Genomic DNA, 72,089 nt, shown 5'->3' with positions numbered 1-72,089 from the left:
CACTAAAGTTTATTGCACCATACTGGCCGCCTACTTATTTTCTTTCTCCAATCAAATGTATTTTTATTTTTTAAATAGCACAAAAGCACATTGTCTCATTGTATTTGTACATTTTAGGCTTTTCAAATGTATTCCATTCTCCTTTCTCTTGTTTATGTTATGGTTATATTCCCACTAATATTCCTTTATGTAATTAAGCTTTTACATGTGTATTTTTTCCATTTTATTAATGAAAAGAAGTTGATACCGGCCTTTATTATTTACGATTTATTTAAGATGTTTTAGCTTAATTAAATTGATTCTATTCCAAGAAAATCTCAAACATATTTCACAGTAGTCTATGTAATGCCTACCTAAAAACATACGTGAATACATTTCCTTCAAAATAGACATTTCCTAACGTTAGAAAGTAGAATATAAACTAGATATAGGCTACTGTGGATGGGGGGGGGGGGGGCAAAATAATTACAACCAAATAGGCAGAATTTAAAGACTAGTGATAAAGGAAATAAAAAATGCTAAGCAGGGCAGGCCCAGAGCTTGTGGCTGAGCAGTACCAGAGCGAAATTGGAGCGGGAGAAGAAGGCACCATTTTTTTTGCGCTGCTCCACACTCAACACTCACCCACTTACATGCTCTGGCATTCAAAAGCAGCCCTGCTTTAGGCTATCAAAGAATTGTCAATGAATAATCATATCAATGGATAGAATCATGAATGAATGGCTGCACCAACCATTACACGGTGCAATAAGCTGCATAACAAATTAGGTCTAATTAGGCAAAATAACAATGAAGTAATTCAAATGAGAGACTAAGTTGTTGAAACAAGATACTAAGTCATTCAAATGAGAATTCCAAGAGGCTAAGTTGTATTTTTTTGCCTTGGGCTTCATGGCTTCCATACTATTTTGATATTGAGTACTGCATTATTGGGAAAGGCTACCCAGACTATTTGGCTACCCAGACTATTTGCATTGCCCCCCCCTCTCTCTTTTACGTCGCTGATACACTCTCATTATCTATGCATAGTCCCTTTAACTCTACCTACATGTACATGTTACCTCGACTAACCAGTGCCCCGCACATTGACTCTGTACCAGTACCCCTTGTATATAGTCTCGCTCTTGTTATTTTACTGCTGCTCTTTAACTACTTGTTACTTTTATTTCTTATTCGTATTTTTTTTTTTCGTAAGTATTTCACCTGATGTATTCGGCGCATGTGACTAATACAATTTGATTTGTGTTTCCCCATCTCGTTCTCTCAGGTGGTGGGTTGCTCTATGCCTCTGATTGGAGACCAGCAGGGTGAAGACCGTGCTCAAATTGCAGACCTGGTCATCTCCAAAATGAACCAGACAGTCCCACGCACTGCAAGTCCCTCTCCTGTCCGTCCCACAGCTGCACAGCCTGTACAGGTGACACTATTGCTAACCACCACTCATTCTAATAAACTTAAGATGAGTCAATATTTGTCAAAAGGAGTATGTTTAGATGAGTGGTCTTTATTGTTAATTGGCCAGTATATTTGGTTTGTATTTATAACCCATTCACTTTATGTCTCATTGTAACATGTTGGCCATGCAGAAAGCTGCATCCTCTCAGCCTATCTCACAACCCAAAGTGCCACAGGCTCAGCAACGCCCTTCTCCACAAGGTAAGAAGATGGCTCTGTAATATTAAGGCCCAAAAATCCCAATGGACAGTTGCTTTTGTTCATTAGCTGGTAATATGATAGCTAAATTGTTTTTTAATGATTGCTTAATAGGGACAGGATAAACAGTGCTCTGTCTCCTTCAGGTGGCCCACAACAGACACCAACCGGCACTGCCACCCCTCGCCAAGGATCCCCCTCCCAGCAGCGCCCCTCTCCCCAAGGCCAGCCCCCTTCCCCAGGCCCCAACACCCAGAACCCCCCTGCCCAGACATCACAGAAAGATAGACAGGCCAACCCAGGAGCTGGGGCCCAGCAGCGTCCCCCAGGTCAGGGGCAGAAACCCCCCTCTGGTCAGGGATCCCCCCAGCGATCCATGAGCCAGGGGGGCTCCCCTCAAAACCAGAGGCAACAGCAGTCAGGTCCCCAGCTGCAGCAGAGCCCCCCTCTTGGAGGCATGGGCCAGAAGTCCACAGGGGGCCAGCCCCAGCAGAGGCCCCAGCAGAAGCCAGGTCAGCCTGCCAGGCAGCAGTCCCAAGGAGGAGGCCCCCAGGGCCCCCAGCAGCAGAGGGCTCCAGCCCAGCAAGGTCGCCCTGGGGCCCCCACCACTCAGCAGCCCCGCCTTAGTGCCCAGGGTCAGGGAGGCCCGGGAGGGAAACCTCCTCTGCAGCAGAAGCCCCAGCCCCCACAGAAGCCCAACCAGGACCCTCCTGCTATGGGAGCCACCCCTCCACTGAAGTAAGAAAAGCTTTCATAAAGTTTCCCAAAACATTCAATGCCAATATACTTTTTGCTCAGTGTATCCCAACTGTATTACTCAATAGCTCAATATTGGATGTAACATCCTCCTATTGTTTTTGGCAGTTTTTGTGAGCCACACAGGATGCTCTGTCTATCTCATTCTAGATAAGGATGAGTAATTAACCGACGAGAGGATTCTGTGTTCTAGATTTAGCTTTCATTTATTTTTATCTCATCAAGGGGATTGATGTGCATGATGGTGTTATATATGTACTGTAGGCTAGATATTGAGTTTGCAAATCAATGTAGCTATAGTTTGTCATGGGATATGTTATCAGATGTTTACAGTGCGATTTGTTATTTGATCCAAATATTTGGACTGAGTGTGCATTAACAAGTTTTTTCAAAACGATTCCAATGGAATGTTCACTCTTTTTGTGTCCTGCTCATTATTAATTTTCATGTTGCACTTGAAATTACAAGGACTTATTTTGGATAAAGCTAGATTTTATGGCATATGCAACATAAACAACCGCTTAGGGCCCCACGGCTGCTAGGGTGTCCCAACCACCCCAAAATAATTCTTATAATATATATTTTTGTAACTCAGTCAGGGTCTCAACTTACTGATGAACATTAGAATAGTAGAATACACAAGGTGCAATTTTCCAACAAAAAGCTGGTTGACATTGTATTGAGTACAATGTACAAAGTACTATTGACCATGTTTAATGTCCTGATAATTCTCTAGTGACTCATGGAAAGGAAAGTTTAAATAACACTACATAATTTACAACTAATGCAGTGTTCCTTAAAACAGGTGATAGAGGGCAATGTGGAAAGGGTCAAGGAAGGGGTTATGCAGGTTTCTTTATGTTGTAAATTATGTACGCTTCTAGTGTATATTGCATAGAAAATATGGCTTTAACAAGCTATTAACAGCCTAAATGTAATGTTATCAATTTAACTACTGTTCCCTGAAGGAGGGAAATGAGGTACAACATACTATGGGCAGTTGCACTTTCGCGGATCTACAATCACGCCTGACAATGAAATTCGCGCCTCGCTGGAAGCACCGCCTCCACAGGTGATAAGCGTGAGGCTCGGATTAATTCCTTCAAATTAATACTACTCTTCACTGATCCCAGGAACGGGTAGCACGGGGCCAAACAGGTGTTGTACCTCGTTTCCCCCCTTCAGGGAACAGTAGTTATAATCCTAACGTTATGTTCCCTTTCAATCAGTCAACTTCGGTTCAACATACTATGTGGAAATATAATCACGCCCTAAGTTGATCCTGATGGATACTAAATGAAATGGTCCATGGCAGACCACCCAGACCTGACCCTGCCAGGTCTGCTACAGTCTGTGGCAGTCTGGGTATTGTGCAAACGGTGCGCTGCATAGTGACTTTCCCCTGTCCCAGCGGTGAGCACCCTATGGGCTTTACTGGGAGCAGGAACATCCAAGCGATAAAACCTCACAAAAGTGTGTGGTGATGCCCAACTTGCCGCAGGACAAATATCTCCTACGGTCAACCCTTTAAACAATGGCCAAGATGCAGCCACACCCCTGGTAGGTAACCCTTACCACTTTCTGCTATATGCCAACGTGATAGCCTCCGCAATCCACTGGAAGAGACACTGCTTTGAGAGCGTCCTGCTGTGAGCTGGATTAGCAAACAGACAAAAAGCTGGTCACATAACCAGATTTCCCAGTTCAGTTCAATGTACATGGGAAAAGCTTGCACCGTACACACGGCATGTAACCGCTGTTGCTCTTCAGAAGCAAAAGGAGGAGTCAAAAATGGAAATTGCTCAAAGCTAAGGACCTGTAGGACACAGTCATGACTTTCAGGGCGAAGGACGTATTTGGACATAACATCACCGTAGAGTCGCACTGGGTGAATTGAGTACAGGAAGGATGTACGGATAACGCGTGGAGGTCCCCAACATGTTTAGCTAATGCAAAAGCCATGAGCAGGGAGGTTTTGTGGGAGAGGATCTTCAGATCCATTGACTCCAGAGGCTCAAAGGGGTTGCCTCCAAAACCAGCGTCAAGCCCCAAAAAAGTACACTTTCCAGGAACCGCACAATCAGGGATAGCGTCCATGTACACGTTTAAAGTGGAGAATGCCTGCACTGGGCCTCCTGGGTGGCGCAGTGGTTAAAGGGTGCTGTACTGCAGCGCCAGCTGTGCCACCAGAGACTCTGGGTTTGCGCCCAGGCTCTGTCGTAACCGGCCGCGACCGGGAGGTCCGTGGGGCGACGCACAATTGGCCTAGCGTCGTCCGGGTAAGGGAGCGGTTGGCCGGTAGGGATATCCTTGTCTCTTCGCGCACCAGCGACTCCTGTGGCGGGCCGGGCGCAGTGCGCGCTAACCAAGGTTGCCAGGTGCACGGTGTTTCCTCCGACACATTGGTGCGGCTGGCTTCTGGGTTGGATGCTCGCTGTGTTAAGAAGCAATGCGGCTTGGTTGGGTTGTGTATCGGAGGACGCATGACTTTCAACCTTCGTCTCTCCCGAGCCCGTACGGGAGTTGTAGTGATGAGACAAGATAGTAGCTACTAAAACAATTGGATACCACGGAATTAGGGAGAAAACGGGGTAAAATAAAAAAGAAAAGAATGCCCGCACTGAAAAGGAACCAGCCCTTTATCTTGGCACCAGAGCTCAACCACTTATACGCATACAACCCTCTTGTAGAGGGCACCCTTGCGGACTGAATGGTCTAAATAACATTCAGAGGTGAACCTCTCGCCATCAGATCGGCCCTCTCAGGGGCCAGGCCCATAGGAACTAAATCTCCGTCCTTGCATTCCAAACCTGCCCGTGTGCCTGGGACAACAGGTTGCTACGCAACGGGAGTTGCCACAGCTCCCTGCCTAAAAGGCAAATGATCTCCACGAACAAAGGCTGCTTGGGCCAACGATGAGCCACAAGAACCAACAGTAAGCCCTCCTGGCACACCCTCTCCAGCGTGGGCTGAATCAGAACCACTGGAAGAACGTGTAAAGGAGGGTCCGAAGACACTGGTGCGCCAGAGCGTCCATTCCCAACAGGGCACGGGTCCCTCATCGAGAAAAATAGACATCACTGTGCATTTCTGAGGCTGGTAACTCTAGGTCTTCCATTCCTGTGGCAGTCCTCATGAGAGCCAGTTTCATCATAGCGCTTGATGGTTTTTACGACTGCACTTGAAGAAACTTTCAGTTCTTGAAATTTTCCGGATTGACTGACCTTAAAGTAATGATGGACTGTCGTTTCTCTCTGCTTGTTTGAGCTGGTCTTGCCATAGCCCTATTTGGTAAAAGACCATACTATCTTCTGTATACCACCCCTACCGTGTCACAACACAACTGATTGGCTAAAACGCATTAGGAAGGAAAAAAATTCCACAAATTAACTTTTAACAAGGCACACCTGTTAATTTAAATGCATTCCAGGTGACTACCTCATTAAGCTGGTTGAGAGAATGCCAAGAGTGTGCAAAGCTGTCATTAAGGCAAATCAAATCAAATTGTATTGGTCACATACACATGGTTAGCAGATGTTAATGCGAGTGTAGCGAAATGCTTGTGCTTCTAGTTATGACCATGTAGTAATATCTAACAAGTAATCTAACAATTTCACAACAACTACCTTATACACACAAGTGTAAAGGAATGAATAAGAATATGTACATATTAATATATGGATGAGCGATGGCCGAACAGCATAGGCAAGATGCAGTAGATGGTATAGAGTATGGTATATACATATGAGATGAGTAATGTAGGGTATGTAAACATTATAAAAAGTGGCATTGTTTAAAGTGACTAGTGATACATGTATTTTATCCAATTTGTAATTATTAAAGTGGCTAGAGATTTAAGTCAGTATGTTGGCAGCAGCCACTCAATGTTAGTGATGACTGTTTAACAGTCTGATGGCCTTGAGATAGAAGCTGTTTTTCAGTCTCTCGGTCCCAGGTTTGATGCACCTGTACTGACCTCGCCTTCTGGATGGTAACGGGGTGAACAGGCAGTGGCTCGGGTGGTTGTTGTCCTTGATTATCTTTTTGGCCTTCCTGTGACATCGAGTGGTGTAGATGTCCTGGAGGGCAGGTAGTTTGCCAAAGGATGGCTATTTGAAGAACCTCAAATATATAATGTATTTTGATTTGTTTAACTCTTTTTTTTGGTTACTACATGATTCCATATGTCTTATTTCATAGTTTTGATGAAAATAGTAAAAAATTAAGAAAAACCCTTGATTGAGTAGGTGTTCTAAAACTTTTGACCGGTAATGTATGTTTTGTAATAAAAAAGAGAGGAAGAAATACGTGTTTCCAATGACATCATTGGTGTGTATTGTGTGATTTTTAACCAATTATGCGTAGGCATTGCTAACTAATTGTCTACTAATTGGTTGACGATGTCATTGGAAACACTTATCTTCCTCTTTCTTGTTTACTGGTGCTGGAGATGCTAAATATGAAGTAGAACTTTAAAAAAAAGTTTAAACATTGATAAGCTTCCAAACGTAGTTGTGATTCCGTGACTGTATTGCCTTGGATGAAGCCAAGTCCCTTATGGACACAGGGGGATCCGGCAATGGCTGTGGCAGCATCGTCCATTTAGAATAACCAAGCGACTTAATGGTAGATAGGTATACTAAACAAGAGAGTTACCCAAGCAATTCCACCGTCAGGAAGCCTTAATAGCTAGCAGTAGCTAGCTTACCTCTGCAATTTACCTAACCTGGCTAGCACGTTATGCAGCGCTTGTTAGCTGGCCTGGTCTCAAAAGTCTACGTAGAACCGGATCACAGAGGTGGGACCCAGATCCTTCTGCGATGAGAGGCAAGCGGTGCTTAACCAAGGCAGACACAGGCGGTAGGGGGATATTCACAGAACCTGGTTGCCCTCTCTCTTTGAGTAGGCTCCCCATAACTGTCGACAGAGCGCACAGGAACCGTTAGACATTCTAGTCGACCAAGCACCCAATCCATCTCTGCGTTCTGAAACTCCGACTCAGCCAAGGTATGGGCACCCAGGAGAGGAAGTCACTATTGGAAACACCAAGCTCTGTAAGGAATGCTACATGATTGTCAAGAGAACCTGAGCCATGGACTAGTTGGGGAACAGTGGCAGCTGTCTCTTAGTCTCGCACACAAACTGATTTAAGCGAGAGCATCCTGAGCATGCACCGAGCCGAGACATACAAGACAACAAACATTAATATACTGGGGCATGGTCGCGAACCCGGCTTGTTAGTAGTTAGTTATTGCTATAGCCAGGCTAATCCATTTGAAGAATAATTCATTGTTTGTGATTAGGAAACTTATGAGAACAAAGTGCAAACTTCAGCACACAACATGCAGGGGGTGAGCACGCTCTACCATTAACAGACAGTTTAGTTGACGTGACTCAAGACAGTCTCGTGTTCCAAGATAGTCTTGTGTTTGTTTTAGTAGCGTGAATTGTTCCTGTTCACACTGAGGTAAATAGTGGAATAACTGAAGGAATGAATCCGAACCTCACATGTATCACCTGTGGAAGACAGGGCTTCCAGTCTGGCGTGGATTGTAGCTCCTCCAACTGAAGTCGTGAGAGTGCGACTCCCCATAGTATGTTGTACCCAAGTTGACTGACTGAAAGACAACTGCAAGCAATTTCTTCAATGAATTTATCTTTGTGCCGTCGAGTCCAGAACATGGAACTAGGAACACTAGTCGGGGGGATGGGGGATGATTAAAAGGCATGCCTTTGCATCCAGATCAATCATTCAGTATACATATAAAGTTGAGCTGGTCAGTGCACTGAATCAGTTATGTAAGGAATGTCCATACATACTGAAGGAACTCTGTCTATCCCCTATGTATGGTCTCTCTCTTTCTTTCTCCAGCCATGCTCTACACTTCTTACCATGACACCCTACACTTCTTACCATTACATGGGTTTGCTGCATGACTTTAATAGCCTCTTCCTCTCCTCTATTGCCATTTCCTCTCTTTATAGCAAATCCCAGTCTCTTACCAATGCCTTCAACATTCCAGAAACTCCAACGCCACGGGCCAGCCTTAGCCAGGATGAGGTGAAGGCTGAGACCATACGCAACCTACGCAAGTCTTTTGCTAGTCTCTTCTCAGACTGAGAGATGGAGTAAGCCCCCTCCTACGCCGACAGACAGACTGAAAGGCAGTCCCTCCCTCTTCCCCTCCCCAACACACAATGGACCAATAGAACTAACACCTCCCTATCATGGATATTGATGTACATTGATGTGAAAATGCACATATAAAACATCTACTGCCTATACAGACATAGGATCTTAATTTGACCAGTATTGTCGTAGAAAAATAATCCTGCAGCAAAAGGATTTTAACATAAATCCATAATATTGATTAATCGATGGTTAAGCTGGCCAAAATTAGGCTTTGTGAAAAGTGCAATACTGTTAATATAACCCAGGCTGTATCACAACCGGCCGTGATTGGGAGTCCCATGGGGCGGCGCACAATTGGCCCAGCGTCATCCAGGTTTGGCCGGTGTAGGCCGTCATTGTAAATAAGAATTTGTTCTTAACTGACATGCCTAGTTAAATAAAGGTTAAATAAATGTCAAATATTAAAAACCGTGTGTTAGTGTGGGTTTTCAGTGCATTTATGTAAATCACAAAGCTCATCTGCATTTCCTGTGGTGCAGGAAAATTCTCCACAACAAAAGAGTGATCAAATTAAGATCCTACATCTGTACATTTGAAGACCACACATAGAATATAATATAGATAGCCCACTGGACAAAAACTGGTCAAATCATGTTGTTTCCACTTTATTTCAACCAGAAAAATCTACGAGATGATGTTGAATCAATGTGGAAAACTGATTGGATTTGCAAAAAAGTCATCAATGTAAGGGCATTTTGTCTTTTTTCACCCAACTTTTAACTTAAATCCAATTACATGTATTTTTTTTTTAAACTGGACCAAATGAAATTCAAAACTAGATGTGCCCAGTGGGAGGTTTGTTGCTCTCAGTCTGAAACATTCCCCATCACCTTCACATTCCAAATGATTCCTACATACAGTACAAATTCACTTCTCTTGTTGTTGCACGTGTGTTTAAATTTCAGATAAAAGTAAGGGTGAAGATTCTTACCCCATCAATCATCAGTCCCTTTTTAAATGGTGTTATTATATTTTACATTTCAGTAGGTGGCCTATGTTGCTACAGTTTTTATGTATTGGGAGATATGTACTTGGTCACGATTTGATCATTTGAAATTGTTTTTATGCTAGTATACTGGAAACAATACACTGGTAATCGTCATGATAGTGTTCACAGTTTTCTGTTACTCTCAGATCATAGTGACACATTTGACCAAGTTTTGGTTGGCTCTGAAATGAACCATCGCTAAATGAAACTTGTCGGCACAGTGTTGTTCACATTACAGTAGGTCAGTTCAGTGTTACAGTAAAGCAACACCGCAGCTGTTTGAGTTGCTCTATTCTAAATTATGTTTTTTTTTAGATGCATGTCAATAAAGGAGATATGGTTGCAATTTCAATCACTCACATCGCCGCTTGTAACCGTGTTGTCACATGTAATTAGCTAGCGTAATTAGCATAACAAAAGTATGTGTTGTTTTTGTGAGAATGCCGTTGCTGCCTCCCTCTCCCTTCTTCTGTTAGATTAAGACAAAATCTCAATAGCTCTCAATTTGGAAAACATGCCTTACACAGGCACAAAGTTCAGTCAGATAGTAATGTCTCAGGGATGTCCTGGTAAGTGACACACTGGTGTCAGGGGTCAGATCTTCCAAACGTTGCACTGAAATGAGGATGATGAGCACTGCAAATGAAAGCATGTGTGTTTATTGAGGTAGAATGTATTTGTTCTTTCAAATGTATTTGCACATGAAATATAACAAAATCATACTTGAAGACATGAGTCAAGCGATATTTTTGAGATTTTAATGTCAGATTGTAGAGACACAGCCATCTCAGTGCTCTATTTTACCTGCCATCACAAGGGCCTGGGATGCTGCTGTTTCTGTGAATGGAGAGTTTGGGTGCCTATCCTGTCTGTCCCCTGGCTCCCAGCAGGGTCACAGCTTGTGAGCAAGGGACCTAGTCCAAGTAAATGCTCAGCCAAGGAATGTACCATGGGTCATGTAGGCAGTGTAAAATACATGTGGGATATACAGTACCACTGCAGTATACTTCTGTTTGGTTTTCTACATGTAATACTTTTTACCCCTTTGATCATTGGTCAGAAAACAATCCCTAGATATTCCCTGAGCCCAAAGCTGAAACCTTCTGTTTCTAGGGCACTGAATATGTCTTCCAAAAAGAGTGTGTTCCAGGCAATCTGTTTTTTGGAGCTAATTCGGAAAAGTCCCAATCTCCCTACAGAACCCGTCTGCTTCCTCTACGCATCGACCCTTAGTGTATCCACAGTGAACCCTTGTGATAAGTGGTGCATAAACGTGTAAATGTTGTTTTGTAAAACCAAATAGAAGTGTTGTACAGATCGTGACCTATGAATGATGCAGATTTGTCACGTTTGTCACGCTGTGCTTGTTGATATTTTGTGCAATGAATACTTGTGGATTTTGGTTTTGGATTTTTGGCATTTATATAATTTGTAAGCCCTTTTTCAGTACTGGCATTCACTATCATGAATTATGCATTATTTCTACTTTTTGAAAAATATTTTTTGTATCTTAGTTTCTCTTGTATTCAGGATTACATGTTGTCTACGTTTGAACATGTATATTACACATCTTATCATGGGACTCAATGGAAATCATAACTCAGCAAACATAATTGTCAGGGTATACCATTGAATGAATGGATCAGAGAAGCCTCAAATGATACCTGCTACAAAAAAATGACTTGTCTGGATGAACACGTGATTGGTATACATTTTGTATTGTTTTACTCGGCTCTCTGCTACTGCCTGTAACAGAGAACACCCATCAGAGAACATCTTAGCTGTGTTTGGAGTTCAAATCCTCCGGTGGAGTATACATTGGAGTGTCATCATAATTGAATCAATCTATATAAATCCTGTTTGTTGATATTCATAGACATGGGTTGAAATGTTTCTTTCGTTTACATTCTTTTGATGGATAGATTTGAATGCATGTTTACAATTTGTATGCCTTTTGTCTTTGCTTAAGTAGTTTTCCTAAATGCAGATGTGATTATTTATTTATTTGTTATCTGCACTATGAATTTCTGTGAAATTGATGGTCAATATTGATGCCTGCCAGATGTATAAAACAAGAAACCTATGTGTATCTAAAATAGACAAAAATTATAAATATTACATATATTGTAAATCATTGTGGAGTATTCAAATAAACGTAGAAAAGTATATGTGATGTTATTTTGATGTTATTTGCAATGTACCTTCATAATTATGCTATCAACATGTGCACATATTCAATATAAGTTCAAGACCATTCGTAACAATGAGGAACCATTTTCTTCATAATGTTCAAATGATGATCAAAAATAACATTCTGAGTAGACATGATAACAGCAAGCTCAGTGGAAAACTGTGAATGGCCAATGGCTCATTTCCTCTGTGGAGTTGTAGAAGAGCTATTCAGTCGAACGACTGTCATATTATGCTTTATTGGTGTAATAAGGTTTAGCTCTACCAATTGACCACAAGGTCAATTGACACCTTGACCACAAGGTGGTGCAGGGTTAAAGTCTGACCAACTAGTTGGAGACTCAAAGGCCACTTTACTGTGAACTTTATCACATCACAACCACCAATTTGTATTATTTTATTTGACCTTTATTTAACTAGGCAAGTCAGTTAAGAACAAATTCTTATTTTCAATGTCAGCCTAGGAACAGTGGGTTAAGTGCCTTGTTCAGGGGCAGAACGACAGATTTTACCTTGTCAGCTCGGGATTCGATCTAGCAACCAATGCACCAACATGAGATCCTAACTTGGGATACTGTAGAGGGGAGTGACCTAAATTATTGGTGTATTTTCGGATGTCTTTGTTATCATATTGTTGTAAGGACAGATATAATGTTTTAATGCTTGGAGAACATGTAATAAGAGCTACAGAGATACAGCATATTATACCTAGGGCCCGGTGTTGTGCGTGATCATGTGACATGTGACATGAAAAGGATTTGAACCCTTTTCATTTTATGTCAGATAGTCCAGCACCATCCTCAGACAATTGCTTAACTTTTTTGTATAATTCTCGTTTCTGTGTAAGGCTTAAACAGGATAAAATGGTCACATGATTCTACAGAACACAGGGCCCTAATTATACAACAGGTGTGAGCAACCTTAAAAGGATTGAGAAGTCAGAGTAGTCACATTGAGATTTACATTATTTTTCAAGTGAGCCGTGGCAGTAACAAAAGTGCGACAGAGTAGATTAGAAATGTCTGGTAATCTTTTAAGATTGTACCTACTTTCATGCATAATATGCCAGCTATGCAAAAGGGATAATGAACATGGCATGAGTTGGAAAAATCTGGTGAATAAGATTTACTGCCAGCATTACTACAAAATACTACACACAAATGGCAATGTTGAAGTGATCCCATTAATTTAAACAGAGCACGCATGTAAAATATCCAAAGATGATCAAGCCTTTTTTTATCTTGTTTTTTTGTGCAACAAATGTGTTCATTCAAGGTTTATATACAGTACAACGGCCAAACACACAAGCCCTGTAAAGTTAATAGAAACTACTTGTCACTGTTGGAACTATTGTGTTGGAACTATTGTACCAGACAAAGGCAGTATCTACCCCATCCAGCCAAAGAGATACAGAGGAAACTGTTACTACTCCTTCCCCATCTTGGTCTCTTTACTTTCGTCAAAGGATTTGCTTCATAGCCCAACATTTGTTTTGTTTGCTTGTCTGTTTCTAGCTTTATTTTGTGTATGAATAATCTAAGTATGCTCTCTGAGAATATAAACTAACACAAAGAGTGCCAGTATTGGTTTTGCACCCAAATATCTGCTGCCTCCCTAGAGTTCTCTTGCTGTGACTTGGCCTGAAGAAAAGGTTGTTAAAGGTCCAATGCAACTGTTTTTATCTCAATATCAAATTATTTATGGGTAACAATTAAGTACCTTACTGTGATTTTTTTCACAATTTTAATTGAAAACAAAAGAGTTTCTTAGCAAAGAGCCATATCTCAAGCAAGAATGTTGCTAGAACTGTCGGGGAGTTGTCTGAGTGAGGAGGGGGGAACTGGATTCGTCTGGTCAGTCTATGTCATGGAATGAGCAGGTGTTCATAATGTTTTGTACACTCAGTGTATATAAAACACAGGAAAATCACGTATTTGACTGCACTGAGCATGGATGTGTTGCACAGCTGTCTTGTAAAAGAAAAGTCCCTGAGCACTGTCAAAACTCCATAGTTGGCCAAACAACAGAAGGACATACTTAGCGAAGGATGAGTGAGGGAGAAGAGTTCAATATTTTATTTGCAGTCGATCACTTTCCCAGTTTCCCCAGAAAGTTTTCATTATACTCTACTGTGTCTGGAGTGCACAATCCAATTTGCACAGGATGTTATATGGTTTCAACGCTGCTAAATGTTCTGAAAGGTCACACTTGAATTTAAAGCTATGTCTGCCTGCATTTCTAATCTAGATACTAAGAGTGCAGCTGTTTTCAACCTGACCATACATTTTCATAAATATCTGATGACCAATAGAGACCTTCTAGACAGTGATGTACTTGCACGAAATCACTCTCGGATCTCCTGGCATACAAATGGCTTAGTGTCATTTACTGCTACCCAGCCACGTCGCGAGTTGATATGACATGAGAATCGCACTGACAGCCACTGACAACCCCATGATGACAGTGACATATGAGATGTTGTCAATCTGTCAGAAGGAAGAAAAGTGTTCTAATATGACAAAATCCAGTAAAACTTTGTGTATTAGTTCAGGGAGCAAATACAGAAAACCTATTTAAAAGCTTTTCGGAAGTAGTTCAGGTCTACAGCTCCACACAAGCCCTGACTGGTACTGTTAGTCTGCCATGCAGTATCGAGGGAAATGTCCTTAATGAGTTCAGCTCTCATTATCTTGCTGGAGATGAATAAAGGATTGAGGCATCTTTGTGATAACATTAGCCTTGCATTGTCACTGACTGGGAGCGAGGGAGATGGCAGAGATGGGGTCCGTGATGTCTCTTTCTCTCACTGAACAGAGATATTTCTAGAGCTGACCTACTTAAACAGCCCTGAGATGCTGTGGGCACAGGTGCATCTGGTTCTGACTGTCTCTGAAACCCAGACAGACACAATAATTAGCAGGATTCACATGATAAGAATGGAAAATGACAACCTCAAACAGCACAGCTCATCAGCTGACATATCACATTAGGGAATGACTGACGGCTGGGCATGTTTTGAGACCTTAGGATATTTACAAGACTTTACAGTAATGAAATGTGAAATTCAGTCAAAGCTACGAAGTATTCACGATTGTATTTAGGGAGATTAGCTGTCATGGTTTAACTCAGTTATTGTTGAAATAAAAACACTGAAAGTAAATCTGGAGATTTGATAGTATTTTGCAAGTAGAGTGATTGCATATTTTGTCAGCTGTGAAAATATATATATTTTTGATCTCATAAGTTGTGATTGCTTTTTACTTTCTTCAACCATGTAGGCTTATCTTAGGCTTGTACAATCCTTTGTTGAGGTGGTTTTAGCACTGATGGGAGCTGTCCTATTGTGGACGGCAGAGCCAAAGCATAATTAGAAAGCTATTAACTGAAGCACTGAAGATTTGTTGTCTGTCAAGTCATGTTAGGCCTTTTTAACAGCACGGCATGAATGACCTCCCATTGACATCCTTACTCTTCAAAAATCAATCAATAAATTAACAAATGACTACGTGTCATCTAAAAGCTCTAATTACATACATCATTTTCTAGAAGTCAGAAGTTTACATGGGTAGTCTTCAAATGATGGCCTGGGTCATATTTACACTCATGGTCTAAGCCCACTCAGTCTCCCTGGCCAACATGACAGATGATGAAGAATGAGAGACTGAAGTGTGTGGCACAGATTTAATTAAACCGCTCCCCAGGATGTCTCTCTGCCGCTCAGGAGACTAGCAGAGAAGAGTTACTGTTTGCCGAACACAGTAGCAGATAGTATTGTCTATTCTTACATTATATAAGAATTGACAATACGAGCAGTGTACAGTATGCCCTACAGACTGCTTTGAGGATCTGCTCTAAGGGTCTGGTTGGTAGGCTTCATCCAGTTTGGAAGTATACCGTATGGTTCCATATTATTCCCCTTATTGCACAGCATCCGGCATAATATAAACCTCTCATTGATCCCTCTTGATAATATGGAATAGATGGGGAAGTGATTGGATTTTGTTTACCTCATTGCATTCAAAATGTTGGTAGAACGCTTTACCCCCTGGATCCACTCACAGACTGTTTCATATTTACAACCAATTTTCACCTTCATTCATCTCCGGATTCTGAAGTAGATTTTGATGGTCTCTATGGGCAGCTCCCATCAGCACTTTACTTCATTCCCTTTGAAATCAATTCAGCCTTTTATTTTGCTCCTACTCAATATGGGTTACCATGGATACTGCTCCCAACTGTTAACTGGCTTCATGCATTTGTTTATGACTGTACAGTTTCTTGGTGTGGTATATACTGTATATCTCTCAAAACGACAAAACATAAAGGCAATAAACCGACTGTCGTTGATGTTAACATGTAGCATGTGTAATACTGTGATACTCACTGTGATACTCAATAGCACTTCAAACTGCTTCAATTAGGGATATGCTTCAATTAGGGATACATAAGAACATCTCTGCTACACCATACGAAATGCCTAAGAAAATTCAGGGTGATGAGGATAAAAGATACAAAGATGTCAAAGAGTCAGCAGCTCAGGGGATTTAATAGTTTATAATGTTTGTCACTCATGAAAAAGCCCAATCATCCTGTCTGCATATGAGCCAGCCTGGCTCACTCCCCTCCAGGCCTGACCACATTCTGTGTCAGGGTGGGGGCTTCAGCTCCCTATTAGTCAGAAGACTTAACACTACTGCACTCTTGTCTAAATCCTCATCACATACTCATGGATCATTTGAGCCAAGAGGCTGGTACCCCATTGCAGCGTGGTTGCTCAGGTCTGTTTGGGAAAAGCTGATGGATATATGGGCCTTAGAGTAGTTTAGTTTAATTTGTTGACTTTTTAATCCTCTCAGTCTTGACCAATGGATTTAGAGAAAGACTCTCCAAAGGATTCCTCAGATTCACAACACTGTTCTTCACTCAATCCCTAGAGTCTCAGCTTAGGGTAAAGCCTGGCCTGATTTAAAACATCTACATATGTTATAATGAAATTTCATGGACTGTAAGAACTCTTAGATAGCACACATACAGTAATAAAAAAAAATCCAAACATAATTCAAGACCCAAGACTATGATCTATATGTAAAATATTAACCACCAAGGGGAGCACACACAACATCTTGAGATTCCCTGGAGAATTTCCCTTGAAACATTCAAACTGCATACATTTTTTTACAAGCACATAGGCTTACATTTACCCCCAACAACCCCCTCTAACGTATTTTCCTTTTTCCTTTATTTTTACTCCAAGGTGAAAGACTTCACTTTTGATGGGCTGCTGAATCTTCTATTATTGGCTGGCAATGTTGTAAAGAATAGGTCTGAATGCCTTTCAGATCTGTTGTCTCTTATATAATTGTATAACAACCTATGGTGGATATAGAAATATCCATGTAAGTGTAACAGATGTCCCACGAAGACAAGAAGGCTGGTCTCGACACCAGTGTAACAGATGTCCCACGAAGACAAGAAGACTGGTCTCGACACCAGTGTAACAGATGTCCCACAAAGACAAGAAGGCTGGTCTCGACACCAGTGTAACAGATGTGGCGGTCCCAGTTGATCGGTAGTTTATTTTCTGACGATAGACACAAGGGAGCACATTAGATGTGCAGGACAACTGTATGTTGATGGCTGTAGATTCATAATTTTTCACTTACATGTCAATATCAGACAATATCATAACATTGACAGTGTCACGACTTCCACCGAAGTCGTTTCCTCTCCTTGTTGTGGCGTCACCGGTCTTCTAGCCATCGTCGATCCACTTTTCATTTTCCATTTGTTTTGTCTTGTTTTCCAACACACCTAGTTTCCATTGCCCTCATTATTTGTTGTGTATTTAACCCTCTGTTCTCCCCATGTCTTTGTGTGGAACTGTTTGTTGTAAGTGCTTGTGCTCTTGTTTACTGGTGCGCGTCGGGTTTTTTGTACCCATATTCTGTTGTATTTTTATGCCGTTGGTTTTTGGATTAAACTGTTCCGGCTACTACCTAGTTCTGCTCTCCTGCGTCTGACTTCCCTGCCACCAGTTACGCACCCCTTTACAGACAGAGATAGTACAAAATACAATAAACGTAAGTATCTGAAGATAGACACAAGGAAGTTTTGTGATTAGCATAGAAAAAACTGTGAATTAGCAGGGACTAATATGACCGTCACATCTCGAGCATGATAGCTATCTCGCTCTTACAGCAATAACATACAATTGCACATTCCAGGATGCCCTCAATATCTAACAGGTACTGTACACATATACTGTATACACATAAGGACATGTACATAGTGAACTCGTACACATTGTAAATATCAAAATAGAATATAGTATTTCAGAACGTGACCTAACGCTTGCATATCAATGTTATACTGGGAAGATTTGATGATCACCATCTCCCCTATCTGCAAATGTAACCAATGGCCTAACACCTTATTGATATGTAAATTCATCCAACCAATAGGAATAGCTAAACATCAAATATACATTTCTGCAGTGGTAAGTGGAAACATAACTAACCCTCTTACAAAAGAAACACAGAGACTTATCAACATGTTCATGTTGGGGGCCACTCATCCACCAGCAGCACATAATCAACTCAGAGACTTATATAAAGGTTTCCTCGATGACTTTGGCAATTTGGCTCTTTGGAGAGCATACGTTGAAAGTAGTTAAGTCAAGACCCAGTTTACAGACAGAGGACAGGAGTCAAGCTCTTTTTGCAGTTCCATTTTGCTACTATATGGTGTTAGTCTGATTGATCCCTTTGGCAGGGGGCTCTAATTAACACAAGGACATTGATTTCCTCCCCCAAGGGCCTCCTGAAGAGGCAGAGACACCTCTTATCACAGCTGATAGATATTATTGCCTACTAACAAACAGCTGACAGTATCTGATGCCAGAGTGTGGGGCAGGAGAAGGTGAGTCAACCATGCGCCGTTAGATCCCACTCTCAGGGATATTGGATGCTAAAACACATCACAGAGTGAGATTCTCAGTGCTATCATTCTAAATCAGTACCAGTAAAAAGTTTGGACACACCTTCTCATTCCAAGGTTTTTCTTTAGTTGTAATTTTTTTTTACTACATTTTAGAATAATAGTGAAAACATCAAACCAATTGTCATGTCAGGGCGTGACACCGATGAAATAACACATATGGAATCATGTAGTAACCAAAAAAGTATTAAACAAATCAAAATATATTTTATATTTGAGATTCTTCAAAGTACCCACCCTTAGCCAGTGTGCAAAGCTGTCATCAAGGCAAAGAGTGGCTACTTTGAAGAATCTCAAATATAAAATATATTTTGATTTGTTTAACACTTTTTTGGTTACTACATGATTCCATATATGTTATTTAGTAGTATAGATGTCTTAACTATTATTCTACAATGTAGAAAATAGTAAAAAATAAAGAAAAGTCCTTGAATGAGTAGGTATGTCCAAACTTTTAACTGGTACTATACATGTGGAATGAGACAGATGGAGGAGTCTGGCTCACCAATAGGATTTGTTTTTGTTCTGCCAAATGTAAGCTCAGGCATGAGAAGAAATGCAAGTACAGTGTTAATGCTCCCTATTCTACTGCTATGGGAAACTGGTCTGGTCTGGTGCTGTACTGTATGTTATATGTCCAAAGAGATGTAGAGGCCATAATTTCAATCTTCGTGAGCACTATCTGTACCTTGTTTCTCTCCTCTCTCTGTGTGAGACTGCTTTAGTAAGCAGTTTTACTGCAGCAGCTGGTGACTACTGCTTTGGGGCCCACATTGTGCTGTCACCATCATCAATTCAACTAATGCAGAAACTGTGTCTAGGTGAGATTGAGGAGCAGGTGCGGGGAGCTGGAGTCATTACCCTGTGCTGATGAGAGGTCACTGTTTCAGAGATTCTGCTTTGCTATCTTGTTTTTTACTTCACTGAAGAGCCCCAAATACTTTTGACATGTATCCACCATTTTATCATCAGTAGTCTTTCTACTGTTGTGCAAGAGACTATTGTGAGTTAATCATATGTGACAAAATGAGTGAAGAACTTGTGTGAACACAGCAGGGAGCTTTTTAGGTGTACATTTGAACATACTGCCATGCCTCATATCACATAGTACATTTTGGTTAGGAAATAATGTCAGTTTAATAAATAAATTATTAATAATAAATTAAGCAAATAATGAAGAGTTAATTTTCATTGACAGGATACCTGTGAGAGCTCAGCGAAAATGATTGGGGAATTATCTTCCCATATGAACAGTGATGAAAAATTACCCTTAATTTTCGTGTCTGCAGCTACTTTCATGAACACAGATAGTATGCAATTTTCCTCAGAGACATGTATTTAATAAACATGACAAAGTCCCTTATAAACGCTCAACAGCACGCAAGCATACGAACTCACATGCTAATGCACGCGAGTGCGTCATTTAATACCCATAAGCGCAGACTCAGACACACCCCCTTATTGCTACGAATGCTTCAGATAAACCATGAGGGCGCACTAAATCACTGTTGACTGTGTTGTGGACAACATGTAGCACTAAATGCGAAGATGGCATGATTTTTATAAAGACTGTATAAGACATGTAGTAAAACTGCACCTAACAGGAGCCAAGGATTGATCATGTAGCCTACATATGATGGAAGCGGATCATTGGCGTGAAGGGTAAGATGATATCCACTCCTATTTGATGATGGAATGAAAGGACGGGTTTCAAAATTCTCCGTTTTTCCTCTGAGTACGGACACAACATTTTGGTCTATTTGAGCGTGTGATTACCTCTCCTCCGATGATGTCTTCGATGCTCAAATACATTGGGTCAGCAATGCCGTGCCGCATCAATAAACGAGGACAAAGTGTGCTTCAGATCTTGGTGTGCCAAAATCACACCTTTGAAAATAGAAAATCTCAATGATCACTGTCCTTTCAAATGCAGCCATCGGATCCAATCATGACACTGTTACAATAGCGCATATTAGACCTATTGTATCAATGCATTTTCCCAACAGTTGTTTCTGTGGATAAACTGTTTACTTTCTTATCAATTGTTTTGAGGGAATTTGACAATTTGCGACACGGACAGGTTGCCTATGTAGGTTAAGTTGGATTCGTTTCACGTAGAGAGAGTGCATAACTGGCCCGTCGAACATCTATTGAAAACTAGCCTATTTGAATGTTTCAGTGTGTGCTGAGTGTATCCAGGCGACATGGCATGTGGTATGTGAGTGTAGCCAATGTTATTTGTAATAGTTTACAGTGTTAAAGTGAAAGTGGTCCCGCTTGCCCTTGATGCACTTCTGTAGCCTATGGAAAAAATATATATATTGTTCTCTTCCATCGATTATATAGGCCTACATAATCATGGGCAAGTATTATATTGTGTATAGGCCTATGCCTACTCTGTATACTGAAGACATTACTGTCAGGTAAATGGCTATTTTTTCCAGATTGCAATGATTTCCTAATTTTCAAATGAGACAATGCGAACAGAGTAGGGCTATCACGATTCAGCCATATAATGTTAATTCTGATATCTGGATTTCAGCAACATCAGAAGAGACAAAAAGTTACACATTTCAGAGATCCACCATAGTTTAGCTCAAAGGTGTGTTTTCTTATTTTATTAGCCTCAGGATAAATAGCCTTCTTTAACCAAAGGACATACAGTACCAAGGCAATAAATCTGCATCCTCTGTGACCTTTTATTTAAAAAATGCTGTCACTGATGACTTACCATCTAAAAGGACATTCAATGCCTTTATCAGCATGAGAGCAAATCAGGCGACTTTGTTTTGTTGGGCGATAGCATTATGGATTGCATAATGGTGGAAAGAGGGTATGATTGTACACACACACACACACACACACACACACACACACACACACACACATACACACACGAACACACATACGTCTGCACTTCAATGTCAGTGTTGTAATACTGAGTAATACTGTATATTATTAATTAATTCCATCATCTTTGCTATTTTGGGTAGCATGGCTGACACAGATGTCAGATTGATTAGAGAATATTCATGCTTCAGTGGCATTTCAGTGGTGGCCATCAATTAGACAGCGACCAATGTAATGAAAAATAAATAGCCATAATTAAAAACATTTATCTTGTCAAAAAATATTTGGTTATGCTTCATCTTACAGTCTGCCACAATATTTACTGTGTATTTCCTTAGAAATAACATTGTAAAATACTAGTAACATAATAATAATCCAATAATTATATTGTTGACATTAATTTAAACAAACACACAATTTTTAAATATTTTGATACCAGGTTGTTAGTTACCAATTGTGTTATATGGTGTAATATTAAAAAAGGACATATTTGCTGTATGTTGAAATCGGGTTTGAAAATTGCAATTACAAGATGAGTCAGTGACTGTAACCATGGTACATTATTTAATAGTATCTGTAGGTCTGGTAAGGTTATGATGGCTGTGTGTAGATTATATTTAGGTGTGTTGTGGAGACGGGGGAGACGTTTGGTCAGACCTCTCTCCTCAGGATGAACAGATGGTATCTCAGGGTTAGCTCATGGGCGAGAGCCAACAAGGGAGCCTCTATGTTTGTCTCTCTGTCATGAAAATATGCTTTAAAAGTCAAACGAAAAGCATTACAAGCAAGGTCTATGTGCAAAAATATTGAAATGTTTGCACTATTTGAAACATGGATACTCATGGATACTATTCTTGGTTTTAAACAGAGACACATTATTTATATTCAATTTCTTCATATAAATAGTGGTCAACTATACCCCTTTGTTTATTACAATGTTCTGTTGTTTAAGATATGAATAGCAAGCTATGTACTAGTGAAATACTATGTGTGCACTGAAAGCCACTATTCCACTGAATCTATTCTGTTGAAAATCTATTTATTGTGTGAAACAAAGAGTCAGTGATCTTGACTCTTGAAAACAAACCATTGGCATCTTACATAGCCTTTATTTTTGGGTGGGAGGGGATTGACTGTTGTCTACAATCAATGGAAAGGGAGTTATTTACTGAGGAGTTGCCAGTCACTGTTATACTTTTTGTATATATTGTCACGACTGCTCCCGCTCCCCCTCACTGGCGCTCGAAGGTGCCAGGCTCCCCAGCATTACGCACACCTGCCTTCCCCCGTCACGTGCATCAGCGATTATTGGACTCACCTGGACTCAATCACCTCTGTCATTACCTTAACTATATCTGTCTGGTTCCCCGCTCTGTTCCCTTCTTCAGCATTAATTGTAATTTGTAGTTGTTTACCTGTGTGCTGAGGCTGTTCCTCTTTTGTTATCTGTCTGTTCCTGAATAAATATTGACTCTCCGTATCTGCTTCTCATCTCCGGCGTCGGTTGTTACAGAATGCTGAAGCCTTCATACGAAGCATCAGGGAGTGCTGCCGATGGAACAGGGGGTGTCTAAGCCAGCTCGTCGAGCTGTCGCCCTAGCTGGTGCGAGATGTTCTTGCCTCGGTTTGCTCAAAGCCGCCCATCCCACATCGGGCCTCAGCCGGATCGTCAGATTTTTACGCCTAGCCAACTCATCAGGCTGCTACGCCTCCGCCGGATCATCGGGCTCCCACGCCTCAGCAGGATCGACAGGCTTTCACGCCCCAGCCGGATCGTCGGGCTCCTATGCCGCAGCCGGTTCGCCAGGCTCCCATGCCTCTGCCGGTTCGTCGGGAGTTTACACCCAGCCGGCTTGTTCAGCGCCCGTGCCTCAGCCGGCACGTTAGACTCGCCCAGGTGGGACGCCAGGTGGCACCCCTAGAGGGGGGGTACTGTCACACCTGCTCCCGCTCCCCCTCCCTGGTGCTCAAAGGCGCCAGGCTTCCCAGCATTATGCACTCCTGCCACCATCGTTACACACACCTGCCATCCCCCCGCCATGCGCTTCAGCAATTATTGGACTCACCTGGACTCAATCACCTCTGTCATTACCTTAACTATATCTGTCTGGTTCCCCGCACTGTTCTCTGCTTCAGCATTAATTGTCATTTGTCGTTATTTACCCGTGTGCTGACGCTGTTCCTGTTTTGTTACCTGTCTGTTCCTGAATACATTTTGACTCCCCGTACCTGCTTGTCATCTCCGGCGTTGGTTGTTACATATATACAGTGCCATGCAAACGTATTCATCCTCCTTAGCATTTTTCCATTTTGTTGTATTACAACCTGAAATTTAATTTAATGTAATGGACATACACAATATAGTCAAAATTGGTGAAGTGCAATGAAAAAAATAACTTGTTTCAAAGATAAAATATATATATTTTAAAACTGAAAAGTGTTGCGTGCATATCTATTCACCCCCTTTGCTATGAAGCCCCTAAATAAGATCTGGTGCAACCAATTACCTTCAGAAGTCGCATAATTAGTTACATAAAGATGGCCGCCCACCAAAAATCATGGCCCAGGCAAGGAGGGCATTAATCAGAGACGCAACAAAGAGACCAAAGATAACCCTGAAGGAGCTGCAAAGCTCCACAGCGGAGATTGGAGTATCTGTCCATAGGACCACTTTAAGCTGTACACTCCACAGAGCTGGGCTTTATGGAAGAGTGGCCACAAAAAAAGCCATTGCTTAAAGAATGAAATAAGCAAACACGTTTGGTGTTCGCCAAAAGGCATGTGGGGTGGCAGCGTAGCCTAGTGATTAGAGTGTTGGACTAGTTACCAAAAGGTTGCAAGATCGAATCCCCGAGCTGACAAGGTACAAATCTGTTATTCTGCCCCTGAACAAGGCAGTTAACCCACTGTTCCTAGGCTGTCATTGAAAATAAGAATTTGTTCTTAACTGACTTGCCTAGTAAAATAAAGGTGTAAAAAAAAGTTACTCTGGTTAGACGAGACAAAAATGTAGCTTTTTGGCCATCAAGGAAAGCGCCATGTCTGGCGCAAACCCAACACCTCTCATCACCCTGAGAATACCATTCCCACAATGAAGCATGGTGGTGGCAGCATCATGCTGTGGGGATGTTTATCATTGGCAGGGTCTGGGAAACTGGTCAGAATTTAAGTAATGATGGATGGTGCTAAATACAGGGAAATTCTTGAGGGAAACCTGTTTCAGTCTTCTAGAGATTTGAGACTGGGACAGAGGTTCACCTTCCAGCAGGACAATGACCCTAAGCATACTGTTAAAGCAACACTCAAGTGTTTTAAGGGGAAGCGTTTAAATGTCTTGGAATGGCCTAGTCAAAGCCCAGACCTCAGTCCAATTGAGAATCTGTGGTATGACTTAAAGATTGCTGTACACCAGCGGAACCCATCCAACTTGAAGGAGCTGGAGCAGTTTTGCCTTGAAGAATGGGCAGAAATCCCAGTGGCTAGATGTGCCAAGCTTATAGAGACATACCCCAAGAGACTTGCAGCTGTAATTGCTGCAAAAGGTGTCTCTACAAAGTATTGACTTTCATGGGCGTGAATAGTTATGCACGCTCAAGTTTTCTGTTTTTTTGTCATATTTCTTGTTTGCTTCACAATAAAACATATTTTGCATCTTCAAAGTGGTAGGCATGTTGTGTAAATCAAATGATACAAACCTCCCAAAAATAAATTTAAATTCCAGGTTGTAAGGCAACAAAATGGGAAAAATGCCAAGGGGGTGAATACTTTTGCAGGCTACTGTTGGTTTGGATCCTTACACAATCATTCCCAAAGTGCTTGAAACAAACCATTGAATTATGGTTTAGTGACTCTTTTTCTCTAGAGTGAATGATTACAGATACAGATATCTGTACAGATACAGTTTTGCACTATTTTCATGACCAGACTTTGTATGTAAGATCCCACTAAGACTAAGTCTGATTTGCCATTACAATACAAAACTGATAATTTACGACCTCTTAGAAATGCAGTACTTTTTTTGAGGGGAACATCCACAGTTTCAGTATTTGTTACTTTAATTGTTTCTCTCTTTTTAAATGTCAATTTTTGGGCCTTGTCTATATTAGTACACTCTTAGAAAAGCGGGTTCCGAAGGGGTTCTTCGGTTGTTCACATAAGAGAACACTTTTTGGTTCCAGATAGAACCCTTTTTGGTTCCAGGTAGAACTCTTTTGGGTTCCATGTAAAACCCTTTATGGAAAGGCTTTTACATGGAACCCAAAAGGGTTCTACCTGGAACCAAAGGGTTCTAGCTGGATCCAAATAGTGTTCTTCAAAGGGTTCTCCTATGGGGACAGATGAAGAACCTTTTTAGGTTCTAGATAGCACGTACTTCTAAGAGTATGTTTCTCAAGTGTTGATCTTGTCCAAGATATTAGTCTTAGATTTAGATGCTGTGTAAAGCATCTTGGCAATATGATGGGCAGTAAAATCGAGATTTCCCACTCTCCTAAAATTAGAACAACCTTGTGCGGGACACTGCAGAAAAGCACATTGCAACATGATACAATTAAATCCTTCATCTGTTTCTTCTCAAGCTGTGTGAAAATCCACAGATTACATGCTTCAAGTTTAAGATGCTTTACTAGATGTGAACTTTTCCTTCTTTTCATTGGATCTGGAATGAAATATGGAAGATAAAAGTGCTGAATTAAATAATCATTTGATTATTTATTTTGTTAATCTCTGTCATCATAACATGTTAATGTCTGTGTAGAACCACTTCTGTGTATGTTTTAATATGGATATAAAATGCTTTTCTCTTTCTTTTCTCAGGCCATATTGATCTTGAATCAATCTGAATGGGGAGATCGGAGGAGTCCCTATAAGATGACACGCACAGATCCCCCTGATATACTGGTATCTACTCTGTATCGGGACATCAAACTAAATCCCATCACTGGGCACTCCATTTCGCTCAGCCCCTTACAACAATGTGACTCGCAAATGATTGACAAACTGGAGCGACACACGGAAACCATTAACAAAAGACACTGCCGTAGCTTTGACTACCTTGAGTCATTGGACGACCCACAGCCCCTTTCTGCCTCAATGGAGTATCCTTACAAGAGGACTGAGCATCAGAGGGTGCATAAAGAGGTGACCTGGAATGGCCTGGATCATCCAGGACACCTCCGTTTCTCGTCCCCTGATCTGTTCAACATTAGACTACCCCCACCACAGCATGCCAACCCAGACAAAACCACCACGAGGTCAGATTCAAAGAAAAGGACAAGATCAAAAAGTGCTCCCAGAGTCAAGACCACCCTTACCCCTGTGCCCATGTCAGTCTCTTCACCGGTAACCAGGAGAGGACGAGGTGTCCCACAGGCTGTACCAGACCCCCCTCTAAGGACATCTGAACCACACCGGGACTCTTACTCCTCTAACCAGGCTTTTTCGAACGAGGTACACCCTATAAAACTGCAACCACACTCTCCCCTCTACGTCTCAGACTGTTTCTCTGAGGAGAGTAAACAGGATGAGCCAGCCATCACTCCTCATGTCAGGTGTCGTGTGGATATCAAGCCAGATGCAGCGGTCCTGCAGCACACATCCAGGAGGTCTCAGAGCATGAGGACTGAACATCCCTGGCAGAGATACTCCTACTTCAGTCAGAGCAGAGGTCTGTCTGTGCCACGGCAGGTACGGACACCCACACCAAACGACTGTTACAGTGGCGATTATAGACAAACATATCAGTACACTACCTGCGGGCCCCCCAGCTACATCCAGCCAGTAGACATGCGAAGGGTGCCCTCCACTATAATGCCAAGGGAATACTTGTCAAGGGAGCAGAGGACTCTTTCAAACCCCAATATACCCACTAAATTCTTCTACACTGAGGATCCGACCAGATACCCTGTCCACCCCTCTGCTAGAGCGTACTATCAGGATGATAATTCCAGCCTCACCAGCCAAGGCAGTACTCTTAATGGTCAGTATGTGCATGATCCACGGACTCGCTGGGTTCACACTCTCCCAGTCCGGCCATATTACACAGAGCAACACATGTCCAGCAGAGACCCTGTGCAGGCTGTCTATACCAGACCTTACTCCACAAGCGAGGCAAGGCCATACTTTGCTCAAACACAACAGGCAAGAGCGTACTATGGGGAAGAACCCAGGGGCTATCCCTGTCAGTCTAATGGCTCCAGGATGTTATACAGCAAGCCGTACAACCCTCCAGCAGAACAGTATATTCCTTACAGGGCATATCACACGGAGGGCCGTCGACGTACACAAATGTCCCAGGCCTATGCAGATGACTGGTATTGTTCAAGTATATCTGGATACTCTAACCAGTCCTCTCAGCTGACACCACAGAGAGTAAGACAAGAGCCAGTAATGTCCCCCTGGTTTGAAAACAGTTATGTGGAGCCAAACAGACTGGGAGCAGAAGTCAGAAAACACTCAAAGTCCTGGGACAATATTCTTTATCCTCGTCATGACAGGGAGCAAGCAGTGCCGTGTGGACGCAGCTATGATAATCTGTTATACAAGGGGAGACATGCTCTGTTTCCTAATGATACACCAAAGCCAGTTATACTCAATCTATCTAGTTCACCAAGGCGCTATGCTGCCCTGTCCCTCTCTGAAAACTCCTTAGAGAAAGGTCCACACAATCCTGGAAGGAACACTAAGGCTGGGCTATGGTTTGTAACTCCTGAGATCACGATAACCGACAATGACATACGCGCACGCAACCACAAACTGCAAGATGTGCGTTCAGCCACCTGGGATGCACTGGATTGTGAAAAGGTGCCAACTCTAAATGTTCTTCGTCATCAAGAGCAGCCATCTGAGTCAGCGGAGCTGACCAAAGACAGACAACACAAAGATTATTCCCTGCAGCAGAGCCTAGAGCAACTGGACGAGCTGCTAGCTGATCTTGTCACTGATTACAAACCCTCGACCAGCAGGCGGCCTAGTCAGGATCTAATGGACCAACTAAAACAGTTGATTAGTGAGGATGATGAAAAAGGAAAGCTAATATCTTCAGGCCTAGAGAGTCTAGGAGGCCTAGAGAGTCTAGGAACTCTGAGCTCACCAATCGCCTCCACTAAAACCAGCCCTGACACAATCAAAGACCCAGACAGTGGGTGTGATGGCTTACAGAGCATACAAAGGAGTCCAGAGGAGATCTCCCCAGACCACAGCACAGACGACGATGACACCATGATGTGTGCCAACAAGAAGTGCAAGCGGACAGAGACCCTGTTCAATGCCTGTCTTTACTTCAAATCCTGTCATAGTTGCTACACCTTCTACTGCTCCCGGAACTGCCGTCGGGATGACTGGGACAACCATAAAGAGAACTGTCTATATGGGCGTATCAGTAGTGTGTGCAGGCACATGCTGAAGTACTGCAGAGAGAAATCTGAGATCCATAAAGCCTTCTCTCGCATTGCCAAAGCTGGCTACCTTTCCAGAGGGAGAGGCATTCTTTTCCTGGGCTTTGCTAGCCCAGGGACTGCTGACAACTTCCTGAAGGTTGGGCTTGAGAGCCTTGTCATGTCCCCAACATATCTGTCTCTAAGAGAGCTGGACAGCTTCAAAGACAACCTGGGGGATTACTGTAAGGACCTGCAGCAGGCTGGCAATGAGTATGACCCCAATGAATGTTTTCTCTTGAATGTATCCATAGCTGTTGGTGAACTAGTGCCTAACAGACCTTCACCAAGAGTCCAAACACCAACAGTCCGAAAATATGCAAAGATTTCGTTGGCCTCCTCCAGCCCAGATAAAAAGGTCTTCAAGAAGGAAAGTGACATGGAGACACTCATTCTCACCCCGCCACCAGGCACACCTGATATTGACAAAGAGGGAAAGGAGGGTATGAAAGCCAGAGAGATCTGCTTTATCAATATCCAACGTGAGCTCAGGACCAGGGGAGTCTTCCTGCGTCATGAGTATCCCAAAATATACCGTCAACTCTGTGAATTTGTGGAGAGCAACAAGAGATTCACGCCCACTACCATTTACCCCATAGATAAGAGAACAGGGAAGCAGTTCATGTGTATGATCATGGCTGCTTCTGAGCCCAGAACGCTAGACTGGGTGGGTACCCCCCATCTCCTGGATGATATTATATAGTACTGACCTGTGCACCTCTGATGTCACCTATATGTACATGTATGTACATGTGATTTAACAGATATTTATGATGTATTTTACATCAGAAAGGAAGATTGTTAAAGGGATACTTCAGGATTTTAGCAGTGAAGCCCTTTATCTATTTCCCCATTATCACATGAACTCGTGGATACTATTTTATGTCTCTAACTAGCACAATTACTAACTAGCGTTAGCGCAATGACTGGATGTCTATGGTAACTGCCAGCATGCTAGTAGATACCATAGACTTCCACTCTTCGTGCTAACGCTAGTTAGCATTGGCTCGCGAAACTACCTCTAACTTCCTTCAAACTGGATGCAGAGACATAGAAATGGTATCCATGAGTTCATCTGACTCTGGGGAAGTAGAAAAAGGGCTTAATTGCCAAAATCCTGAAGTATCCCTTTAATAAGACTACCAGTAGTAATGTTTGCATATGAATCACTAAGAATTAGATATCATTTAGAAGTGATTCATACAAACAATGTGCAGGAAAGGTTGACTGACGTTGCACACACAAACAAACTATAATGTAACACTTTATCATTGTCGTTTTTGGTTGAAGTAGCATTGTTTTGATCCTGTTACACTGAAATAGTTTGATCTGCATGTAAAATGGTCATACTGTATTTACAAGTCATTATTTAGTTTTAATCCCTGTTTAGACAAGGTACTGTCTGTGTTGATACCATATGAACTGGGTTGGAACAAGCACAAATAATAAAAAATATAACTGAATATAACTGAGGGAGGCACTACTATTAAGAGCATTTCTAAAGTAAACTAGATTAAAGCTTCAAAGCATAATCTCCACTAGTGTTCTACTTGTTGAAGCTTTTCTCAGCAGCTGGAATATATTTGAAAAATACTGACCGTTGTATTTCTGCAGATGCTTCAATATATCCAGAAATTATTCTAATTTGAATATCAAGAATCTCTTGAAATTGCTGTGTTGTGCCAGGGTCTGGGTAGAAATCTTAGTTAATACTCTTAATATCACTGCTGATAATAATACTTTCATTATGGCTACATATGGATAAAAAAAATCAGGTGTCTACATCTACGCTCTGAATCCTCTCACCCCTTGAGTTTCCCAGTTGTTGATTTTGTTTTAGGCATTTGAATTGCACCCTCTTTCATCACTTTGTTTCAATTTTGTACTGATTCTACACTGCTAAATTCATTGTAACACGCTTGATAACTTGTTTGATAGTGGCCTTCAGTAGAAAATGCATTTGACAGAAAGCAATGTGTGGATTTGTTTTGTAAGGCTTGACTCTTGACTGTAAATTAATGTGGTGCATTTGCTTGACATTGCAAATGAACATTTATTTTGCCTAAAGCACGTTATTTATATTCAGGTATTTTAATATTGATTATGCTCATGATAAGACTGACAATGGTTATAATAAACTGACATTCAATGCTTGGGAATTGAATATTATTTTCGAAGATATATGAAATATTAGTACTACTATTTTTGGTTGAGGAAAAAATGTTTTAACTAACACATTTGTTGAAGAATATCTATTAATATCCTATTCCGCCCAATGTATTTCATACCTGTAAATGAACACACAAATGCAATAAAAAGAAGAAACAAAAGAGCAACTTAACATTTAAACAGGACATATTGGTAATGATAAGTTGGAGCTTTGAGCTGCTATGAGCTTCTTTTGCACTTGAACATAAATGATACAGAATGTCTCCTAATGCATCTACACAGCACTGAAACAAGCATGTTATGTTTCCATTGATAGAGCCTGACAAATCTAAAGTTGCTATTTTTTCCTCCTGCAAGATGTCACCCAATTTTCTATTTGTGACGTTTATAACCCATGTATAATAAACCGAAAATAAAGATTGACCTTTCTCTTTGCATTTCTCTTCTAGAGTAAACCATGCAGAGCCTTATATTCAGACATATCAAGGCTCTCGAGTAAACTGTACAAATCACTAAAACAATGATCATACAATGTGATACATAGACTAAGTTGAAGGACACATTAACAACTTGGTATTTAGTCTTTCCCCTTTATTTTTGTTGGTCTTACAATTTAGGACCAAAATCAACACTATGTATATGGAAAGTCTGTAGTTATTCACACTTCTATCAGATAGCCCTGAAGGACAGTCGGAATTACTTGAAGACTGAATAAATTGAACATCCTCGTCTAACTGATGCATTGACAAACTGTAAATCAAATCAGCCATGACACGTTAAAGAACATTCTCTGCACTGCAAGCTAGAACTCCAGAAAGCCTACAGCCCATTAAACAGACCAAGACAATGCAGATAATCATTTAAATGGTATCTCAATATTACTTAAATGTTGATAGTGACTGAATTTGCCAACAGACACTATCCCATCACGATAGTGCATCACCCTGCAATATGCAGGCACATGTGAGAAACCAGCACTACAGCACTACTGCTGCTCCTAAAATAGACATCTCAATATTATTATGTTAGAGAGTGCTGTATCTTTGTTTTTCTATACAAATGGAGCTGGATGGAGAGAAAAACCTGGAGGAAAGCCATTTTGAAGAGTGTATATGAAATCGTAGAACTTGAGCACCACCTATTGATGAAATCTAGACATTGCTAAAGTGGCAAATCAGAAAAGTCAAAAACTGTCCCTTCATATTATTTGAAAACAAAGTTTGTAGCTTATAGCCTACAAATCTGTTTTATTCATACTCAGTCTATTTTGAGAAATATTCTATGACTAGATACACACTATATTTTCTCCAGGAGGTATCTTTGCCACTCTAGGTCTATTATCCTAACATTTGAAAACAGATTGTTTATGAACTTCACAGACTGCAACTATGGCCCAAATTGGAGTCCAGGGTCCCCTATTGGTCCTTGAGGGTGTCCCAGGGGAGTTCTCAACAAGGTGGGGGGGAAATATTACATTTCTTTCACACCCATATTTCACTCTGAGTCAAGATTGCCTGCAGAACGCATCAGGAGAAATTATGATCATAGTTATTCTCTCAGTCATAATTAAGAAAGTAAACGTGTCTATTTTGTCAATTAACACACAACAGAGAGAGAGAGAGGGAGAGAGAGAGAAAGAGAGAGAGAGAGAGAGAGAGAGAGAGAGAGAGAGAGAGAGATAGATAGATGGTGGACTAGACTAGGCAATTGGCCCCTTTATTTAATTGTGCAAGGAGTATACATAATTTGAACCATAGAGATGCCTCCAACATATTTACAGTGAAAAAACATAAATAAATGAGGTGTGCTTGTCATAAACAAAGATTTTCTAGATTCTGCTTCTCCAGCCTTAGCCTTGAGATGAAACTTTTAGGGACTCACTTTAACATTAATACTTTAAGAAATAAGGAGATAGGTATCTCATTAGTCAATGAATGTAGAAATGTATAACGGCCAACCCAGCAGACTGTCGACCAATCAGGTCACGCGGTTGCTAAACTAATCGTCACGAAATCCCTTGTAAAAAGACAGGGTATGAGTCGAGAAAGTGCTCATTTTCCTCAAAAGTACGCATTGTCACGATTTCAAAACGATACGATATTACAAATAACAAGTAAAATATCTAAGATCTCGGAAATTATAAGTAATGTTGTCCTTGTTGTTCACGTAATTCATTCTAATGTTGGATTTTTGAGCGAGCGCTCAATTCACTCCCATTCACCCCTTGAAGGAGTCTCTATGGGGGGTGATAATGGCCATAATTAAGCCCAGGAAACTGTACCACTGTGTGGCTGCCTTACTAACGTCTGCATGTCACCTGCATGTTACGTTAACATGTTACGTTAACTCCCGTCTGAGGATGCCTGTTTTTTTTTTTAAATGCCTTCCTCACCATCTTAAATAAGCATGCCCCATTCCACAGATATAGCCCTTGGTTCTATCCAGACCTGACTGCCCTTAACCAAGACAAAAACATCCTATGCGTTCTGCATTAGCATTGAACAGCCCCCGTGATATGCAACTTTTCAGGGAAGCTGAAAACCAATATACACAGGCAGTTAGAAAAGCAAAGGCTAGCTTTTTCAAGCAGAAATTTGCTTCTTGCAACACAAACTCAAAACGTTCTGGGACTCTATGAAGTCCATGGAGAATAAGAACACCTCCTCCCAGCTGCCCACAGCACTGAGGATAGGAAACTCTGTCACCACCGGCTTTCGACACCACATCCTCATCGGCAGACTCGATAGCCTTGGTTTCTCAAATGATTGCCTCACCTGGTTCACCAACTACTTCTCTGATAGGCTTCAGTGTGTCAAATCGGAGGGCCTGTTGTCCGGGCCTCTGGCAGTCTCTATGGGGTGCCACGGGGTTCAATTCTTGGGCCGACTCTCTTCTCTGTATACATCAATGATGTCGCACTTGCTGCTTGTGAGTCTCTGATCCACCTCTACGCAGACGACACCATTCTGTATATTTCTGGCCCTTCTTTGGACACTGTGTTAACAACCCTCCAGATGAAGCTTCAATGCCATACAACTCTCCTTCCATGGCCTCCAACTGCTCTTAAATACAAGTAAAACTAAATGCATGCTCTTCAACCGATCGCTGCCTGCACCTGCCCGCCCGCCCAGCATCACTACTCTGGACGGTTCTGACTTAGAATATGTGGACAACTACAAATTCCTAGGTGTCTGGTTAGACTGTAAACTCTCCTTCCAGACTCACATCAAACATCTCAAATCCAAAGTTAAATCTAGAATTGGCTTCCTATTTCACAACAAAGCATCCTTCACTCATGCTGCCAAACATACCCTTGTAAAACTGACCATCCTACTGATCCTCGACTTTGGCGATGTCATTTACAAAATATCATAAATTGGATGCAGTCATAAAATTACGTAAATTGGATGCAGTCTATCACAGTTTCATCCGTTTTGTCACCAAAGCCCCATGTACTACCCACCACTGCGACCTGTACACTCTCTTTGGCTGGATCTCGCTTCATACTCGTCGCCAAACCCACTGGCTCCAGGTCATCTCCAAGACACTGCTAGGTAAAGTCCCGCCTCATCTCAGCTCGCTGGTCACCATAGCAGCACCCACCTGTAGCACGCGCTCCTGCAGGTATATCTCTCTGGTCACCCCCAAAACCAATTCTTCCTTTGGCCGCCTCTCCTTCCAGTTCTCTGCTGCCAATGACTGGAACAAACTACAAAAATCTCTGAAACTGGAAACACTTATCTCCCTCACTAGCTTTAAGCACCAGCTGTCAGAGAAGCTCACATATTACTGCACCTGTACATAGCACATCTATAATTTAGCCCAAACAACTACCTCTACTCTACTGTATTTATTTATTTATTTTCCTCAATTGCACCCCATTATTTATATCTCTACCTTGCACATTCTTCCACTGCAAATCTACCATTCCAGTGTTTTACTTGCTATATTGTATTTACTTCGCCACCATGGCATTTTTTGCCTTTACCTCCCTTGTCTCACCTCATTTGCTCACGTTGTATATCGACTTATTTTTCTACTGTATTATTGACTGTATGTTTGTTTTACTCCATGTGTAACTCTGTGTTGTTGTATGTGTCGAACTGCTTTACTTTATCTTGGCCAGGTCGCAATTGTAAATTAGAACTTGTTCTCAACTTGCCTACCTGGTTAAATAAAGGTGAAATAAAATACATTTTAAAAAATTGTGATACCAACGCCTTACTAACATCTGCGTGACTCCTGCGTGTTAATGAAAGTCCACTGCAAGGTTTTTGATCAGGTAAAAACTATTGTCCACTGTTAATTTATTTTCTGGCCCTCAAAGAAATATGTAAGAGAACCAAGAGCTTTGACATGCGGGCAAATTATTTGGTTTGGAAGAAGGACGAAAGCAAGGCGAGACCTGGGAAACTATGCTGCTCTTTTGCTCCTAGCTGGGGCCACCATCCGTTAAGGTGAATATTAAAATATCTGATAACTATTTGCATTTGCCTCCTCGCGGTGTGCGGCATCGTCATGCTGTCAACAGTACCAACACTGGCCAAGGGGTTCTCCAAATAGTCAATCTCAAGGCTAACTGCTGGGTCACAATGAGTAACCTCTGCTGCCAGGTAGGTACTGTTAAGGTGTATGACTCAAGTGGTTATGACACCACCCCAGAGTTTCTCTCACTACTCACCTCTCTCATCTTTTCCAGGGACCATCCCTTACCTCCCTCATCCACCCCACTGACATAAAAAATTACAGACGGGTATCCTTTATTTTCTATCTGACATTAACAATATTGCATGTCTAGTCAAACATTTAAATTCAATAATTCAATAACTGTATTTTTACATATCAACCTGATCAACCTGTAACCTGTGTGTTTGCTTGTTTACTTCTCTGTCTCTTGCCCTGTTCCCTTTACTTTGCTCTTGTTCTCCAGGACTTAAGGATTCTGCCTAACACCCAGAAATGAATCCACCTGAAGTCATTACATCATCTACAGCTACTGTTGTCATTATCAGAAATGAGAAATGTATTAGAAATGTTCTTGCTCTATCATACTGGGCACATAATGTGAGATACACAGATGAACTAAAAACACTAGCGTTGCAAACACTCAGAGCAAACAGAGCAGCAGTGCCTGGACTCCACCCACCAGAGTTAAGTATTTCAGGCTATTATTGCTATGTGAGTGTAGAGAAAATCTGTGAAAGTAAACTGACACACCTGTACCAAAACAAATACCTAAGTTTATATATTTCAATCTTTAATATTGGCAGGTTGGTTTTCACAGCTGTTTCACAAGGTGTTCATTATTGTAAATTGTAAGGTATCCCTTGATGGTATTTGTTAGTTCAACATTATTCGTTGTTGTATCCTAGGACCTACACTATATACAGTGGGGCAAAAAGTATTTGGTCTGCCACCAATTGTGCAAGTTCTCCCACTTAAAAAGTAATAATTTTCATCATAGGTACATTTCAACTATGACAGACAAAATGAGAAAAAAAATCCAGAAAATCACATTGTAGGATTTTTAATGAATTTATTTGCAAATGATGGTGGAAAATAAGTATTTGGTCACCTAAGCAAAGAGCTGTCAAAGGACACCAGAAACAAAATTGTAGACCTGCACCAGGCTGGGAAGACTGAATCTGCAATAGGTAAGCAGCTTGGTTTGAAGAAATCAACTGTGGGAGCAATTATTATGAAATGGAAGACATACAAGACCACTGATAATCTCCCTCGATCTGGGGCTCCACGCAAGATCTCACCCCGTGGGGTCAAAATGATCATAAGAACGGTGAGCAAAAATCCCAGAACCACACGGGGACCTAGTGAATGACCTGCAGAGAGCTGGGACCAAAGTAACAAAGCCTACCATCAGTAACACACTACGCCGCCAGGGACTCAAATCCTGCAGTGCCAGACGTGTCCCCCTGCTTAAGCCAGTACATGTCCAGGCCCATCTGAAGTTTGCTAGAGAGCATTTGGATGATCCAGAAGAAGATTGGGAGAATGTCATATGGTCAGATGAAACCAAAATATAACTTTTTGGTAAAAACTCAACTCGTCGTGTTTGGAGGACAAATAATGCTGAGTTGCATCCAAAGAACACCATACCTACTGTGAAGCATAGGGGTGGAAATATCATGCTTTGGGGCTGTTTTTCTGCAAAGGGACCAGGACGACTGATCCGTGTAAATAAAATAATGAATGGGGCCATGTATCGTGAGATTTTGAGTGAAAACCTCCTTCCATCAGCAAGGGCATTGAAGATGAAACGTGGCTGGGTCTTTCAGCATGACAATGATCCCAAACACACCGCCCAGGCAACGAAGGAGTGGCTTCGTAAGAAGCATTTCAAGGTCCTGGAGTGGCCTAGCCAGTCTCCAGATCTCAGCCCCATAGAAAATCTTTGGAGGGAGTTGAAAGTCCGTGTTGCCCAGCAACAGCCCCAAAACATCACTGCTCTAGAGGAGATATGCATGGAGGAATGGGCCAAAATACCAGCAACAGTGTGTGAAAACCTTGTGAAGACTTATAGAAAACGTTTGACCTCTGTCATTGTCAACAAAGGGTATATAACAAAGTATTGAGATAAGCTTTTGTTATTGACCAAATACTTATTTTCCACCATAATTTGCAAAGAAATTCATTGTGATTAAAAAAAAAAAAATCTAATTTTGTCTGTCATAGTTGAAGTGTAGCTATGATGAAAATTACAGGCCTCTCTCATCTTTTGAAGTGGGAGAACTTGCACAATTGGTGACTGACTAAATACTCCCCCCCCCCCCACTGTATATATTCAACCACAAGGGTTTACTAATGAGGTATACGTGTTTAAAAAAAATCATAATAGAGGATTACTGAATTGCCCCCCCCCCCCCCCCCCCCCCCCCCCCCCCCCCCCCGAGAAAAGTCAATGTATCCTAGTCAATCTATTGTTTGTCAAAGCCAGACTAAATAAAGGCCTCAATGTGTATGAAATATGTAGGCGATCAATGACAAATATAGCTGAAATGTTCAGGCTTTATCATGATCTGTCATCATAACAGGCTGGGGTGTTTTTGGTTCCGTTTAGACTAAGGTTATGCGTAAGAACGCAACTGCACTAACATGAATAGCCTGATTCAATGTGATTCTCCTGAGTAATAAAGTGTTTCTGTTAAACTGTTTGGTCTATGGATAGACCCATACCGATTCTATATTTTTGGTATTTTGTGGTAGGTATAGCCTACCACTAATATTCTAAATTACAGAGCATTTAATTCAACCATATTTTCCTGTGATGGTGACACTTGCTTTTAATTTAAAAATGAATGTTTTCATAAGCCTATTGGTCCACCAAGAAACCATGTGGATGCTGAGCAAGTCCTTTGATAGGCTAGTAGACTATGCAGGAATAATCGGGGAGGTAATCATTGTTATAGCCTAGATTGCTTTACATAATCTGGACCGTTGTTTTTTCTAAGGCTAAGCAAACAAGGGGTAGCATATGCTTTTTACCCATCTCTATAACAAGGGTTAAGCCTATATCCCTCAATTCGAGCCCTGCTTTTGACCATAAGACATCTCCACAGAAATGTATAACCTAAGGATTACATAGTGACAGTGATTGTGTCTGTTAAACTGGGAACTCTGGGGAAAAAACGATTGAAAATCGTTGATTTTTAGGTCAGAGAAAGATTTCTGAAGTTTCTGAATCTGATGACGTTCAAAACTATTTTTCCCAGTCTGAGCTCTTCCGAGTTTCCAGTTGTCTTGAACACACTGAAGTCGAAAGTCAGAGATTGCCGAATTACGAGTTCTTTTGAATGCGCCACTAGAGACCTAGGTTACCTCTTATTTCTGAATAGGGCTATCTCCAACAAAGAAGCCCCTGTGGCTGTATTGATGTGAGAAATAGGCATACAGTAACTACACAGTAATGGTGGCTGGCTGCGATATCAACTAGCCTAATAATTGTTGTATTGAGGTGATAAGCCTATTTTAGCTAAATCGACAAATGAAATTGAATTGATTACTCTGGCAATTAAACATATTTTTTTACAAAATCATGTACATGTCGACGTCTGTAAGGCGTTTATGGTGAGATCTTTAATAATAAACTAAACATAATAAACTTATAAGCAAACTGACACATGACGTGTCAGTGCCACGTTACACGACGTGAACGCTACGTCTACATGACGTGTACGTGTCAAGTGACGTGAACTCGTCGGCAGTTTGACGCCTTAGAAAAAAACTTGTCTCCATTAACAATGTTAAATTCATGGCGGTATTTTATGGAGTTAGGAAGACATTAGGTGACTTCGTGAGAGGTATGAGAAGCTTCACAAGGCTTAAATATGGCCTTTATCACCTCCCATAAGTTTCCTGTCATGGGCATTTTCTCTATGGGTTTGCTCAACTCCTGCATCCTCTGTCTTCTCTCGCCTCCTTTTTTAAAGAAGGTCAAAGGTTATCGACAAGAGGCGGTGAGGAGAGGGAATGTGGACGAAAATGTGCTTGTATGAAATCTACTCCATCCGTACTTCATCAGGCAAATGATGTTTACAGGGATCTCAAAATAAGTGTCTAAAGTGATAAAAACTAACTAAGTTAGTTGTGCAAAACATTTTATAGATACATTGATAATTAGCATATTGTTTTGAAACGTGCATGCTTTTCTACTCCGACAAAACAAAAACTAATTTAATGGGGGTGTGGCTGATTTCAAAACTTTTCTGCAGACTCATGTAGGATCACAGGAGGTTGGTGACACCTTAATTGGGGAGGATGGGCTTGTGGTAATGGCTGGAGCGGAATCAGTGGAATGGCATCAAATACGTAATGTATTTGAAAGGTGGCTATCGAGGAGGGGAGGACACTCTTCATTTTGCCTACTAAAGAATTGATGTCTCCTTGACTACTTATTGGTTTCCAGGTCATGGAGGAGAGCAGACAAAGGAGAGAGAGTGAAGGACAGACTTTTCTAAATGAGAAAAGGCCCTGGTTACCTTGTCCCAGAATTACCCAGAATGCACCGCATGGCCCACAACTCACGGGCAAAGTATGTAATGGGCGTTCATACAGATCAAATAGAGTTGACCTGCTAATTTCTTAAATTATTTCTGACCTCAACAGCCTTGAGTCTCCAAGAGGAAAACGTCTAAACGGCATCATTGGGAAGACCAAACTCGGACGTCACCCTCGTTGAAATGTAAAAGAGTTAAGGTAAGGGTTAAGGTTAAGGTTTTAGGGTGGAGACATTCCAAGGACGCAAGAAAGCGCTGACCGCGTCCAAGAGCATTCTATGCCCAGTGCGCATGCGGGTGGAGCGCGTCTTCTCATTATGACAGCTAACGTTAGCAAGCGCTGTAACCCGAAAGAGGGAGTTCAGAAACGCTGTGGGATAGACGTATCGAGCTAACGAATTATTGCTTACTGCAATTATTTCACGGTTATTGGGAATCCGTAAACAACTGTTATACTAATCAACTTGTTTGGTAAGTCATTGAATTAGTGTTATAGTTATGTTTGCATGTTTTCCTCGCAGGCCGCCTCCATGCTAGTTTGCAGGCTAGCCAGTAGTAGCTGTTAGCTACTTCTTGATGTTTGAACACGAACGGTCGGTCCTCTGTGATTGTACCGGTTTGCTGCTGCAACTGGCCTACCACGGCAACATTGGCGTAGGTATTCCCATAAAATTGTCCCACAGTAACTCGATGTTTGGCTCGTACAGTACTAGTACTGCCAACATTTAAGGTTAGCTAACTTACGTTAGATCGCTAACGTTAGTTACCTTAACTAGATAACGTTAGCTAGCTATCGTTGTTGATAGCTAGCGCGTTAGCCATTCTCTCTTCAATAGCTTGATATTTTGTTTGTTTAGGATATAACGCTAATAATTAGATAGCAAGCATTGGTTAGGTAGGTAGCTATCTCACTACTAAGGTTTGCCAGCATCATGATAGAAAACTAGCTGTTTACAACAACTAACGTTAACTAGGTGGTACGGTCGGGCTGTTGTAAACAGCTACTATCGCTTGTTATCATAATGCTTGCAAATGCTGCACCAGAGTGAACAAGCTAGGGCCTTGACAAATCATACGACTGGCTAGTTTGTAACTACCTCAATGTCAGCTATCATATAGATCTTTTAAATTAGAAATTCCAAAATGGTCTGTAGCTATTTTCCAAGTTAAGGATGACAAAGAGGGGTTGTTATATGGTTCTGGGCTGCTGGGCAACTACAGTTTTTTCTCTCTTCAGACAGCTGCGTGGCTGGCACACAAACGGTGGTCACCCCTTTCATTACCCACCCAATCCCTTAGTTAGGTGTACAGTTGAGCCCCACCCACTGCAGGGGCCATGAATGTAGTGCAGTATGATGAACCATAGAAAAAGGCATGTGTGTATCAAGAGGGGCTCAGTCTTTTTTTTTAAACCGGATGGTCACTATTTATGTTGATTCAGGGATGCACTTGACATTTTGATTAGGTTCATTGTTTGAGCCAAAACACACATACACCTCAATCCCTGCAAATAAGAAGTGTGCTCCTAGCTTCTTTAATTTATTATTTAGTTGTAGTGATCTACCAGAAATTGGTTATAATTCTGGTTCCATTGAATCTCAACTGCCTCTGCCCATGCAATACTAATACTAGTGTTTCGGCAAGGTCAGAAGTTAGGAAGTTGAACACTCCAGAGGATGTTTCATTCAGCGTTGAAGTGCACTGCCAGGCTTTGTCTTCCTGGCAGGCAGCATTTCAAACTACATTTTGCTAAATAGAATTTGGAGCATGAATATGTCAGTAAAGGTGTTGATTTAGGCCTATATCATTTCTCCTTTTCCTGTATTTGGATGCTACTCCTTTGCTCCCACCTTTGAACTTGAAGTCTCTAAATATTTCCTGCCAGCACTCCTCTTACCTACAGAATGCCCCCCTTTGGTTATGGTGTTTGTAAGAGGAAGCATTTACTAATTTGTCATCTCTGGGCTCAGATAGCCTAATTTAAGTTTCTAGGTATTTATGACAGTACTGCACTGGATTATTCTGAACATGGTTGGGAAAGCAGAAGAGCTAGCCAAGCATCGAAATTACTCTCAAAGTGAAACTACTCACTGAAAACATCAATTGGGCTTGTAATGCCACACAGCATATTCTCCCCCAACATTGCCCCTCTTCTCAGTGGCCAGGGAGGCACCAGTGTCAGTGTGATTCCCTCTACCTCTCCATCCCAGAATCAATAATCTGAACATAAACATGCTGAGCCTCCTAAGGGTACAGCAGTTGAGTATATTGTGTGTATGGCACATGCACTGTTAAACAGGGACATATGCAGGAGGTTTTGCTCAATAATGAAAATTGTTGTAGGACAGACATAGGCCTAGGCCTACTAGATGTGACAGACAACCTCTGTGGGGAACTCACGAGTGAAAGAGTGCTGTATGCCTGAGCTTCTGTGATGTAGCCATTTTTATCAGATCTCTGTTCTGACTGCAGTACACTCTCAGCTACCCTGCTCACCCTGGTTTTAATTTCATATTTTTAGTTTCCTAATCATCTAATACAGAATATGACTGTCCTATGTTGTCAATTGGATATGGGGAGTGGTGGGCCCAGATTGCTGGAATAGGCTAGGTAGAGTTTTGCTGTGTCTCTGTTGTGAGCTCATTCTTAGAGGAGGTGATTGTAGGGAGATGCAGTGTGCAACCCAAGGCATTACACAAACTCGCCTGACGAGTTTCAAAGGGAGATGCTGCGGCTCAGCAGTGGTGTGGCGGGGACCATAGATTATGGTGTACTGGAGTTGGTAACTTACTCATGCATGCAGTCCTACTTGATCTGATGTGATGTGGAGGGGAAGTGAAAAAGGGACCTTGGCTGAGTTTCCAGTGCCTTTAGAAAGTGCTTTGTTCTCTTGGCTTGTGTTGTATGTTCAACTGAGGGAATGTTTGGGTTGTGTTCTAAACACCACGACTCTACATCACTGGTTCAGGTGCTGTAATGGTGTTTTGATCAGATGGATGGTCCTTGTTCTGAGCCTAAGGATGATGTATAGAGGGTTGGGGTGGCTTTGGACTGAGAATGATATTTCTATCCTGCCTACCTACCTGTAACTACAGTCATTCTGTCTCACACATTCCAACCTGTGCCTTTCCCCACCACCTAGTGTTCTTCTGCTTTCAAGTTCCCCTTCCTTTTCCATTACTTACTCATTGGGTACAGCGCATTTGGGAAGTATTCAGACCCCTTGACTTTTTCCACATTCTGTTACGTTAAAGCCTTATTCTAAAATGGATACAATTTTTCTCAATCTACACACACAACCCTATAATGACGAAGCGAAAACAGGTTTTTAGATTTTTTTTGCACATTTATTAAAACAGGAATTCCTTATTTACATAACTATTCAGACCCTTTGCTATGAGACTTGAAATTGAGCTCAAGTGCGACACTTCCTAGAGATGGCTGCCTGGTCAAACTGAGCAATCTGGGCAGAAGGGCCTTGGTCAGGGAGGTGACCAAGAACACGATTGGTCACTCTGACAGAGCTCCAGAGTTCCTCTGTGGAGATGGGAGAACCTTCCAGAAGGACAACCATCTCTGCAGCACTCCACTAATCAGGCCTTTGTGGTAGTGGCCAGGCGGGAGCCACTCCTCAGTAAAAGCCTCATGACAGCCCGAGTTTGCCAAAAAGGCACCTAAAGGACTTTGACCATGAGAAACAAGATTTTCTGGTCTGCTGAAATCAGGATTGAACTCTTTGGCATGAATGTCAAGTCTGGAGGAAATCTGGCACCATCTCTACAGTGAAGCATGGTGGTGGTGGCAGCAGGATCATGATGTCGGTTTGATTTTCAGCGGCAGGGACTGGGAGACTAGTCAGGATCGAGAGAAAGATGAACGGAGCAAAGTACAGAGATATTTGATAACCTAATCCAGAGCGTTCAGGACATCAGACTGGGACAAAGGTGCACCTTCCAACAGGACGACGACCCTAAGCACACAGCCAAGACAACACAGTAGTGGCTTCGGGACAAGTCTCTGAATGTCCTTGAGAGGCCCAGCCAGAGCCCGGACTTGAACCTGATCGAACATCCCTGGGAAGACCTGAAAATAGCTGTGCAGCAATGCTCCCCATCCAACCTGACCGAGAAGATCTGCAGAGAAGAATGGGAGAAACTCCCCAAATACAGGTGTGCCCAGCTTGTAGCGTCATTCTCGAGGCTGCCAAACGTGCTTCAACAAAGTACTGAGTAAAGGGTCTGAATGCTTATGTAAATGTGATTTTTCAGGTTCTTATTTTTAATACATTTAGATGAAGGCTGTAACGTAACAGTTTGGATAAAGTCAAGGGTTCTGAATACTTTCCGAATGCACTGTAGGTCTACTCAACAAATCTCTAACTCAGAAATGGCTTTAATACCAGTACCAGGCCACAGTTCCTACAGTACCACCTGTCTGTCTGCCCTAGGCCTATACCCTTTCTCTTCCCCGCAGGACTATGACAAATGTAGTCCTCTCTCTCAAGAGAATACGGCACATGCATCATCTCATGGGCAAGTATACTAGTCGTTCAATAATCTATTGATTAACCTTATATACATTTGACAGAATTTGATTTAGCAGAGATCCCACCGTGTTCATGTTTCTAGATAACTCCACAGTGGCCTGTCCATCATTGGATTTAGCATACTAAAGAAACAGACTGTCTTGTGTATTACCCATGATGATAACCTTGCTTATTTGACATGTTTAAAATAAATGCTTCTAAGCCTCTACACTATTTATGCCTCAAACCACATTAATTGATTCTGTTTAATAGTATCAAGCATTTGCACTTGTTACTAGCTAGCAGGCTGTGTCCTCTGATAGCCGTAGCCTTCTGTCTGAGGCAGGGTTCTCTGGGCCGTTTTCACGGGCCTCCCAGCCTTACAATCTTGTCTGTTTTCCTCGGGAGCAGCCATCCACAAAGAGCCTTTTGTGTCATAGAATACTCCAGGAAATCATTTAAATTGAATGTGTTCTTTCTGGTTTGTGTATGTGTGTGAAGAAAAAGGGATTTGCATATTCTTTTGTGCTATGAATAATACTACCAAACACTTGTGTGTGCGAGAGTAGGAGTTAATTCTTTAAAGGCTGTCCCAGTATGGGGCCAGCTGCTGAAGATGGCTTGAAGCCACCCCCCACACCCCTCTTCTCTCTTTGCTGTCATTCTCAGCCAGTGGAAGTAGTGTTTCTACCTTCTCTTGACTACTGACAATCCAATTCCTCTGTCCGTGTGTGAGCTAGGATTCTGCCAGCTATGCATCCACAGGAAAAGGGTTCTTTCCGGCTCTTCATCTGAATTCCTCTCAGATATAGAAATGCTACATTGTCCACGCTTATAAATCTACTCCAAAACGGCCCTGTATGTAGCTCTGCCCTGAATGTCTAGGACTCATTCTCCCAGTGTGACTGATCCCTCTCTTCTGTCACTCTTATGCAGTCCTTTGCCTCTCTGCGTGAGCTGGTAAGGATGAAGCCAGACATCCACACTCTGGCCCATCACCTGAAGCAGGAGCGGCTGTATGTGGCCTCAGAGAAGCAGCTGATCCAGCGGCTCAATGGGGACGTGCTGAAGACTGCTGAGAGGCTGTACCGTGCTGCCTGGATCACCAAGCAGCAGAGGATCAACCTCGACCGGCTCATCCTCACCAGGTCAGCATGGTGCCCCCACAGCTACTATTACACCAGTGCACTTAATTGACACTGATCCAATTGTAGAATAGAAACAGTTCTAATAGGAACTCTCAATTAATGGGCAATTTAAATTGTCCTGCCCATTGTCCTGCATTTTAAATTGTACATGTATATGTGTGACTACCAAGTGACCTTTTAATGAACTAGTAACTTAGTAGTCCCGAAGTCAGATTCCACAGTGTTAACTGTCTTATCTTCCTGATGTGATCATCTTGTTTATGGTAGATCCTGCCAAATACAAACATGGTGCATACCAGACCCAGCTGAGTATTATTTAGTTTAGCAGGTCAAAAGGGAAATTGCAAGGAATAAGAGGAGTCCCGTGATCAGCAAGAATGTCATACAATTACATGTCACTCCAACCACTAATCAACATTGTGGCCCGCTATTGCCTAATTCCAGCTCCTGGTTTGTGGAGCCTTCTGCTCTTGTAATTAAAGCTCTCTTTCCTACAGTGCTGAGGCTTCCCCGGCCGAATGCTGCCAGCATGCCAAAGTGCTGGAGGACACACAGTTCCTGGATGGTTACAAGACTCTGGGATTCCAGGAGAGCATCTATGGGGAGTTCCTGGGCCGGGTGCGGGAGAATCCACGGCTGGTGGCCTCCTGCCTGGTGGCTGGGGAGAGGCTGAACCAGGAGCACACACAGGGGGTCATTTACACTGTCTTCACCTCACTCTATGGCAACTGTATCATGCAGGAGGATGAGAGCTACCTGTTGCAGGTGAGCAGCCCAGACCTCTTCTGATTTATACACTTACACTATAAACATGCTGTTCACACGCAGCCAATAGCCAGTTGCACTCACAAAGTCCAAGCAGCCACATGTTACTATTACAGATCCCCATAGGCAGTGTGATCAGGCAGTTAGTTTCTAACCTCTGCACTGCTAAAACTGATGGTAACAGTGCTGCTGTTTCTATAAATTCCAGGTCCTGCGATACTTGGTGGAGTTTGAGCTGAAGGAGAGCGACAACCCTCGGCGGCTGCTGCGGCGAGGAACGTGTGCCTTCAGCATCCTCTTCAAGCTCTTCTCTGAGGGGCTGTACTCCGCCAAGCTCTTCCTCACCGCCACCCTCCATGAGCCCATCATGCAGCTGCTGGTGGAGGACGAGGACCACCTGGAGACGGACCCCTCCAAGGTGACAGAGCGCTTCACGCCGGCGCAGCAGGAGCGCCTGTTTGGGGAGAAGGGCTCGGAGGGCTACAGGCAGAAGGTGGCGGCTGCTGTGGAGGCCAATGAGGCCAAGCTGGTGACCCTGGTCAACAAGTTCATCGGCTACCTGAAGCAGAACACCTACTGCTTCCCCCACAACCTGCGCTGGATTGTGTCTCAGATGTACAAGACTCTGTCGTGTGTGGAGAGGCTGGAGGTGGGCGAGGTGCGGACCATGTGCACGGACCTGCTGCTCACCTGCTTCATCTGCCCAGCCATAGTCAACCCTGAGCAGTACGGCATCATCTCAGACGCCCCTATCAACGAGGTGGCTCGCTTCAACCTCATGCAGGTCAGTGGAGGAGCCAACAGACTCATACATCCACACTAGTCTTATATTGACAGCTTAGAGTACAAATCTTGTTTTAACTGTTAGATAACAAGACAAAATATTGTTACCTTTGTATGTATTCTAATCATTATCTTTGTCCTCTAGGTAGGGCAGCTTCTTCAACAGTTGGCCATGGCTGACGGTGATGGAGACCCCAGGAGAAAAAACACTTTGGCCAAGTTCGATAAGGTAATATACTCAAACACACATCTTAATATGGACCGGTTTGCCCATGGGGTAGCTTTAATTACATTCTGAATACTTGTTTTGCTTCTTGCCTTATTATTGAAGTTGACTGTCTGGTTGTGTCACCTCAGAGCTGCGTATCTGCCTTCCTGGATGTGGTAATCGGAGGGAGAGCTGTGGAGACGCCGCCCATGTCCTCCATGAACCTACTTGAAGGCCTCAGCAGGACTGTGGCGTACATGACACACAGTCAGCTGCTCTGCCTGGTACGCTGCTGAAGCCCAGAGTCTGACTGTTATATAGTTAGCCTAGCCTAAGAATTGTATACCCCCATGTTTTATACAGGCAACAGTAGAGATTCCTATGTTACAGAAAATTTACATGACATGCCCAAACTTGTCAGAGCAGAAAGAGACATTTCACACAGGTTGTTGAGAGTGCTGTTATGTTTTAAGGACTGGTATTAGGGTTACAAAATTCTGGTAACTATCCCAAAAGTCACAGGTTTTCCAGAAATCCTGTTTGTAAAATTCCAGGAATCAGGAGGGAATAACCAGGAACCCTAACTGGGATATACCATACTCAAGTATACAAAATAGTCTCACATATTCCTGGAGTTACAGGAACCTTTCCTTATAACAGTGCAATAATCAACAATTACTCTAGCTGTATTCTGCACATTAGCATGTCTCAAGCACCACTTATAGTTTAATTGTAAAGCAGAGCCCTGTACTTATCACCTGTGGCATAAGTTCTCCTCCAGCTTAGCTATTCATGCATTATTAAAAACATCATAATTAGGTTCCACATAGAGACTAGGATGTGAGAGTATTAAATGAAGTAAATCAATCGTATGGTGTTCAGGTGGACTTTGTACGGAGTGTGATGGCAGGGGACTACCTCCGGGAGGAGGAGCACATACTCCTGGAGACCCTAATGGCCAACGTGCCCCAGTCCCGCACAGTGAAGAGCAACAGTCTGGAGCTCACCCCCTCCAACACCCCCCAGCTTTCCCCAACCACCACCCCTGCCAACAAGAAGAACAGGAACTTAGGTACCTACCTCAGCTATTGTTACTGTACATGTGCAGCCACTGGCTCTCTGACAGATAGAATTACATACTGCTTAATGATGTATGCTGTTCATCTCCAGTACTTGTCATTCCCATTATAGGATGTCTTTTCAATAGTGTATTTTGCTGTAACTGATGGCACCAGTTGGAGAGTTCAGTTTGAATCTTCACTGAAACCAGCCTTGCTGTATTTATGTACAAACTATAGGTTGTTTCATTCATGGTAATAAATAACCAGGTTGCTAGAGTTGTAATGGCTGCCTTAGAAATCCCCTGTTATGTAGGAAGCTAATGAGGTTCCCGGACTGTTCTACAGGTAATTAGCAGCTTCTAGATTGGAGCTCAATTCCAGAAATGACAACCAATTAAATGACCAAATATAAATGAACCCTTTTTAATTGGTATAGATGGAGAAATGTATACCTTCCTCCATTAGAAATACATTCATTAAATGTGAGGGCACAACATCCTCTGCCATGAAACAAGCCACTTCAAGCTGCCCTAAAATATGAACCTTTTAGTCAGATTTTAAACTGTTTTATACTGTTGCTACTAAATATTTGCCCTGTATGCTCTTTCACCCTCAACCTTCTTCCTTCTTCCTTTGCTGCCTATGAACGATCAGGACAACAGTTAGCAACATCCTGGGATTCCACAACCACCACCCTGTCTGCACACATTCCATTAGTTACACCTTTTGGTGGGTAGCCTGGCAGCCCTGTGAGGCTGACTAGAACTAAAGTGTGTTTGTACCACTGCCAGTCATGTACCACTGCCAGTCATAAACATACAGTAACAGCCATGCTTTTAGCCATGTAGCTGCAGTCCCACTGCTTCACCACCAGATAGCGCTAGATGTGCTCTTGTCCATGTTGTTTTGATCATGCCTGCTTCGCCCTGTGCTTTCGTCTTGTTAACATCGTTTATACCCGGTTGTTTGCTGAATGTTTTCAGACACTTGCTTTTGGCTAAAGAGATATTGAAGTTGCTGATGTTGGGATCGTGCATCCCTCTGTTTGAAGATCTTGCACCATAACCATTCTGTTTACATCTGTCCCTTCCTTGGACACTTAACAAACCTCCAAACGAGCTTCAATGCCATACAACACTCCTTCTGTGGCCTCCAACTGCTCTTAAATGCTAGTAAAACTAAATGCATGCTCTTCAACCGATTGCTGCCCGCACCTGCTCGCCCGCCTAGCATCACTTCTCTGGACGGTTCTGACTTAGAATATGTGGACAACTCACATCAAGCATCTCCAATCCAAAATGACATCTAGAATCAGCTTCCTATTTTGCAGACAAAGCCTCCTTCACTCATGCTGCCAAACATACCCTCGTAAAACTGACTAGCCCCCAGCACTGCATCCAGTTTGCTGAGTAAAGTTTATCACAGTGCCATCGGTTTTTGTCACCAAAGCCCCATATACTACCCACCACTGCGACCTGTATGCTCTCGTTAACTGTACCTCGCTACATATTCGTAGCCAAACCCACTGGCTTCAGGTCATCTATAAGTCTTTGCTAGGTAAAGCCCCGCCTTATTTCAGCTCACTGGTCACCATAGCAACACCCACCCGTAGCACGCGCTCCAGCAGGTATATTTCACTGGTCATCCCCAAAGCCAACACTTACTTTGGCCGCCTTTCCTTCCAGTTCTCTGCTGCCAATGACTTTAACGAATTGCAAAAATCACTTAAGCTGGAAACTTACATCTCCCTCTCTAACTGTAAACATCAGCTGTCAGAACAGCTTACCGATCACTGCGCCTGTACACAGCACTTCTGTAAATAGCACACCCAACTACCTCATCCCCATATTGTTATTTTTTGTTGTTGCTCTTTTGCACTCCATTATCTCTACTTGCACATCTATCACTTCAGTGTTAATGCTACATTGTAATTATTTCCCCACTTTGGCCTATTTATTGCCTTACCTCCCTAACCTTACTACATTTGCACACACTGTAGATATATATATATTTTACTGTGTTATTGACTGTACATTTGTTTATCCCATGTGTTGTTTTTGTCGCACTGCTTTGCTTTATCTTGGCCAGGTCACATTTGTAAATGAGAACTTGTTCTCAACTGGCCTACCTGGTTAAATAAAGATGAAGTAAAATAAATAAAAAACCACACAGAGCACAATGTAGGAACAGATTGTCATCCTGTAGAAGTCCATCAGGTCGGTCATTAGAATGGTATGCATGCCATGTGCAGATTGTGATGAGTGTGACTGCTTCATTGTGTTTGGCATGCACTTATGTTTTGTGAACCTGATTGGATGCAGTCATTGACCTGTATTACACTGCATGGGTTATACAGCACAGGTTATCTAAGCAGGGCCTAGCAAAATATTCAGTCTCTATTAGGAGAGATTCATTGATTTAATGATTAAATGTGAGATATTCATTAGTCCAATATTTCTGTTCACTGCAATACTTCTTTCACAATGCAAAACTGAAAGGTTGGGAGCAACTAACAGGTTGGGAGCAACTTTCAGGTAATCTAACTAGCAAAGCAGTCTGTATGTAGTTGTGTGTAGGTAGGTGAGTCTGTACGTTCGGTTGTTGTATAGATAGTATATTGCCTACTTTTTGCTTTTGTTATAATTGAAACCGATACCAGTCTTTTGCGCACTCTGAATTTCTGTTAATTAGTGCATATTAGAGTAACTCCTTGTCCCCTGCTAACCCTGAATCTCTTATTTAGTTAGCCTCATCCCGTCTGTCTTCCTGCTCCCCCAGCAGCCTCCCGCAGTCGCAGCCGTACTGAGCTGGCCCAGCAGGGGGAAGCAGAGGCCAGCTCCATGGAATCCCTGCAGGAGGTGATGCCAGAAGAGGTGCTGGTGATCTCACTCGGAAGCAGCCCGCAGACCATCCCCGGCATGATGTCAGAGAATGAGGTAACTATAAGGAGCCTGGATCATGAAGATTAGTTCATTAGGGAGATGTGCTGGAATACAGTTCCACACAATCGTGGAAATCAAAGATCAGTTACTTTTATATTTACTTTTATGTAACAGATGTATTTGTCATTATTGGAAGCCCATATCAAGAGCCAGGGTGGCAGTAACCAGTGCTGTTCTCTCTCAGGTGTTGACCGTGCAGCAGACTGATGGAGCACAAGGGTACACTCCTGCAGACGACACCAAGCACCATTGCAAACCAGACAAAACCCTGCGTTTCTCCCTCTGTAGTGACAACCTGGAGGGTATCTCAGAGGGTCAGTGTGCTAACAGCCCACATGCCTTGCTAACTCAGTAGTTACTACAGCAACACAACAGACTGTGTTCAATGTTTGACGATGGAATTGAGTTTATAATAGATGTTATTACAGTGTATCTTTTGTAAACCACAGTAACTGTTAATGTACCACAAAAATAGGATTCAGAAGAGGACTTTGTAATCTGATGCATTGTAGTTAGAGATGTCACAATGTAATTGTTTTCTTTCCACAGGTCCGTCCAACCGGTCTAACTCTGTGTCGTCTCTGGACCTGGAGGGAGAGTCTGTGTCAGAGCTGGGAGCTGGGCCATCAGGGAGCAATGGGGTGGAGGCTCTACAACTGCTGGAGCACGAACATGGTGTGTTGTGAGAAATCATCAGCTACACTACCGGTCAAAAGTTTTAGAAACCCTACTCATTCCAGTTTATTTATTTGTTTTGCTTTGGCTTATGGTAGAGAAATGAACATTCAATTATCTGGCAACAGCTCTGGTGGACATTCCTGGAGTCAGCATGCCAATTGCACTCTCCCTCAACTTGAGAGACATCTGTGGCATTGTTGTGACAAAATTACACATTTTAGAGTGGCCTTTCATTGTCCCCAGCACAAGGTGCACCTGTCTAATGATCATGCTGTTTAATCAGTTTCTTGATATGCCACACCAGTCAGGTGAATGGATTATCTTGGCCAAAGAGAAATGCTCACTAACATGAATGTGAACAAATTTGAGAGAGAGAAACTTTTTGTGTGTGTGGAACATTTCTGGGATCTTTTATTTCAGTTCATGAAACATGGAACCAACACTTCACATGTTGCATTTATATTTTTGTTCTATGTTGTAAGGACCTCTGTCTATCTGCAAAAAAAGAAAAGTCCCCTTTTCAGGACCCTCTCAAAGATAATTTGTAAGAATCCAAATAACTTCACAGATCTTCATTGTAAAGGGTTTAAACACTGTTTCCCATGTTTGTTTAATGAACCATAAATAATTAATGAACATGCACCTGTGGAACGGTCGTTAAGACACTAACAGCTTACAGACGGTATGCAATTAGGGTCACAGTTCTGAAAATTTAGGACACTAAAGAGGCCTTTCTACTGACTCTGAAAAACACCAAAAGAAAGATGCCCAGGGTCCCTGCTCATCTGCATGAACGTGGCTTAGGCATGCTGCAAGGAGGTATGAGGACTGCAGATGTGGCCAGGGCAATAAATTGCAATGTCCTTACTGTGAGACGCCTAAGACAGCGCTACAGGGAGACAGGATGGACAGCTGATCGTCCTCGCAGTGGCAGACCACGTGTAACACCACCTGCACAGGATCGGCACATCCGAACATCACACCTGTGGGACAGGTACAGAATGGCAACAACAACTGCCCGAGTTACACCAGGAACACACAATCCCTCCATCAATGCTCAGACTGTCTGCAATAGGCTGAGAGAGGCTGGACTGAGGGCTTGTAGGCCAGTTGAAAGGCAGGTTCTCACCAGACATCACCGGCAACAACGTCGCCTATGGGCACAACCCCACTGTCGCTGGACCAGACAGGACAGGCAAAAAGTGCTCTTCACTGACGAGTCGCGGTTTTGTCTCACCAGGGATGATGGTTGGATTTGCGTTTATCGTCGAAGGAATGAGCGTTACACTGATGCCTGTACTCTGGAGCGGGATCGATTTTGGAGGTGGAGGGTCCGTCATGGTCTGGGGTGGTGTGTCACAGCATCATCGGACTGAGCTTGTTGTCATTGCAGGCAATCTCAACGCCGTGCGTTACAGGGAAGACATCCTCCTCCCTCATGTGGTAGCCTTCCTGCAGGCTCATCCTGACATGACCCTCCATCATGACAATGCCACCAGCCATACTGCTCGTTCTGTGCGATTTCCTGCAAGACGGGAATGTCGGTGTTCTGCCATGCCCAGCGATGAACCCGGCTCTCAATTCCATTGAGCACGTCTGGGACCTGTTGGATTGGAGGGTGAGGGCTACTGCAGTACTTAATGCAGCTGGTGGCCACACCAGACATTGACTGTTACTTTTGATTTTGACCCCCCCCCCCCCCCCCTTTGTTCAGGGACACATTATTAAATTTCTGTTAGTCACATGTCTTTGGAACGTGTTCAGTTTATGTCTGTTGTTGAATCTTCTTTCCCATGTTAAGTTTACTGAAAATAAACACAGTTGACAGTGAGAGGACGTTTCTTTTTTTGCTGAGTTTATATATATACACACACACATACATACATACATACATACATACATAAATATACACCCCCCCCCTTCAGAGGTCCTTACTACAACTGCACTTGAAGAAACAGAAAAAGTTCTTGAAATTTCATGTCTTAAAGTAGTGATAGACTGTCGTTTCTCTTTGCTTATTTGAGCTGTTTCCCCCCCACCCCCCACCTTGTCACAACACAACTGATTGGCTCAAATGCATGAAGAAGGAAAGAAGTTCCTCATGAAGCTGGTTGAGAGCGTGCCAAGAGTGCAAAGCTGTCATCATGGCAAAGGGTGGCTATTTTGAAGAATATAAAATATATTTTGATTGGAGACTCTTTTTTTTTTTTTTTTGTGGGTACTACATGTTTTCGTATGTGTTATTTCATTATTTTGATGTACAGCGTAGAAAATAGTCAAAATAAAGAAAAACCCTTGAATGAGTAGGTGTTCTAAAACTTGTGACCGGTAGTGTATATCAATGTCAGGGATTGTTAAATTGAGCTGTGATAACTTTGTCTATTTTTAACCCCCAGCCACCACTCAGGACAACCTGGATGACAAACTGAGGAAGTTTGAGATACGAGACATGATGGGCCTGACGGATGACCGGGATATCTCTGAGACTGTGAGTGAGACCTGGAGCACAGACGTGCTGGGCAGCGACTTTGACCCCAACATGGACGAAGATAGACTGCAGGAAATAGCTGGTAAGACATACAGTACCAGTCTCAAGTTTGTACACCAACTCATTCTAGGGTTTTTATTATTTACTGCTTTCTACGTTGTAGAATAATAATGAAGACATCAAAACTATGAAATAACACTTATGGAATCATGAAGTAAACAAAGTTTTAAACAAATCGAAATCTATTTTATATTTGAGATTCTTCAAAGTAGCCACCCTTTGTCTTGATGACAGCTTTGCACACTCTTGGTATTCTATCAACCAGGTTCACCTGGAATGCTTTTCCAACAGTCTTGAAGGAGTTCCAACATATGCCATGTGTGTGTTTTATTTATATATATATATTATAATTTATTTTATTTATTGTTCAGTGTAGTAAGGACCTCCCTGTTAGTGAGCATTTCTCTTTGGCCAAGATAATCCATTCACCTGACTGGTGTGGCATATCAAAAAACTGATTAAACAGCATGATCATTACACAGGTGCCCATTGTGCTGGGGAAAAAAGCCACTGTGAAATGTGCAGTTTTGTCACACAACACAGTGCCACAGATGTTTTGAGGGAGCGTCCAATTGGAATGCTAACTGCAGGAATGTCCACAAGTTATTTCCAGAGAATTTAACATGAATTTCTCTACCATAAGCTGCCTCAAATGTCATTTTAGAGAATTTGGCAGTACATCCAACCGGCCTCACAACAGGCTACGGACAACGAACGCAATTGCATTTTATCGGAGGCATTTTGAAAGGAAAGAGAAAGTGAGGATACCTAGTCAGTTGTGCCTTGCTCAGGGGAAGGACGACAGATTTTTCATTGCTATTTCTTAATTTACTTTTTTCGAGTGATGGGTGTGTTCTTGATTGAGGTCACTCTCTTGAATTCCCTTTTTAAGTTTAGCTATGGGTAGATGGTTATATGTGGGTAGAAAATGGGCACTTCGGCCTGAATCCCAACTTCAGATCCTTGTGCATAACTAGAATGTTTCCATTGAAGCATCGATGCATGATTTCAATCAAAGTATGAGTTCATGTGTGCAGCTCATTATCGGCTATTCATCTAGCTTGTATTTCTAACTTTTTCTTTTTTAATAGTTCCACTCAATATAGCCTAAAGTCACATTTATTCTGGAGTATCCCATTTTATTTAGCTAATTCTTTAAAGTAAGGAGTACCTTTTTAATGTTCTCTAATGGCGTCCACATACATCCCATCCGAAACAGTTCGGTAGAATTCGTGCAAATATTATGACATTTTGTGACGTTTTGGACTTCGGTGAGTTTTTTTGGGGGGGGATTGGTTGTGTACACCAAAACATTTCTGGAGGCAAGCTGAAGGTCGAAGTCTATGCCCCTTCATCGGTGATTGGTCAACAGTAGGGGTTCTTAAATAAAGTATTGTCATTCAATGAGAGACGACATGTTTTCATGCACATTTTTTTTCGTTGAACAATAATGCACTGAATATCTTAGTTAGATGTAAAATCATACAAATAAGATTTATTCGGCAAAAATGTAAATTAATGACAGATTTCTTGACTTCGATTAGTTCTGACTATTTTGGAGAGTGGCTACGGCGTCTCAATGGCCAAACAGTACTATTGCTGCTTTTTTTCTTGTTTTCAAGAGAAGGTCTTTTTAAGGGAGTTTGCGAGCACACTTGTTCGGTTCGCCAAGTTCAGCTTGGCACCAGCTGAACTGAAGCATGCTGACGCCTTAAGACATCAGAATTTTTCATTTTATTCCATGCAAAGCTCTCTCTCTCGCTCATATATATTCACTCAGTCTCTGCAGTCTTATTGACCTTGGTTCCTTCTCATTTGCATCCACCATTTTTCATTGCTCGGAATATGGTGTTGGGGGACTTTTCCATCATTAAGTGAATTTACAACGGTTTCCTTATGTGTTTTCTCCAAGGGATTGGGTTATGAGATGCACATTAAATATCCATTAATACCTCATTATCCCACTGATAAGATTACCATGATAATGAGGCAGACATTCTAATTGTTTCACTTCTTGTTGTGCCACTCATTTAATCATCCACCTGAAAGACAAGTGCTCTGCGCCTCTACCTTGAAGACTGTAAACATGGACAGCAGGGTAGAGCTCTCCTGCCGCAAGGAAGGGCCCTGCCCCCGCCCTGCAGACTGTTGCCTGGGCACTGTCACGCACGTGCGCCTGTGTGTGTGCTGTGAAGTGGAAACATGGCGTACCTGGGAGTGTGGGTACCACGGGTCGACTCATGATCCGCACCCCGGCCACCATACTCCCACTCACACCTGCTAGCTCTTTCCCCTCCTCCGCATTCTTCCGCCTTGTTAACCTGCCGCAGCATCCCAAATGGAAATGGAGGGACGTCGTGTGGAGGACTTTGTGGGAGGGTTGGGGGTGAGGGATAATTTGGTTGTGAGTAATGCCCGGCTTAATCAACAGCTCAAAGTCATGGCTCAGGGGGCGGCGGTGGGGTGAGATATTACCATTAACCTTTGACCTTTGGCACAGTTTGTGTGTGTGCGTGTGCGCATACCTTTGGGCCCAGCATGAAATGCCCGTGACCCCAGGCTTTCTCTCTCTGTCTGTCTGCGTGTGTTCTCAGGGGCGGCTGTAGAGAACATGCTGGGCAGCCTGCTGTGTCTACCAGGCTCTGGTTCAGTGCTGCTAGACCCATATGGATCCACCATCTCCGAGACCACCAGCGAGGCCTGGAGTGTGGAGGTCCTGCCCAGCGACTCAGGTGGGTTCAGTGTGGAGAAGGGGATTATAGGGGCTGAATGCTGTCTCCTGTCTATTTCACAACTTTCTACACACATTTTCCATGAGTTTCTATGTATATTCATTTTCTTGTCTTCCTCCATGCGCTGCATCTGCATGAGTCACTCCAGTAGGTGTGTGCACGGTATGAATCTCTGTGTGTGGGCGGACATGCCAGGTGTGGTGTCCCCCAGTTCCAAATCAAGGAAGTGGGTGCAATCTGTCATGTTTGTGTGCACTAGCCTGTCTATCAGGGCACATCTGCCTGTGACAGTGTAAGGCAGCTCTGGGCTTCCCCAGAGGAACCTCCAGGTGTGTTTGCACCTGTAGTGAAGGAACAGTCATGAGGAAATGTGCAACGAGTGCTGTTATCTGCTGGCGACATCCTCTCACAAATCTGTAGGCTTTGCAACCCTCTTCGGACCATGTTCTATGTATGGACATGTGCTGAGCAGTTCCAGCACAGTGTAAATGTGGTCCCATTGCAGCAGTTACAAACCATACCTTATGATGAACAGCAGGAATCATATCAATCTTGCACGGTCTGTTATTTAGTTAAAAACCAGGTTAAACCTTGTTAGATTACGTAAATCCCCTAGAAAGTCAGTGTTTCATGAATATCAATTGAGTGCTAATAAAAGCATAACTAGAGCCCAGACTCTGTTAATTGAAGTGCACCATTGCAATATGTGCAGTGTTAAATTGACATGCATGAGTGTCTTGATTGCTTTTTGTTCCGTTTGCTGCCCCTGTTCTCCTCTGTAATAGGGCTATCTGATGCTCACCTGGAGTTGAGCGCTTGTTTCATGGCTAGGCAGCAGAAAACTGCACTCCAAAGAGCACTTCACTAGCACATTATTACTAATGAGCATGCAAATGACTACGGCTGTTACTATGGAGCCTCTGGGTTAAGCTGAACAGCTCCATTGGGCAGCCACAAAATGGGCTGGACTTTCTGTTTTTCTCTTTGTCAGTTGTAAATGGTTTGTTTTCTTTCGTGCATATGAGCTTTTCTTTGCTATTACTTTGTCCTCCCAGAGAAGGGAGAGCAAACATACAGCAAGGTCTACATTGGCATTCATAGGCCTATTTTAGGCTGCCTACTGTATGCAAGAACAAACCACAATGACTATAACGGGATGTGTGTGTGTGTGTGTGTGTGTGTCTCCCCATAATCCCTTCCAGAAGCCCCAGACCTGAAGCAGGAGGAGCGTCTACAGGAGCTAGAGAGCTGCTCCGGGGTGGGCAGCACCTCCGATGACACAGAGGTCAGAGAGGTCAGCTCTCGGCCCAGCACCCCAGGGCTCAGCGTTGTCTCAGGTACCCTGCGAATATGTCACTCATTGAAGCTGTGAGGTTACACCCTATACATCAGGTTTCATTACATATAAAACACACAGTGCGAAATCAAGTAAAAGCAACCTAGCTGGTCAGTTACATAGAATACATGCATGCTAGTTTAAAACCACGTTGGGAGTTGTCTGTGTTAGTAGGAAAACCGTCAAATAATGCTAAATAGTCAGGTTGGTCAATAATGCTAAATAGTCAGTCAACAATCAGGTGTGAGAGTTTGGCAAGGGCACAGAGGTTAACCCTGGCACTCTGTACTGGTAGCTCAGGTGAACAAGCCGTGCTGACATGTTTGGCGTAGCATCCCAGATTAAGAGGACTGGGCTAGTGCCCATGGCTGAGCCCCTATAGGAACATGTCCCAGAGGGGCCTGGCCGATGGATAGGCTCTGTCTAATTATCACTCTTGCTGCTGCTATTTGTGTCACCATCCCACCCATGGGATCTCCCGCTACCATATTTAGAGGTCCCAGTGGGATTGTTCGGCATATCCTCTCAATACAGTGTGTATGGTGTCATGCTGCTACCTTTCAAATATCACACATTCAATCCCTCAGAAAAGGAGCTAGTCAGCAAAACCAAGTCTTCCACCAAATGTAAACATCTCCTGGATGACAGACTTTTGAACAGACATTTTTTCTTCTGCAGCGACATCAGAAGACATCCCCAACAAGACAGAGGACCTGCGGTCAGAGTGCAGCTCGGACTTTGGGGGGAAGGACTCTGTGACCAGTCCAGATGGGGAGGAGTCATCCCACGGTAGGAGAGCGGGAAGAGTCACCTCAACCCTGGCCTGGCTGTGCCATCACTACACTGTCATCAGCAAGACCTATCAATCCCTGTCTGCTCTACAGCTGAGCTGCCACAACCTCTCCACTACACTAGAATGCTGCTGACCCTGTTGGAGTCTTTCTGCTATGTTTTCATATAAGATGTTTAGACTATATTTCTCAAATACAAAGTGTAGGTACATGATGATGATGATGACTTTCTTTGTATAATACGAAGCACAGAATAGCCCATGCGTTTTTCAGTGACATGACCAATTATAGCAGAAAGTGACTCTCTGTTTAGTGTATGAATGTCATTCATAATTCTCTATTTCCCCTCTTGTTGTTTCAGGAGCACATCACAGTTTGGCCTCTCCGCCCTCTCAGGCTGACTCCTTACTGGCCATGTTTGATCCCCTCTCTTCCGGCGAAGGTAATTTCTGCTTCCACTATGCTCTGGGGTCTTTGCTGTGTCGAGTGTCCAATCAAACCCGGAAATGAGCATCATTAAGTCGTGTCTAATGGCATGGGCTCACAGAACAGCTTGAGCTCTGAGAAATGAACCAAAGAGTCTCGCCCCAATTACTGGACAAAACATTAGTGCAATAAAAATGTCTACTGCGTGGGAATGTCATTTCAATTAGCTAATTTGGTGTATAATATTTCCATTGTGGTTTGCTCTTTGTTCTCTCTGCGCTTGGTAAATTGTGGCCCTGTCTTGCTCAGTGTTGTGAGTGGAGGAGGAGATGGCTGGAGAGGGAGGGGAGCTGTGGCAGAGCTGTGTGTCTGTGGCAAGGTGAAGGGATGACAGGTTGAGAGACCTCACCCCAGGCACTTTGGCACAGTCCCCTTGTCCCACTGTGCTCATGGCACCAGGCTGCCATTGGAAGCTTTTCAGGAGAGACAATCTACCCTTGGAACAGGTGGCCTACCCACACCTAGGGCTTGTCTCCCACCAACCTCTCTCTAGCACTGTCCCTTACTTTCTAATTGTATTGCTTTTCTTTTGTTTCTGGACAATCTGGGTAATAGAGAGAGTGTGATACACCCCTATGTATAAAGCTGTATAACCAAACTAAGCCATGTTTTCCCCCAACACAGATTCCTCCACTGGTACCATTGTGAGGCCCAAGGTGCACTACGCCAGGCCCCTTCATCCTCCCCCTGACCCTCCCATCCCAGAGACCTGTGCTCTGGGCCAGGAGCCCCGCTACTCCCTGTTCACGCCCCACTGCCTGGCCCAAGCCGAGCTGGAGCACACCAAGCAGCGCCACTCCTACACAGACAGGCTGGTACGCAGCCGCAGCTCTGACATTGTGTGCCCAGGCCGCCGACCCACCAGCGACCCGGGCCTGAACCGCAGGGCTGCAGCCGAGGAGCGGGACCATGCCGGGGCCTTCTTTATGGGGCCGTTCTCGTCTCCTAGCAAGGACTCCCTGAAAGGGGAGGTGAGAGCTGCTGGTCATCGCTGCCTGTGTCGCGCGTTAGTCCTGTATGCTGCTCTCCAAGCCTAGTTTTAGACCTACTGCTCTATAGCAATAGTCTAAGTTTGAACTCTACTGCAAGCCTTTCTTTCCTGTCCTACTGTACAGTATGTCACTACGGATTCTAAAACATACTTGAATGTCTGTTTTCCCAAAGGTTGAGGAGAGAAAGGACAGTGATGAGGAAAAGTCTGATCGCAACAGACCGTGGTGGAAGAAACGCTTTCAGTCAGCCATTCCCAAAGGTAAAGTGTCACTTCAACTACTCTCTTTCCCCTCCATCACTGTGCCATTTTGGCATGCTGTCTGTTGCAAAAAATGCTTTTAGTGGGTTGAAAATTGTTACAATTCGTTAGAGAATTGCATGGTTCCTATGTATCGTACATTATTTTCACTCTTTCACGATCTTCTCTTAATCACATCTGTTCTAGAAAATGGAGTGTTTCAGACCTGTACTGTTTGTAATGTGAGAAAGGGAGTGATGATGCGTGATCTCTCCACTTCAAATACTGTTTGTTGGAAGTTACACCAGACATGTCTTTTCCTCACGTCTCACTTGCGCTAGATTTATTTTTAGTTTGTGAAACTAATCATTAATGTGAGGGGCTTGAGCAGGTGTAGATTGTGCGGTGGTACCCCTCCAAGCAGTCCTGTCATCCCCAGCCTAATGGTCATTACATAGACCTCGCTGTCATCACCGCGGATAGATTACACATCTCTTGTTGCAGTTAAACTCCAAAACCATCTCTCATGGAAGTGTCAGGGAAATAATGAGCTGTGCCTACAAGAGATGACTGCCTATTACTCTTTTAGATAATGATGTTCCTTTAGTGAACATTGAAGTTGTATTAATAAAGCCAGATCTGCAAAGAGAAGTGTAAACCTGTGAAGTCCACATAAAGGCCCTGCTGTTGGCCTTGCTGCTGCTGTGCTGTGAATACCATGGTGATGTGTAGCCCCTCACACAGAGTGGCAGCCAGGCAGACTGAGTGTGTGAAAGGCCAACCTTGTCTGTTGTGTTCCTCACACAGTGCTGTATTGGACGGCTGAGAGTGAAGTCCCAGGTAACACGTCCCGACACTGTAACTGTCACCATTGAGCTAGCGGCTCTGAAGTCAGTGCCTGAGTTCTGTAGGTCATGAGGCTTGTAGACGTGGCCCTTTGTGATAAAGCTGTGATGTGACATGGTGCCACCTGAGTTGATGTCTCTGGCTCAGCATTCATGCATTTGTTTTGGTTGTCTCCATTTTTCTTTTTGCACTGTACTGTTTGCAATACAACATTGTGAGCCAATGTTATTGGAGCGTGCAGAATGACAACCCATTTAGTCTAATCATTGCTAGTCCTCTTCACATTCTTTCCCTTTAAATATCAGTCCTGTAGGATATGTCTGTTATCTGGACACATCCCGTTTGTCTAGTTGACACGTTATTAGGATGAGCCTCACCTGCTTATTTGTACAAATATATACACTTACTGTATATATTGATATTTTATCATGTGTATATATCTATGATCTTATTTCTCCATTGCGGTCTGGCAGTCGTATTATTTCAGCCATGTTGGTTTTATTTACCACTCTTTTCCTTTGCTATTTTCATGCAGTAAAAAGATGGATAAATCTCCTTCGTTTTGTTCAGTGATATGATGCTATGCTATGGTATGCATCTCTCCTCTGCATTGTTAGTCAGAAAATACCTTGTATAAACACATGCTGTCATGAAACACTGCTGTGTGAAGTGAGTCATGATGGGACTGTGGTCCAGAGACGGTGAGAGGAGAGCGTAGCTGCACTTCTCCTAGCTCACTCATTATGCCCTCTCCACAGCTCCGATAGCAGCCTTACGGAAAAGGGACAAGCAGGAGAAAGACAATATGGGCCATGAACGTGTCCCACAAGGTCTGTCCTGATTTACTGTCATTGCACTCAGATATGGCTGAATCACGGGGAAAGGAATTGGGCATGTTTCCCATGGTGGGTTTAATCCAAATGTGCCTGTGGTGTCTCCTGTGTGTGTCAGACGACCCTCTGTCCAGGAACTCCCAGGCCCAGGCAGCAGAAGACATCCTTGACAAGTACAGGAACATCAAGAGGACCAGTCCCAGTGAAGGAGCCACTGCTGCAGCCTACGACGCCACAGGTCAGTGTCTTTCTCGCTCAGGTACACCCACTCACACACACGTTAAATCAATTTGAGCGTGTGAATGTGTTGTACACAGAGTTGTGTGGAGAGGAGTGTGTGCACAACTCCCCCAGAGACGAAGCTCTGCAGAACATGTCCACAGACGACCTGCCAGACTCAGCCAGCCAGACAGCCCAGCAACACGATTCCAACAAGTTCTCATTCAGGTCAGCCAACGCTCACCAACTCACAGGAATCACACAGCTAGGATTTTGATAATAGTAATAATAAGATCTTTGTTTATGCATCAGATTTCATGTGATGCTTAATTAGCCAGAAGTGCTTCAGAGGCAAAAGACAGAGTGATAAGACTGTCAAACCAAATCTACATTTGGCTATTTTTTTTTACTCATATTTTGCAGTGATGCAAAGAAGAAGTTGAGGCTGGCCTTGTGTTCAGCAGAGTCTGTGGCCTTCCCTCTCATGGCTCCTGCCACCACACGCAATGGGCTGCCTGACCACACAGACTTTGAAGGTACCAGACGAGCTACTGTAAAAAATCACTAAATCTGTTTTGCACATTCTATCATCACTGTTCATATTATATCTGACCACATTCATTCCTGTAAGTAAGCCATCCCACTACACGTTTACCATCAGGGCACGGCCACACACAATAGAAAGTGAAATCCTTTGAAATGATTACATTTGAAATCCATAAGAGACAAGCTCTGTAGTCATCAGTCACATCCGCATGTCAGGGGGGAGCAGGGAAGGCTGATCTGATTACAGCAGTAGCCCTTCTCCCACTGAGGGGCCTGCGTATCTGACCCACCGCCATCTCCCTCCCGTCTCCTTCCCAGACAACGAGATCGTGTGCTTCCTGAAGGTCCAGCTGGCGGAGGCCATCAACCTGCAGGATAAGAACCAGATGGCCCAGATCCAGGAGACCACGCGCTGCGTCAGTCGCTTCGACGCACGCACCTGCAAGAAGCTGCTGGCTGCCATTGCTGAGGATTACAGGTAACTATGGAGGAAGACAGACATGCTGCCGAAGGACCACTGCACATTCACCTCTTCTACTGCAAGGACGTAGTTCTGTGGCATAGTTGGTTGTGTTGTTTTGTTTGAAATACCTGTGTGTATGTCAATTTGAAAGGATAAAATAAACATTTTGGTAGACTATCAATGAATGTTGAGTCTTATTTCACTGGTATTATCTCAGATCAACAATTTTGTCACTGAACACAACTGTTAATAAGCATAATCCATAATGCCTGTGTGTGTGTGTCCGTTGTACCCTCCGGTAGGAAGCGGGCACCCTACATAGCTTATCTGACGCGGTGTCGGCAGGGTCTGCAGACATCCCATGCCCACCTGGAGAGGCTGCTGCAGAGGGTGCTGAGGGACAAGGAGGTAGCTAACCGCTACTTCACCACAGTCTGTGTTCGCCTCCTACTGGAACACATGGAGGCGAAGTCCCTGGACTTCATCAAAGGTCTTTGCCGCTTATTACGGACACAATCACTGTGATATTGTAACCATTAATCTACTCATGTTGTCTCTGCTAGTTGATTGTCTGCTGAATGGCCATAGAGTGGAATTCAAAATACAGACACTAATATTCAACCTAACTACCTGCACCAAACTGTGTCAATATGTAACCCCCCCCCCCCAGCCTTCCAGGGGTGCACAGCGTCAGACGACAAGACGGCGGCGGTGGAGGACTTCCTGCGCTACCTGTACGGGGCCATGGCCCATGATGCCATCTGGCAGTACGCCAGCGAGGATCAGCTGCAGGATGCCCAGATGGCCATCGAGCGCAGCGTCATGAACCGCATCTTCAAGCTGGCCTTCTACCCCAACCAGGACGGGGACATCCTGAGAGACCAGTGAGTAACGGTGACCGCCGCCGCCACCTCACCTCCATCACACAGCCCCAGCCTCGGTGTAGCTGCAACCCCTGACGCTATCAAATGACCCAGAATCCTCTCCTCCTCCTCTGATGCTACTGTAGCAGCAGTATCTTTGACATATTTGAATAACCAATACCCTGTATTGCTATGTTATGTGTTTATCTTAGGCTACTGTATCTATTGCTCTCTACATCCATGTTTCCCCCTCTAGGCTTCTTCAGGAACACATAGCACGTCTCTCAAAAGTGGTGACAGCGAATCACAAAGCTCTTCAAATCCCAGAGGTAATGCCCCACAGATTTGTATCCCCCAACTGTCAGTCAAAGTCTGAGATGTTTTGTGTTGATGTTTTGGAGCTCTTACAGATTTGACATGCTGGATGCTTTTTCCTGTGTGGCTCCAGGTGTATGCGAGGGAGGCTCCCTGGCCGTCTGCCCAGTCAGAGATCCGGACCATCAGTGCCTACAAGACCCCTCGGGACAAAGTGCAATGTATTTTACGCATGTGTTCCACCATCATGAATCTCCTGAGTCTGGCCAACGAGGACTCTGTCCCCGGAGCTGACGATTTTGTCCCTGTGCTCGTCTTTGTCCTGATAAAGGTGAGCATCCATCGCAAACTGATATAAAGTTACTCTGAGATGTTTACAACAACATATTCACTTTAGATCATGAAAATTGATACCTCATTAAACCACATCTTTAATTTCACAAACATGGTTATTAAAATGATAGGCTTTGCCTGAAGTATGACCCTCATCTCCCTAAAATGCAGAATGTAAAACTGAATCCTTAGCAGAACTTCTGACAATTCCTTCTCACCTAGACAACTGCATAGTAAATGTGTAGTAGCATAAAGATCTTGCTGTATGATAACTTGTATGGACATATTTACATACGGCATGTATTATACATGGCGGACGTGTGGCTCTCTCCGTGGTTAATGTGAGCCCCCTCCCTCCAGGCAAACCCGCCTTGCCTGCTGTCCACTATTCAGTACATCAATAATTTCTACGCCAGCCGGCTGAGTGGGGAGGAGTGCTATTGGTGGATGCAGTTCACCGCGGCAGTGGAATTCATTAAGACCATCGACGATCGCAAGTGAAGCAGAACGAACAGCCACCTGTATGGGCAGACCGTGGTGAAGGAGACTGGACTGGGAGACTTCCCAACCAACTGCTCCCTCTCTCTCTGCTCCCCACAGCCACCAGGACCACACCCTGTCTGCTGTCTGTTTGTATAGCTGTACATAGTCAGAGACTGAGAGTATATATGATTATTAAGCTGGCAAAATCCAGGTTTTACAGTAGAGAAAAAGGCCTTGGAAAAATGGCAGATGTTAACTTTGAACTTAAACTAATTAGATGTTTTTTCCTTTCATCTTTTGGGTCTCCTTAGTCATGGTGAGGTGTGGGGGTCTGTATCCAAAGTGTTCTATCTTAAGTTATGATTCTGATGTTAAATTGACTGATAAAGCTTCTAATCAGATGAAAGGGAACCATGTTTCCTAGAGATGATCTCAGATAAATGTAGTGGAAGGGGATTTCAAGTAGGTGATGGAAGTTCTTCCTTGTTAAATTGTGCAATCTTTCCCCTGAAATACTTATGCTCTTCAGATGCATTGTATCCTGGGGAATCACAAAACTCAATAGATACTGAGTATTCGTGACTCAATACATTATAAGATCAATCCAATATACTAATGTTTCTATTTTTAACGCTACCACATTGATAATAGGGTAACTTTTTTTTCATCAAATGTAAACAAATGTAGTCATTTCAGTTCATCCTTTCCTAAATACTTATTTTTATGTGGCAATTTTGACACAAGGGCCCACATATTTATATATTAAATAAAATGTATGTATTTATTTCATTCTATTTAATGCCTTTAAACAAAAAACAAACAAATATATAGTGTTAGGACAAGGAGCAGTGTTGTCCTTGGACTGAAAAGCCCCCAGGATGAGATATCAGTAGCACTGCTTATTTGGAAATACTGAAAATGAGTGCCTTGAGGGGCGTTTTGTGTAAGTCTATTCATTTTCTATATATTCTTGAGTATGAGGGTTCTGCTCTTTATTTTCCATAAACGATTGGCATTACTCTCCCACCCCATTATCACCAATGAGCCCCACAGCCTCTTTTTAAGAAACCTCTGTCCAACCTCTATGCTGGGAGTGACCTCTGAGGAGGACAGGCAGTGTGTGGAACACCGCTGGTTGTTTCAGTTAATTCCCTTTGCACTCATTTCCTTCCCATTACCGTTATGCCCTTGAATATCCAAGATTCTACCTCAGTTAGAACCAATGAACCTGCAATTTATTTTTGGGCACAAGTCTTTAACATTGGTTGGATAGAAAGAATAATGGAACAGGTATTCACTGTTCAAGGGGCTTCTATAGCATCTTCCCCTGCTACAATGAAGCATACTAGTATGTCATATTTTTATTTTAGGCGGGTCAAAGTAACCTTTAGTATTCAAGGTAGTAAAGCATTTCCAAGCGAATAAAGTTAGGTATTTCTGTAGTTGAATGCATGTATGTTTCAGCATAGAGCAGACAGACTAGTGATTGGATTAGCTCTACCTCACATGATCAAGAAAGGGACTCTTCACGCGTATGCTCGCGTGGATTATTTTATTTATTATACAATTTTAGAGCGCAGGGATATTCCAGTTTCATCATTTTCTTCCACTTACAGGCATGTTGCTCCTCTGCCTGTTCTGTGTCAGGGGCTCCCGAGTGTCAGTGGTCTAAAGCACTGCATCTCAGTGCTAGAGGTGTCACTACAGACCCTGGTCCAATTCCAGGCTGTATCACATCCGGCCATGATTGGGAGTCCCATAGGGCGGCGCACAATTGGCCTAGCGTTGTTAGGGTGTGGCCGGTGTAGGCCGGCATTGTAAATAAGAATTTGTTCTTAACTGACGTGCCTAGTTAAATAAAGGTTTAAAAAAAAGAAGGGGGAAAAAAACTTTCAAAATCACTTGCAGCCAAAGTCATCAACTCAAACTCCTGTTCTGTTTTCATTGCAGCTACAAAAGAAGGAACACACTGTTTGCGCGCTTAGTATTGTGCCAAGTGTTTTGTCTTATTTGATGTGTTAAATGACTGCTTTCATATCACATGAATAGACAGCACAACAAAAAGAACAAACAATCAGAACACTGACATGTTACTGACCGCTGGAAAAAGGCTGTGATGGGCGTAAGAGGGCGTATGTTGAATGTGTGAGAGGTTGGTCTGTTAAACGAGTGCATCTGCTCCGTCTCCTCTTGCACTGTCTTATAGGATGGTCTTCTTACTGTAGCTACACGAGCAGGTAGTCCTTGCTGGTAAAAACATCTCTATAAATACTTCTATTTTCCAACTCAGGCCAGGTATGAAAGGGTTGAGAAGAATGAGGCTTGGTTTTCTTTTGAGTCTGTGACCCTGATGTCATTTATTTTTAAAAGTTCAGAGCTAAATTACTCTTGAGTTTTTGTACGGGGTTAGCGACGCTTGAGCCCTACATTCTACAAGCAGAACATTTTACATGTTTTCTACTTCCCTGCTCTTTAGTAATAAGTTGCACTCATTTGAACTAATGCCTCTGACATTAAAATACTCTAATTGAGGTGATTATATGGGTAGTTTAGCTAGGTCTTACTGTTAGTCATAAGGACATAAGCAATCTCTAAAGGTGGGATATGTTTGTTTTCTCCCCATTCCCGGACTTCTCTTCCTGATTTTTGAGGAATATGTGTGTACAGCATCTACCGTTTTAAATACACCTCTGCTAAATAGATGATACTGTTGTCTAACCTGTTTGAAAACACACCATGTACTATGTCACCAAATGCAGATAGACTGTATCTATAAGTGTTTGTGGTGTCACTTTAGAGGTACTGTACAGTACAGACCAAATGTGAAACAATCTGGACCTGAATAGTGTTTCAATGTTCCCTTATACATATCAGTGACTATTTTTAATAGCTAAAAAAAAAATATACAACCAGCCTTAGTGTCTGACCTGAGTGATACTGTTCATACACAGTGACAGAATACCTCTTATTGTGAAGTTCAAGTACACATCCTAACATTGAGAAGTCTGTACTATAGCCTGATTTAGCATTGATTGTACAAGTAGACCGTTGGTGGACAAAGAGACACTTGCCTATGAAATCTGGTCTTCAAAGCTTTACAATCCTCCCTGTGCTCTGGTCCCTGTACAGAGTAGGCAGAATAATACATTTGACATTTGTAAGCTTGCACAATTATGACATGCAGAGGGGTAGGCGATCTGTCTTTAATGTGATTAATGTATTATATACTTCTTAAACTATTAAACAGTCATTTTTCTGTTACTCAGTATCCTGTTATTTGTTTGCATGCAAGTATAATGTGTGAAGGCTAATGGAGGGATGTTGTAGTCTCGTTTTTTTTGTTTCATATTCTGTGGCTTTGTAATTCAGATTTAGCTTCAGAGAAATTCTGACATTCAGGCTGCACAATAAATGGTGCATGTTGACCGTATTTTTGCATGGAACATAATTGTTGGAGAGGGCAACAGAGCAAGATCATCCTATCTCGGCAGCGCCACATAGCAACGTCTAACCAAACATTTAATTACTGCTGACAAGTGTACGGCAGATTTGTAATTGGAGATTTCTCATCTAAAAGCGTCGCTTCACACACAGCCTTCTCTAATAGTAATCTTTCTTACAAAAAAAAGTCCTCGGAGTGGCTTGCATCCTGATAATGTCTCTCAATTGTTAATTTAAATTCAAATGTTCTGTGCAGTTAATTAGTTGGATTAATTAACCAATGGCAAAATTGGCCTGGTTTAGAGTCTTTTTGTTTGTGATACATGGTTGATTTCCGATACATTGAGAATGAGGTCTTTGTTTCCCCAATCACTGCTTGCCCATGATCCCAATGTGATCATATCCTGCATTACACAGCTCTGGCTGTATGGGCAACAGCTACGTTTCATTATATACTATATTTTTATTAAAGTTTGATGCAAAAAATGCTTGCTGTTTTATTATTTGAGGGATGAAGTGGAGAAAATGTGGACTTGGCTTCTCTGACGCAACTCTTGTTTCACATTGATGTCAGATTGTTGCATGAGGATATAAACAGCCCTGGAGCCTGGCCCAGATGGCTCTGGAATAACAGATGATCAGTCCAGCGGGGCTTGTGCATGACTACTAGGGGAACCGTGGAATGCCATATCTCCCCTCACTCGCTCCACTATATTACCTTGAGTAGTTAAATGTGTTAGGTCTATAGAAAACAATCCTGAGATGCTGACCTGTTGCACCCTCTATAACCACTGTGATTATTATTTGACCCCGCCGGTCATCAATAAACATTTGAACATTTTGAAGAACAATCTGGCCTTAATGGCCATGTACATATAATCTCCACCCGGCACAGCCAGAAGAGGACTGGCCACCCCTCAGAGCCTGGTTCCTCTCTAGATTTCTTCCTGTGTTCCTGCCTTTCTATGGAGTTTTCCTACCGACCGTGCTTCTACATCTGCATTGCATGCTGTTTGGGGTTTTAGGCTGGTTTCTGTATAAGCACTTTGTGACATCTGCTGATGTAAAAAAGGGCTTGATAAATATATTTGAAATTTGATTACCAGAATGTATTAATCTACACAGAGCGTACAAAACATTAGGAAGACCTTCCTTTTGCCCTCAGAACAGCCTCAATTCGTTGGGGTATGGACTCAACAAGGTGTCAAATGCTTTCCACAGGGATGCTGGCCCATGTTGACTCCAACACACAGTTGTGTCAAGTTGGCTGGATATCCTTTGGGTGGTGGACAATGCTTCATAAACACAGGAAACACAGCAACGTTGCAGTTCTTGACACTTTAACTGGTGTGCCTGACCTACTACCATTCCCCTTTCAAAGACACTTAAATATTTTGTCTTGCCCTCTAAATGGCACACACACAATCCATGTCTCAAGGCTTAACAATACTTCTTGAACCTGTCACCTCCCCTTCATCTACACTGATTGAAGTGGATTTAACATCAATAAGGGATAATAGATTTCACCTGGATTCACCTGGTCAGTCTGTCATGGAAAGAGCCAGCCTGGTCTCAAGGACGAGACGTAACATAGTAAATGTAAATCCAGGACACTCAAATTAATATACACTACTCAAAAAAATATAGGGAACACTAAAATAACACATCCTAGATCTGAATGAATGAAATATTCGTATTAAATACTTTTTTCTTTACATAGTTGAATATGCTGACAACAAAATCACACTGGAGTCACACTCAAAATTAAAGTGGAAAACCACACTACAGGCTGATCCAACTTTGATGTAATGTCCTTAAAACAAGTCAAAATGAGGCTCAGTAGTGTGTGTGGCCTCCACGTGCCTGTATGACCTCCCTACAACACCTGTGCATGCTCCTGATGAGGTGGCGGATGGTCTCCTGATGGATCTCCACCCAGTCCTGGACTAAAGCATCCGCCAACTCCTGGACAGTCTGTGGTGCAACGTGGCGTTGGTGGATGGAGCGAGACATGGTGTCCCAGATGTGCTCAATTGGATTCAGGTCTGGGGAACGGGCGGGCCAGTCCATAGCATCAATGCCTTCCTCTTGCAGGAACTGCTGACACACTCCAGCCACATGAGGTCTAGCATTGTCTTGCATTAGGAGGAACCCAGGGCCAACCGCACCAGCATATGGTCTCACAAGGGGTCTGAGGATCTCATCTCGGTACCTAATGGCAGTCAGGCTACCTCTGGCGAGCACATGGAGGGCTGTGCGGCCCCCCCCAAAGAA

The 72,089-nt window shown here is 42.9% G+C and overlaps 3 protein-coding genes across 11 annotated transcripts in view; all 3 read left to right on the top strand.

Moving 5' to 3' along the window:
• The window catches only part of LOC139412002 (synapsin-1-like), a 19,572-nt gene extending 11,042 nt beyond the window's left edge, over nucleotides 1-8,530 (top strand). The window contains exons 10-13 of the mRNA XM_071158780.1: nucleotides 1,268-1,417; nucleotides 1,587-1,656; nucleotides 1,800-2,391; nucleotides 8,395-8,530. Coding sequence (XP_071014881.1) covers nucleotides 1,268-1,417; nucleotides 1,587-1,656; nucleotides 1,800-2,391; nucleotides 8,395-8,530 — 948 coding nt within the window. The remainder of the gene's footprint in view (nucleotides 1-1,267; nucleotides 1,418-1,586; nucleotides 1,657-1,799; nucleotides 2,392-8,394) is intronic.
• Nucleotides 8,531-26,477: 17,947 nt separating this feature from the next.
• LOC139412001 (apical junction component 1 homolog) lies at nucleotides 26,478-29,762 on the top strand. Its single transcript, XM_071158779.1, has one exon. It carries the CDS (start codon nucleotides 26,496-26,498, stop codon nucleotides 29,760-29,762), a length of 3,267 nt encoding a protein of 1,088 aa, XP_071014880.1. The 5' UTR covers nucleotides 26,478-26,495.
• A 10,530-nt stretch (nucleotides 29,763-40,292) lies between these two features.
• Nucleotides 40,293-69,635, top strand: LOC139410872 (GTPase-activating protein and VPS9 domain-containing protein 1-like). Of its 9 annotated transcripts, none has more exons than XM_071156478.1 (28): nucleotides 40,293-40,438; nucleotides 45,701-45,912; nucleotides 46,410-46,677; nucleotides 46,886-47,461; nucleotides 47,606-47,689; nucleotides 47,818-47,952; nucleotides 48,551-48,740; nucleotides 49,384-49,458; nucleotides 51,508-51,665; nucleotides 51,856-51,985; nucleotides 52,221-52,346; nucleotides 54,746-54,919; nucleotides 57,492-57,629; nucleotides 58,832-58,966; nucleotides 59,644-59,754; nucleotides 60,118-60,198; nucleotides 60,867-61,213; nucleotides 61,407-61,494; nucleotides 63,078-63,149; nucleotides 63,271-63,390; nucleotides 63,470-63,599; nucleotides 63,795-63,907; nucleotides 64,236-64,395; nucleotides 64,683-64,870; nucleotides 65,051-65,264; nucleotides 65,500-65,572; nucleotides 65,692-65,889; nucleotides 66,252-69,635. In XM_071156478.1, exons 2-28 carry the CDS (start codon nucleotides 45,731-45,733, stop codon nucleotides 66,390-66,392), a joined length of 4,407 nt encoding a protein of 1,468 aa, XP_071012579.1. In that variant the 5' UTR covers nucleotides 40,293-40,438; nucleotides 45,701-45,730; the 3' UTR covers nucleotides 66,393-69,635. The 9 variants fall into 9 exon arrangements, with proteins under 9 accessions (XP_071012579.1, XP_071012583.1, XP_071012580.1 ...); XM_071156479.1 differs by lacking the exon at nucleotides 40,293-40,438 and adding an exon at nucleotides 40,566-40,710 and having other exon boundaries at nucleotides 51,511-51,665; XM_071156480.1 differs by lacking the exon at nucleotides 40,293-40,438 and adding an exon at nucleotides 40,566-40,710 and having other exon boundaries at nucleotides 58,835-58,966.
• The last annotated feature ends 2,454 nt before the right edge of the window (nucleotides 69,636-72,089 follow it).

This window comes from Oncorhynchus clarkii, chromosome 6 (assembly GCF_045791955.1).
Source record: "Oncorhynchus clarkii lewisi isolate Uvic-CL-2024 chromosome 6, UVic_Ocla_1.0, whole genome shotgun sequence".
In the NCBI taxonomy this organism is placed as follows: Eukaryota; Metazoa; Chordata; class Actinopteri; order Salmoniformes; family Salmonidae; genus Oncorhynchus; species Oncorhynchus clarkii.
Note: the sequence above shows the minus strand (reverse complement) of the source record. Positions and strands in the feature narration are given on the sequence as shown.

Coding starts and splice junctions, on each gene's coding strand:
- LOC139412001 (XM_071158779.1), top strand. CDS start 26,496: ATGACACGCACAGATCCCCCTGATATACTGGTATCTACTCTGTATCGG.
- LOC139410872 (XM_071156478.1), top strand. CDS start 45,731: ATGAAGCCAGACATCCACACTCTGGCCCATCACCTGAAGCAGGAGCGG. Junction 63,600..63,794: donor TCCAACAAGTTCTCATTCAG/GTCAGCCAACGC, acceptor CATATTTTGCAG/TGATGCAAAGAAGAAGTTGA. Junction 63,908..64,235: donor TGACCACACAGACTTTGAAG/GTACCAGACGAG, acceptor TCTCCTTCCCAG/ACAACGAGATCGTGTGCTTC.